Source organism: Bos javanicus, chromosome 5 (assembly GCF_032452875.1).
Source record: "Bos javanicus breed banteng chromosome 5, ARS-OSU_banteng_1.0, whole genome shotgun sequence".
Taxonomy (NCBI): domain Eukaryota; kingdom Metazoa; phylum Chordata; class Mammalia; order Artiodactyla; family Bovidae; genus Bos; species Bos javanicus.
This window is the reverse complement of record NC_083872.1, coordinates 81,150,151-81,222,239: the sequence shown is the minus strand read 5'-3', so window position 1 is coordinate 81,222,239 and position 72,089 is coordinate 81,150,151. Positions and strand designations below refer to the sequence as shown.

Below are 72,089 nucleotides of genomic sequence, written 5' to 3'. Positions count from 1 at the left end.
AGGACAGAAAGGACGATTTTCACCTAAGAGATGAGGAAACAGAGTCAGAAAAGCCACAAAATTGAATAATTTCTGGCTTTTCCATTTTACGATCTGTTTAAAAATTTAAAACTAACTCTGTAGGCCATTTAGCATGATTAGAATTTTGACAAATAAGGACATTAGAAAACATTTTCATCAATCACAGAAGATCAATGCCACAGCCCTTACCGTGAGCTGTGGAATCGTGGGCGGTAAAGTCCCTGTTCCCCTATTGGTGCGTCACTTTCCTCACCTTTAAGATAAAATAATAGCAGTTATCTCATGAGCTTGTTGTTAGCATTATGTAAGTTAACACTGGCAAATACTCAGAGCCATGTCTGGCTCAGGAAGCACTATAGGTATTAAATGAACAAATAATCTCATTTACTGCAGTACTGTGGCCACATGATGCAAAGAGCAGACTCTGGAAAAAAACCCCAAAGCTGGGAGAGATTGAAGGCAAAAGGAGAAGAGAGTGATACAGGATGAGATGGTTGTATGGCATGAATGACTCTATGGACATGAGTTTGAACAAATTCTGGGAGATACTGAAGGACAGAGAAGCCTGGCATGCTGCAGTCCATGAGGTCACAAAGAATTGGACATGTTTAGTGACTGAATGAAAAACAATCTCATTTAATCCTCACAACAGCCCAAAAAACGAGTAGCAAGGTTAACTAGGTTGCCAAAGGCCACACAGCTCACAGGTGGTAAAAAATAATGCTCTACCTGAAAACGTGAGTCCAGAAGTCACTCACTGAAGGGACCATGCAATACTGAGCATTAGCCTTTAGACTGTATTTTTTAAGGGGACATTTTAACCCAAAGTTAAGTAAAATTTAGTGTTAGAAGAAAGGACAATTCTCCGCAGAAAACATAAATTTTACAAAGTCATAAATGTATATTTATATATTTTGATTTATTTAATATATGTATTGTTGCTATTGTTTAGTCTTTAGGTCACATCCAACTCTTTGCAATCCCATGGACTATAGCCTGCCAGGCTCCTCTTCCATAGCATTTCCCATGCAAGAATACTGGAGTGGCTTGCCATTTCCTTCTCCAGGGGCTCTTCCTGATCCAAGGGTTGAACCCATGCTCCTGCATTGACAGGAGGATTCTTTAGCACTGAATCACCAGGGAAGCCCCAGTATATGTATACATATAATTGTATATGCTTGTATGTACTGTATTGTGCTGCTTCTAACATTTGTATTATTTAACAGTAAAAACTTGGCAGTGGGTGGCACTGACACTTGGGATGCATTGGAACGGTTGATTTGCCATTCTGTTCCAGGAGATTCTTGGCCAAATTCTCTTGTATATGTCTGAAACCCATCCCGTTGCCACCTGGCAAGCAAGGCCTCTGTGTGCTGTTTTCCCAGAAAGAAGATTCCAGATGTTGTAATAAATAAAAGCTAGAATGCTTCTTCCATTTTTTTAATGTTGTTGTCAGAGAAGAAAGAAGAAAGTCAGAGAAGAAAGGCATGGAACTTGCCTTGCATAATAATAGAATCATGGGTGGATGTTACCACAGCCGTCCGTTGCCTTCAAGGTAGGTATGAAGAATTCAGGACACGCTCAAACTCCTAGCACCACTTTGAAGAGGTCATCTGGACATCTCTGTCTGCCACCCACTGGCAAAAAAGGAGTGAAGTCTAGAACTATTCAGACTTTAGATGAAAGAATTCTTAACAGCAGAAGGATGAAACTGTGTGAATAATATCTGAATGGGGTTTAATGATGGATTGGGTAGACAATAAAAGGTCAAAGAAATACCTTTGATTATCTTTTATTAAGTTTATTATTGAATTTTTAAATCAAAATATCATTGATGTACAATATTATGTTAGTTTCAGGTGTACAATGTAATAATTTTACATATGCAGACATTACAAAATACTTACCACAGGTCTAATACAAACCGTCCATCCTCATGCAAAATGATTATAATATTATTTACCATACTCATTTTGCTGTATATTACATCCCCATGATTTAATTTATTGACTAGTGTCTTGGTACCCTGAAACTTCTGTCTCATAGCTTGTTAAAGTGACTCCCGATTTGGGTAAAGTCCTGAACGATTCCTTAAGATTTCATGGCTAATATACTCAAAAAAATTTCCTGAGCCTTGAATCCTAGTCTAGGGAGATTATCACCTCAAAATACTAGATCTTGGTGATGTTGACTATCAGGACTTTGACACCCAGTTTGGTGTTCTGTCAAGTTTATTGAAGGTCTTTGTTCAACCTGATCTGACCCAGTAAAAGTAATCATTACTATGTTCCCCATGGATATCAGAAAGGATCTAGTTTCAGAAGTTTTTCATCTAATCATATTGTAATTGTGTGTGTTGGGGGAGGTTAAAATAATCACAATGTAAAATTTACCATCTTACGCAGTTTAAACATCTTACGCAGTTCAGTGGTATTAAATACATTCATAAAGTTGTGTAACCACCACCACTATTCATCTCCATTAACTCTTTTCATCTTGTTTTAATAAAACTGAAATTCTATACCTATTAAACAATGACCTTCCCTGGCCACCTCCCAAGTCCCAGGCAGCCACCTTTCTACTTTCTGTCACTATGATTTTGCCTATTCTAAGTACCTCATATAAGTGGAATCATACAGTATCTATCTTTCTGTGACTGGCTTAATTTGCTTAACATAATATCCTCAACGGAGAAGGCAATGGTACCCCACTCCAGTACTCTTGCCTGGAAAATCCCATGGACGGAGGAGCCTGGTAGGCTGCAGTCCATGGGGTCGTGAAGAGTCGGACACGACTGAGCGACTTCACTTTCACTTTTCACTTTCCTGCATTGGAGAAGGAAATGGCAACCCACTCCAGTGTTCTTGCCTGGAGAATCCCAGGGACGGCGGAGCCTGCTGGGCTGCCGTCTATGGGGTCGCACAGAGTTGGACACGACTGAAGCGACTTAGCAGCAGCAATATCCTCAAGGTTAATCCATGTGGTAGCATATGTCAGAATTTACACACTGAAATCCTCTTAGGAATCCGCCTGCCAAAACAGGGAACACAGGTTTGATACTTGGTCTAGGAAGATCCCACCTGCTATGGAGCAACTAGGCCGTATGCCACAGGTACTGAGTCCGTGCTACAGAGCCCGAGTTCTGTAACTACTGAAACCCACACTTCGTACAGCCTGGGATCTGCAACTAGAGAGTAGGCCCTGCTCACCACAAGAGAAGGACCATGCACAGCAACAAGAGCTTGAGTGCAGCAGCAAAATACCCAGCACAGCCCCAAATTAGAATATAATAATAATAATAATAATAATAATAAAACATATTTAACTATTTTCTCACTCTTAGTTTTATGTTATTTAATGCACTTCGATAATTAAAATCATAATCTGTGTGTATCCTAACATATATTTATTTTAAAATTTTGACCTCTTACTTGGGTTCTTTTTCTTTGTGATTATTGTTAGCAGTGTGCATCCACTTAATCAATCATCACTGCAAATCAGCAGTCCCTAAAGGGACTCAGTATCCTAGTCCCTTCCTGTCTCTCCTTTACCCTCTTATCAGTGATAAAATTCTTCCAGAGACCAAGACTAAAGTATTAGGATGATTTTTAAAAATTTCTTTTGTCATTACTACTTTTTAAATGTACCCTTAATACATTCTTTCCTATTTATCCCAGTGGTGCCTTTAACCAGGCTTTAGGCTTCTGTTACCATGGCAGGTACTTTTCTTGGTAGTAAGTCATTCTTATCCACCTCTGTCCTACCTTACAGTCTGGTGTAATTTAGAAATCCCGAAAAAAGGATTTCCTTCTTTCCTGTCATCTACTAGTGTAAGAGAATACATGGTTCCTTCAATCATGTGAAAGAAAAGGAAAGTCCAGTTGCTCAGTCGTGTCTGACATTTTGTGGCCCCATGGACTGCAGTATTCCAGACCTCCCTGCCTATCACCAACTCCCAGAGACTGCTTAGACTCATGACCATCAAGTCGGTGATACCATCCAACCACCTCATCCTCTGTCATCCCCTCCTCCTCCTCCCTTCAATCCTTCCCAACATCAGGGTCTTTTCCAACAAATCAGTTCTTCACATCAGGTAGCCAAAGTATTGGAGTTTCAGCTTCAACATCAGTCATTCCAAGGAATATTCAGGACTGATTTCCTTTAGGATTGACTGGTTGGATCTCCTTGCAATCCAAGGGACTCTCAAGAGTCTTCTCTAACACCACAGTTCAAAAACATCAATTCTTTGGCACTCAGCCTTCTTGTGGGTCCAACTTTCACATCCATACATAACTACTGGGAAAACCATAGCTTTGACTAGATTGACCTTTGTCAGCAAACAGAGATGTCTCTGGTTTTTAATATGCCGTCTAGATTGGGCATAGCTTTTCTTCCAAGGAACAAGCATCTATTAATTTCATGGCTGTAGTCACCATATGCAATGATTTAGGAGCCCAAGAAAATAAAGTATCTCTCTATTTCCTTTGTTATCCATTTATTTGCCATGAAGTGATGGGACTACATGCCATTATCTTCAATTTTGAATGTTGAGTTTTAAGCCAGCTTTTTCACTCTCCTCTTTCACTTTCATCAAGAGGCTCTTTAGTTCTTCTTTGCTTTCTGCCATAAGGATGATGTCATCTGTGTATCTGAGGTTATTGATATTTCTCCCAACTATCTTGATTCCAGCTTGTGCTTCATCCAGCCCAGCATTTCACATGATGTACTCTACATGTAAGTTAAATAAGCAGGGTGACAGTATATACAGCCTTGATGTACTGCTTTCCCAATTTGGAATCAGCCTGTTGTTCCATGTCTGGTTCTAACTGTAGTTTCTTGACCTGCTTACAGATTTCTCAGAAGGCAGGTTAGGTGGACGGGTATTCCATCTCTTTAAGAATTTTCCACAATTTGTTGGGATTCACACAGTCAAAGGATTTGGTGTAGTCAATAAAGCAGAAGTAGATGTTTTTCTCGGAGAAGGCAATGGCAACCCACTCCAGTACTCTTGCCTGGAAAATCCCATGGACAGAGGAGCCTGGTAGGCTGCAGTCCATGGGGTCGCACAGAGTCAGACATGACTGAAGCGACTTAGCAGCAGCAGCAGATGTTTTTCTGGAATGCTCTTGTTTTTTCTATGATCCAACGGATGTTGGCAATTTGATTTCTGTTTCCTCTGCCTTTTCTAAATCCATCTTGAACATCTATAAGTTCTCAGTTCACATACTGTTGAAGCCTGAGAGTGAAAGTGTTAGTTGCTCAGTCGTGTCTGACTCTTTATGAGCCCACAGACTGTAGCCCACCAGGCTCCTCTGTCCATGGAGTTGTCTAGCTTGGAGAATTTTGAGCATTACTTTGCTAGCGTGTGAAATGAGTGCAATTGTGTGGTAGTTTGAGCATTCCTTGGCATTGTCTTTCTTTAGGATTGGAATGAAAATTGACCTTTTCCAGTCCTGTGGCCACTGCTGAGTTTTCCAAATTTGTTGACATATTGAGTTTCATACTTTCATAGCATCATCTTTTAGGATTTGAAATAGCTCAGCTGGAATTCCATCACCTCCACTAGCTTTGTTCATAGTGATGCTTCCTAAGGTCCACTTGACTTTGCACTCCAAGATGTCTGGCTCTAGGTGAGTGATCACACCATCATGGTTATCTGGGTCATGAAGATCTTGTTCGTATAGTTTTTCTGTGTATTCTTGCCACCTCTTCCAAATATCTTCAATCGTGTGAACCCATTTCTAATCTATGGCCTGCCATCATCTGCCTGCTCCGCTACACAAACTTACCCAGTCTGACTTTGACAGATAGTGTTATTTTTTCCCAATTTTTCCTCTTTGTCATGACTTCCTTCTGGGTTTATTTCCCAACTCTCCTGTTATTCAGTGTAGACATGTCACTTGGTTTTGCCAAAGGGAATGAATGAAAGGGACAAGATGTTAGTTCTGAGCCAAGAATTAAAAAGGCATGGCAAGTTATTGTAACTCTCCTCAGTTTCTGGTATCTTCCCTTAGAAATCATGCTCCAGATCACCCTAGATCCTGCAGCCTGAGTCCTAGGATGAGTAAATACCACTTAAGACTAGAAACAGCTGAACCCAGGTAATGTTAACCAGACACAGCAAAAGTATACTTACCGGGCAGACTCATGAAAAAGAAAGAAATGTTTGTTATTGGAAGCCAATAAGGTCTGGGGCTTGTATGATACACAGCAATACTGCAGCAAAACTGACCAATACACTAACTTCCAACTTTATTTTTTCACCTTAAAATATATCTCCCACTCTAATTAGGTTTTCTGCTCTCTTCACACACAATCTCATTTATTCTTCCAGTTCCCTTCTTCTGTCCCCTCCCAGACTCCCAGATCAAGCTCTCCTTCACAGGCAAAGCTTTCTTTGACTCTTTTTCTACATGGTTTGAACACCCTGCCTCAGGTTTAATATGGACCGTATATTTTAGCTCTGATTCACTTCATTTCTTAATAAAATAGTTGACTCATATTCACTTGATAGTTTATGACCCCTGTTGAAAAAGCTGATTATCAACATAGGAGGAAGAACCCTGGCATTGAATCTAAGGACAGGTGTTCAAATCTTATGTCTGCCATGTTTGCCTTATAAACTCAAGCACATCATATAACCTCTCATTATCAGTCTCTTCAAATTTAAAATGGAGTCTGTAATATCAGATTCAGAGAAAATTAAATAAAATGAAGTATAACATTTGCTCCATATCTCTTCCTCATTCACATTCATTCACTCCCACCCCTTTCCAGATACATTATTTTATTCTATATGTTTTGATGCAGCAGTCATTTCATACAGATTTTTGAAATAACTGGAAAATTTGCATGCATTTTTGCCAGGCAAAGCCAAATCAGTCACCATCCAGTATCTATGTGACATCAGTTTAAGTCCAGAATTGCTAAGATTTGTGTTAGATTGAGTAGAAATTTAAGATGTTTTCTTCTTTAGGGAATTTAATAATATAGCCTAGAAGTCAAGCCATCAAACACACTTGAAAACCATTAGAAAATCATTAATGGATAAATTATACAGAGTAAATTTTTTTATGTTTAATAAAAAATAAGTAATCCAAGTAGTCTAAAAAGCGAAGTTTTCAAGAAGGAATGTGGGCTGAATATGTTGTTTTTTTTTTAATCTGTGAGTCCAGGGTAGGCAGCAGTTTGAAAGAAGGATATTCCAGGTAGGATATGAACAACATCAATGAAACCCACTGGTAAAAGGATGATTCAGTTTATGCAAAAAGAGTGGAAGCATCAAGAATGAATGTATGTGCCAACCAGAAGGCAAAATGAGACTGGGCCTGATAAAGAAGAACCAAGAAGTATTAGTGGGATTTTATGTGGCTTGCTGGGCTCCCCAGGGGACTCAGTGGTAAAGAATCCACTTGCCAGTGCAGGAGACACAGGACTGAAGTTTGAATTTCCTTGAGGATCATGCACCATCTGTCTAAAATCCCTGGGTTGGGAAGATCCTCTAGAGGAGGAAATGGTGACTAACTCCAGTATTCTTGTCTAAAAAAAAAAAATCCCGTGAACAGAGGACCCTGGCAGGCTACAGTCCAAAGGATCACAAAGAGTCTGACATGACTGAGCACACACACACAAGGCTGCTAAAAGTAAACTATTACATGGACTTGGGCAGAACAATGGTCTAAAGAAGAGATAGATGTAGTTTATTATCTTGATAATTAAATAAAGAATTTTACATTTGTTCATTCTGCTTTCTTTTCCCCTTCTGAGCCTACAGTGCATTCCCCTCAAGTGTAAACCTAGCAGAAGTATAACTTTCTAATCAACCTTTCTAAGTTATTGCTGCTACTGCTAAGTCACTTCAGTCATGTCCGACTCTGTGCAACCCCATAGACGGCAGCCCACCAGGCTCTCCCGTCCCTGGGATTCTCCAGGCAAGAACACTGGAGTGGGTTGCCATTTCCTTCTCTAATGCATGAAAGTGAGAGGTGAAAGTGAAGTCGCTCAGTCATGTCCAACTCTTAGCGACCTCATGGACTGCAGCCTTCCAGGCTCCTCCGTCCATGGGATTTTCCAGGCAAGAGTACTGGAGTGGGGTGCCATTGCCTTCTCCATTGCCTTCTAAGTTATTATGGTACCTTATAATCTTCTGAATAGCTTTTGTAAAAAACATTTTTTTTTAATATTTAGAGTTTATCTGTCCGGATTTCTTTCCTCATCCCTTATGCAGAGAGCCGAGCAGGGAAGATAGAGGAAATTATATAAATCTATCTTGTGATAAAATGTTATGATATTTAATAACTTGAAAAACTTTCTAACATGATGATCCTTCTCATTTGGGACAAATCTTATTTATAAGTTTGAAAAAAAGTGAAAGTGTTAGCATCTCAGTAGTGTCTGACTCTTTTCGACTCCATGGACTATAGCCAGCCAGGCTCCTCTGTCCATGGTATTCTCCAGGCCATAATACTGGAGTGGATAGCTCTTCCCTTCTCCAGATATATAAACTTATTATATGCATATTTTCTATGCTCAAAATACAGATTTTCACCCTTTCATCTAAGTTAAATCTAGATTTTTGCATCCCCTGCTAAATTCTCTTAAATTAGAGGCTGTTTTTTAGTATAACAGTAGAGTCTGGATGATAAAAAGAGTTGAATCTACAAGAATTTATCATAATATTTATAGAAGGACTGACATTTGAACTTCCTTGGGGCTTATGCACTATCTGTCTAAAATGGTTTGGCATGTAAATCACAAAGCCCTGAACAGTGACTTACTCTTCTCTCTATCAACAGTTATAAGGAAAGAGACCAGTATTTCTTTCAAAACTTCTTGATTTTTGAAATATTCTTACTCTGAAAATAAAAGAAAAGTCTGCTTAGTGATTCTGCCAAAATGTGAGTCTGATATCAATGCATTGGCCAGAAGATAAACTCATGGTTTGTTTATTATACAGGAAATGTGAACTTGTGGATGAAAAAAGAGATGACAGATGCCATTTCATTGTCTTTTTCTTTTGCTTAAATCTCTTTTCTCTCTTCTTAGACCTGAGGCATAGTGACATTAAGACTTCCAGTTCTGCTGCCAAAGCGTGTAAATGACCCCATTCATGCCATCCAAATACTATGTGGTGGGGCAGGTTCAGCCTGGAGTTTCCCACTCTGAGGCTGGATTATACTGCTCCCTGTCTCCTGCTATACAGCACATGGGACAACGACCCAAAAACTTTTTAGAAATTTCTCTTCTTGTCAAATCTTTTGAGACTATTCACCCTTGAAGTCAATTAGGCCCAGAGCGAGAAAAAGAGAATGATTACAGAATAATAGGACGTATTTTCATAGCAGATATTTGCATGCTGAGTGAACTAGCTCAGGAGACCCTGTCTGAACAAAAATAGCCAAAAAACAAAGACTGGGAGAGCTCAAGAAATAAGACACTGTAAGCCTGCTCTGTGAAATTTGAATGTGTGTTGTATTAGGAATAACCATATGATGAATCTGAATTTGTGTGGTTTCTGCTCCTAAAATTCTGAAGAAAGAAGAATAAAGATTTCTGAATTTGCCTTAAACCACTCCCAAGAGGACCACAGGACACCACTATTACTGGTTTCAAATACTTCATTATAAAGGAAAGTTATAAAAAGTCTTATAAAAGAGTGGGAAACAATCTGTGTGGCAATGAACATCATACCTATAGGTAAAGATGTTAGATCTAATCTTCAAGAATTCACTCCTTCCCAGTTTAACTTTGTCCTTCTGGCTCATTCCAGCCCAACTTCTTTAGTTCACCTCAGTGTTTTCTTCAATCATCCCTCTGACCACTGCTATCTTTCTTGATGGTGCTGTGTGCTAATTCACTTCATTTGTGCCCAACTCTTTGCAACCCAATGGACTGTAGCCAATCAGGCTCCTCTGTCTATGGGATTCTCCAGGCAAGAATACTGGAGTGGGTTGCCATGCCCTCCTCCAGAGGATTTTCCTGACCCCAGGATCGAACCCACATCTCTTATGTCTCCTGAATTGACAAGTGGGTTCTTTACCACTAGTGACACCTGCTAAGTCCTATCTTTCTCTTTACTATGAGAAATACTTTTCCAAGTCCTGGAATTTTCCTTTTCTTTGGAAATTTTTAGATAGTAAGCCTGCCAGTACCAATTATCCTGTTGTAATCACTTACCTCTGTTTTCAAAGCATTTTCTAGATACATAATACGATGTTATGTGCATAAAAGATACTCATTATTTCCAAAAAGACCATTAGGCTGATTTGTAAAGTGCCTGAATAAATGGAGCTCTTATAAGAACACCAAAGTTCTACAGCAACAGATTCTGGGTAAACACATTGATAATAATTTAAACAGTAGGTACTCAAGGCTGGAGTAGTCCACACACTACTTATTTTGAGTAGCAGGAATCGAGACGTAGCCAGCGTCATAGTTTACTGAGGTGGGAGCAAGGCTGGGGAGGAGACTGTGGCTGGAGGAGATGGAATCCCAGGATGAGCCAAGTAAAACTTTAAGCTGAGTCCTTGATTTCTCAGTGGCAGGTATGGTTTAGCAAATAAGGATTACCCTTGGAAATGTTTAATAAAAACAGCCTGTTCTGTACAGCTCGGTGGTGCTAGGAAGCCCTTAGTGTTGAATATAGTCAAGCATTGCATTTTTGGTCCAAAAGCCTGGGCATTCCTTTTCTTTCTTCTTTTTTGATATTCAATGTGTGTTCATTTATTTTACATTTATAAAAGAAATCCCCCACCCTCTACCCCATTACCTCCAAAACAGTCTCTTTCTACAAAATTTAAAAATCGAAACCAAGTGAAGATAGACAAGTGACTTTCAGTACAATTACTTTTCAATGTAGCTGTCCTAATTAGAGTTTGCATTTCTTACAAGTGATTTATAGGGAAATCCTGATTACTGGCCAGAAGGAAAATTCCATATTACAAGTTAGCAAATTCTAGTATAAAAATAGTCTTTATGTATTGGAGTAGCCTTTCCGTTTACATAGGTCTCAGGTCAGTCTACTGACTGCATAGTACACTAATGTCTCAGGGTCCTCTCTTTGAGGACCTCTCTTTGAAAAATGACTCATTCATCACAGTTAAAGTAGCAGGGCAACTAAAATGACAAGGGCTAATGTTCACCTCGAGGTTATCTAGTGTCCGCTCGAACCCAGAGTTTAGCGAAGAGCTGGCAGTCAAAAGGCATTTGTGGAATAAATGATGAATGCTGACGGTTTAACCTGACCACTTTATGTGTGTACTGTGCAAATTATTCAGTACATCCTAACGAAGTCAGGAAAGCAGAAGGAGGTATTTTCCGAGACCTTTCCACATCTTACCTTCATTTTCATGTTTGAATGTTGCTGTTCCTATTCCTTGTGTTTACATATATATTGCAACATAAAAAGCAAAGGCAAATTTCAAATAATTAAATACTATCCCCTTGAGGAGCTAGGGAATCACACCCCATCTTTTTAGGGTGAACTGTGCATAGTGACACCTTTCTATAGGGTGTACCATAAAAAGAGGTAAAGATACTTGACAGTGGGAGAAAGCAGACAAACACTCCCTCAGACCAGAGATGAAGCTCACCACATCAGTAGTGATAAGTCTTGTCGATGGTATGTACCCTTGACAGATGGAGTGAGAATGGCACTTAATACTTTGTCATCTTCCTCTCCAAAACCTGTAACCCCAGTTCAATCATAAGAAAAACATCAGATGCTCTAAATGACAGGATATTCTACCAAACACTTGACCAGCCCACTTCAGAATTTTCCAGGTCATGAAAAATAAGGACAGTCTGAGAAAGTCACAGTATAGAGGAACCTAAGGAGTACATGTAATATATATGACCAGTAAATATAATGTGGTATCCTGAATCTGGGATAGAAAAAGAAAAATAGATAAATAAAACAGAAATCTGAATAAAGCATGGACTTTAGTTAAAATTCACTTAGTTAATAATGTATCAGTATTAACTAATATATCATTAGTTAATAATGTATCAATATTGTGACAAGTTTATCACACTAATGTAAGACCTTAACAAAAGGGTGCACCAGATGCTGGGTGTATGAGAACTGTGCACTGTATTTGCTACTTTTCTGCAAATTTAAACATATTTTAAAATAAAAAGCTCACTTAAAACAATGAAAGACATAATCTCAAGTCAATTTTAAGAGGAATTGAAGAGTCTGCCTTTTCTCTGCCTACTATTTGTAGAATCTGGTCACGTGGACCCTATTTTTAGATGCTGTCTTGAGTTCTGATTCCTGGATTTGTGTGTGTGTGTGTGTGTGGATGCACTCACTTTGTCTTGTGCAAAGTAGTCACTGTCTAATATTGTTTGGCAGATGCCCATTTAGATATATATACTCTCTTTCTATTTAGTAAATAACATGAATATATTTTGAACAACATTACGTAGAATTTTCCTAGAAAATATTATAACGTATAACTTGAGCATTCAGAATGCTGCCTGAAACATTTTGGACAACGAATAACAGTAAATGAAGTAAAGAACAAAATACCAGATTAGGAACTTGAAACACACCTTACTCTGTGTCTGTCACTATATATTTCTATGTAACTGGGGCAAATCTGACCACATCTCTGAGCTTTAGATATTTAGATATTTTATGTCAAAATGATACATGGGGATTCTGTCATTCAACTGGAGGTGGTGCTCATCAATGCTCATTCTAATTTACTGTCAGTTGATACAGGTCCTGAGTGTATATTTGTCATGATTCCTGGTTCTAAAAAAAAAAGGAGAGTTAGTTACTTAGAGGGAAACAGAAATTATATTCTCAAAGCTGAAGCTATAAGCACAGACAACTAACCCTTTATCAGCACCAGAAATGGAAACACCCATACACACACCATCCACCATCATCACCACTGGCACCACCACCCACGCTGCTTGAGAAAATTGACAGGATCATCAGATTCTTTTTCCATTCCTCCTAACTTGTTGAAAAGTTTGAGGTGCTAGATGCTACAACCTGCTATTTGTCTTTGCCTAAAGAAAACAGGGGTACAGAAATTCTATTCTGCTTTCCTGCAAAAGTCTGTGTATGGAGGCTGTATGCATGTGCTAAAACATATAGTCTAGTCCTTAGATTTACTCTTTGGTGGTGAAAAGTCAACTACCTTCTTTATTAATGAGGCATCAGGAGCTGATACAGTTGCTTTTGGGCTGAACTTTCATTGTCCTAGTTGCGAATTAAGAGTCTGATGCCTTCGTTGATTTCTGTTAGAAGCAGAGAGCATGTTATCTTCCTTAATGTAAATTGCCACTGAAGAAACTGCTGTGGGAACAGTTGTTTAACACAAGTGAAAGCAAAATTTCGTTTAAGAAAAATCAAAGAAGTAATTCACCAATGATTCCCACAACTCTTTGGAGAAGCTTTGGGCAGCCACAGTAAGTTTATCATGTTGTTGATACAGACAGCAATCTAAACCACCCAGGGGTCTGTGGGAAATCAAGCCCCAAGGGGCGGAGCAAATAGGCGCTTTCTGGGAGAAATTCCCAGGCAACTTGTGAGTGTGGTTCTAAATGAGACTGGTGGGAATTTCCACAGTAGACAGCACTTTTAGGGGGGCAGGGCAGAGGAATGGGAAATCTCTCTCTTCTAGAGTGGGGCTAAGAAAGTTTCTTATGAGCAAAAACTGAGCACCCACAAGTTGGACTGGCTTCTTACAGCCAAGTTATAAATGATTGATTTTATCAAGAAAAAGAAACAGTGTCTCTTTGCTAATCTTTGTAATGGGGGAGGGGGGGTTGTATAAATTTGCATAAAATATTATGTGGGATTAGTGTAGCCAGCCAGGAATTGAGCTCCAGGAGCCAAGAGGAGAATCGGAGCTCAGCCAACAGGAGAAGCGGGATATGAAGTGGCTGGAGCTAGCCAAGCCAAGGAGGCCAGCCAAACCTGAGCTACAGTAACATAGAAAGGAGAAGTGAGAGGCTGGCTCATATGAAGGGTGTTGCCATTGTTGTCTGTACACTACATTTTCACCTCCTCTTTTTCCCCAATAATATTCTCATCATTTTCAAGATTAGTAGAATATATGATTACTAATGGAACTCCCCTGGTTTCTCAGTGGTAAAGAATCTGCCTGCCAATGCAGGAGAAGCCAGAGATGAGGGTTCAATCCTTGGGTCAGGAAGATCCCCTGAAGGAAGAAATGGCAACCCAATCCGGTATTCTTGCCTGGAAAATTCCACGGGAAGAGGAGCTACAGTCTGCTGCTGCTGTTAAGTCACTTCAGTCGTGTTCGACTCTGAGCAACCCCATAGACGGCAGCCCACCAGGCTCCCCCATCCCTGGGATTTCCCAGGCAAGAACACTGGAGTGGGGTGCCATTGCCTTCTCCGAGCTACAGTCTATGGGGTCGCAAAGAAGCATACAAGACTGAGTGACTGAACACACAAACACACACACACACAGAGGGCATCAAAAAGTTAATCTGCTTTTCAGGTTCAGTTTGGCCAAGCTGGTCTGAGAAGAGAGGAGGATGGGAATACCAGTGGCCCTCCAGCCCCATAACTGCTGGAAGGCAGTAGGAAGGGCTGAGTGTAGAAGAGGGAGTCTGCATTATTTACTGCAGAATCCCATGTTAGAACCAAAATACTTGCTCCCAGAGAGTCCATAAGTTTTCACTTTGGCTTACCCTTTCCATGACATCATCCTTGGTCTACTTTCCCTAGAGTTGGAAATGGAAGCTCCCAACACTCACATCAGGACAGGCCTGATTCTGTCTTCTCAGCTCCACTCTTGATAATTGGGTTGCTCAGTCATATTCCTATTGGGATAAAAGCACAAGGAATTGATTGAAATGAACACATTGGGACCACACACAAGAGGTCACTTTGCCTAATCTGGTCAGATTCTGAACTCGCACCTATGGCGCCCCTCCAAGCCCCCAGGATGGTCCTGGACTCCTGGTGAAGACTCCAGGCAGGAGCCAGTACCCCACGCCTCAAGACAGAGTGCCCCTTCTCACAGTCAAATAGCTTTATTTTCTCCTCCCTGGGCTTCCCCACGCGTTCTCAACACGGAGGTCTAAACTGAAAGGACCCCAACCATCTGTCAACAGCAGCTCCTCCAGGACAGAAGAAGGGAGCCACCCCCTGACCGAGCCAGTAGGAACTGCCTTGCTCCATCTCAAGAGGGATAATTTCTGGCTTGACTTCCAACCCTTTCTGCACAACACACACAGTGTACTAGTGCGAGAGGCGAATCCCAGCTCAGAGGACCTTATTCTAACCCGTCCCTTTCCTGGTGTGCCCCCCTCGCACACACACAAACATGCAGGCACCCCAAGCAGAAGCAGCCCCCCACACATTTAGCAAATGCTGTGGGGGCTTTGCTCTGCTGAGAGGAGGGTGACATTCTTTTCACTTCCAGCTGGAGTGAGACTGACTATCTTCTCGTAAACACAAACTGAGAGATTCTTGTTTTTTGGAAAGAGGGTGACGTCTGGACTTTCTCCCTAAGCCATGGTGGTGGGAATTTCCCTCGTGGAAAAGGGAGTCTTGCCAGTCAGGGCTGGCATTACAAATGCCTAGAAATGGATATTTCCAACCAAGGTCCCTTTGTCTGAGACTTTTTTTTTCTTCTAGCGCTACTCTGGGGAAGCCTACCTATGATTTGCTAAAGTCCATTTTCCTGATTGGGGTGCTTTCTGGTGACCTAGGACACAAGAAACTCATGAGTTGCCTATGAAACTGCCATACACCCATCTTAATAGCCTGTGTGCTAGCCCAAGGGTGTGTTTGAAGGGAGGGTGGGCTACACAACCATGTATTGAGAACTAGGACATTTGTTGATTTGTTTTTCTTGTAATTCTTGTGACCATTTTATGAAGTACAATACTATTTTCATTTTACAGATGTAGTATAACTTCCCTAAAGCAAGTAGCCTAATGAATTCTAGTAAGTTCTAGCCAAGTGTTCCAAGCCAGGTCCCTCTGACTTTAAAGCACAGGTTTTTGCTACTGGGACATCAGTCTTACAAAGTCTTAGAATCCTGCATCCCAGAAGATGAGCTCTTAGCCTGGATGCACTGCCTGTGTCTCCCACAGAACCAGAGCCTAAATTGCAGACACAAAGTCTAATGCTGCCAGGGAAGCGGACTTATTTTCAGTCCTAGAAGATGACTAATATTTCGACTGCACGTGGCTTTTCCATCCTGTCCCATCACAGATAATAAGAGCTACGGGAAGTGAAAGAAAAGACTTTTTAACGATTTAGAAGGATAAATAATTATCTTCATTAAAACTTCAAATGTAGAAGGAAATTTTCTACATTAGCTTTTGTATTAAATTTCATGCCACCCAAATAATCACTCTAAGAATAATCTTCTATACCTGCTTTTTTATTAAACTTCATCATCTCTAAATAAGCATATAAACTCAAGTTTAGTATTAATTGCCAACATCCGCTGGATCATCGAAAAAGCAAGGGAGTTCCAGAAAAACATCTATTTCTGCTTTATTGACTATGCCAAAGCCTTTGACTGTGTGGATCACAATAAACTGTGGAAAATTCTTCAAGAGATGGGAATACCAGACCACCTGACCTGCCTCTTGAGAAAACTATATGCAGGTCAGGAAGCAGCAGTTAGAACTGTACATGGAACAACGGACTGGTTCCAAATAGGAAAAGGAGTACATCAAGGCTGCATATTGTCACCCTGCTTATTTAACTTCTATGCAGAGTACATCATGAGAAATGCTGGGCCGGAGGAAGCCAAGCTGGAATCAAGATTGCCGGGAGAAATATCAATAACCTCAGATATGCAGATGACACCACCCTTACAAGGAACTCAAAAGCCTCTTGATGAAAGTGAAAGAGGAGAGTGAAAAAGTTGGGTTAAAGCTCAACATTCAGAAAACTAGGATCATGGCATCCAGTCCTATCACTTCATGGCAAATAGATGGGGAAACAGTGGAAACAGTGGCAGACTTTATTTTGGGGGCTCCAAAATCACTGCAGATGGTGATTGCAGCCATGAAATTAAAAGATGCTTACTCCTTGGAAGGAGTTATGACCAACCTAGACAGCATATTCAAAAGCAGAGACATTACTTTGCCAAAAATGTCCATCTAGTCAAGGCTATGGTTTTTCCAGTGGTCATGTATGGATGTGAGAGTTGGGCTGTGAAGAAAGCTGAGCACTGAAGAATTGATGCTTTTGAAGTGTGGTGTTGGAGAAGACTCTTGAGAGTCCCTTGAACTGCAAGGAGATCCAACCAGTCCATTCTGAAGGAGATGAGCCCTGGGATTTCTTTGGAAGGAATGATGCTAAAGCTGAAACTCCAATACTTTGGCCACCTCATGCAAAGTGTTGACTCATTGGAAAAGACCCTGATGCTGGGAGGGATTGGGGGCAGGAGAAGAAGGGGACGACAGAGGATGAGATGGCTGGATGTCTTCACTGACTCAATGGATGTGAGTCTGAGTGAACTCCAGCAGTTGGTGATGGACAGGAAGGCCTGGAGTGCTGTGATTCATGGGGTCACAAGAGTCAGACACGACTGAGCAACTGAACTGAACTGAATTTATATATTCTCAGAGCTGTGCAAAAGTGATTTATCAAAAATATTTGAAAAATGAAAGATAAATACATAGGACTGGTTGACCCTTAGGTTATCTATTCCCTTCTTCAAGGAAGTTGGGATCTGTAATTGAAAAGCTGGTTGGGATGGTACGGAGAGGGAGTTGGGAGGGGGGTTCAGGATGGGGAGCACATGTATACCCGTGGCGGATTCATGTTGATGTATGGCAAAACCAATACAATATTGTAAAGTAATTAGCTTCCAATTAAAATAAATAAATATAAATGCTAAAAAAAGCTGGTTGGAGGCAAGACCAGATTCCTTCTTTAAATGTGAAGGAGCCGTAAAGTCATTAATCTTCCACCATTTATCCATCTTATTCACTTGTTGAGGCATCATCTACTCCCCTTCCCGGTACCAAGCACCCGGCTGGATGATCTTAGCATCAAGTTCCATCACAGGAGGCAGAGTAGCAAACATGGACAGGCTCAATGATAAAATAAAGAAGAGAAGCATCGAACCCAGTTCCCAGGACCCAGAACTGTTTTAATCTTAGAGACAGAAAATAACTCCGATGCTTCAAATTGAAAAGGCACAGATAACATTGGTAATCCTTTGTGTAACCACAAAGATAATTTTCCACCGATTACCCCTAAATCAAAGGTAATATAATTATGGCTCTGCCCTTGATTACATCACCTCAATGCCCCTTTTAAGATGTCTTGATTCCTTTCCTCCTACCTTAAATATATTTTTGGCCAGGCAAAGCTCTTATCAGTCTCTCTTGGGTTCTCTCTTCACAGTCACTTCTCCAGTTGACCTCTGTTTTCTCTATGCTTGCTCTTTGGCCTTGTTATATGAAAATCTACTGTTGGCAGGCTTCTGTAATAAATAATGGGCATATAAAAATATGAGTGTCACTCACACAAAAAATTGGGAGGTTACCAAAGTTTTACGTTTGGTTTCCCTGGAAAGCTGCAATTAATTAAATGAGTCTGTCATTAAGTGGTAGTACTAGTTGGAACTAGAGAAGGAAATGGCAACCCACTCCTGTATTCTTGCCTGGAGAATCTGATAGAAGAGCATGGTGGGCTATAGTCCATGGGGTTGCAAAAGAGTTGGATATGTCAGTGACCGAGCACACACCCACTATTTGGGACATACTGTGAATTTTACATGAATTTTTTTAAAATCAGTGGTTAGAATGAAATAATAATTAAATAAAAATGTAAAATGAGCTTTTCATGAATTGATTATACAGTAGGACATAGGGAACCACTGCTGTCTAGATCCATGAAATTTCAGACAATTTTAGAAAGACAAAAGGATTTTTCTAAGATTCATCCAACATTTAGCCCTTGTTCTTAATATCTTATAATTCCAAGAAAATGTATAAAGTATTTTGATACCATTTCAACATAAAAGATCTCTGAACAAAGTTTCACAGAAGTTTACAGAAGTCACAGAATAAATTGATCTGTGCATACTTGTCCTGTGGTACAATGCTAATATGCTAGAGAGTTCAATGGCAGTAGTGAGGAAGTGCGTATCAGACAGGGAGGGTAGAAGTGCTATTTTTCTGCTGATGAAAATAGGAGTAATAAGCAGTTATGTGTCTTTGAATACTGGTGCACATGCATGTAAAAGTACACACGTGGGTGTGGAGACTAAGTCCCTGTCTGTAGAATTACTCATTCTATAGAAGAGCAAAAGATTGCAAGAATGAGGATTAAAATAAACATGATTATATTTTTACACTTGATTTTTTGAAAAACATGCTTTATTCTGAAGAGTTTATGTAAGTTAATTTCATTATATTTCTGACACATGGGGATTTGGTTATTTGTGTTGTTCATTGTTTCTGGAGCAATTTTCCTGTCTTTATTAGGTTGGTGCAAAAGTAATTACAGTTTTGGACCCTGAATTTTAAATCATTGTAACTAGGCTCAAACATGTTTGCCAATGAGAAATAAGTTTATTTATCCCAGTAGCATAAAAATCTGTGCTTCAGGATTCAACAAACTCTTAGAAAGCATTTCCTTTGACCTGCTGGTTGTGGAGGCACTTTCCTTGCAAAAAGTTGTTGAGGTGCTTGAAGAAGTGGTATTCAGTAGGTGAGAGGTCAGGTGAGTATGACAGATGAGGCAAAACTTTGTAGCCCAATTCATTCGACTTTTGAAAGATTGGTTGTACAGCAGGTAGTTGGACATTGTCATGGAGAAGAATTGGGGCCTTTCTTTGACCAATGCTCACTGCAGGCATTGCAGTTTGCAGTGCACCCCATCAAATTGCTGAGCATATTTCTGAGATGTAATGGTTTTGCCAGAATTCAGAAATCTGTAGTAAATCAGATCAGCAGCAGACCACTAAACAGTGACCATGACCGTTTTACTTGGTGCAAGTTTGGCTCTGGGAAGAGCTTTGGAGCTTCTTCTCAGTCCAACCACTGAACTGGTAAATCTTGCACTTTTCATCACACATCACAGTCTGATTGAGAAATGGTTGGTCGCTGTTTCATAGAATTTACATAAAATAAGAGAACATGACACTTCAAAATGACAATTTTTGGATTTGCAGTTGACTCATGAAGCACCCACTTATCGAGTTTTTTCACCTTTCCAATTTTCCAAATTTTCCAATTTTTTCAAATTTCCAAATTTGAAGCATCTGCTTCAAATGCTGAAGAATTGTAGAATGGTGGGGGTTGAGCTCTTGGACAATTTCTCATGTAGTTGTAAGAGGATCAGCTTCGATGATCATCTCAGTTGGTCATCAACTTCCAATGGCTAGTCACTGCACTCTTCGTCTTTAAGGTTTTATGCATCAACTTCACTGGTGCCTTGATTAAACATTATTTCTGGGTGTTTCAGTATAAGATTAGCATTTGAATTGGCGGACTCAGTAAAGTATATTGCCCTCTTCAATGTAGGTATATGTACACACTCATTTATTTATATTTATATATATATATATATATATATATATATATATTTAAGTACATATCTCACTGGTTCTGTTTCTTTGGAGAACACTTACTAATACAGTGGGCTCAGAAAAGTCTTTGACCATCTTTCCAACTCCATCATTTTACCAATAAAGGAAATAGGTACTAGAAAAGAAAAAGTTAACTCTCTAAGTTTACTGGTGAACACAAGATTATCATTCCATCTATCTATTGCTTAATCATTTTATTTTACTGCTACATCCGTGTTCTGCCATTAATATAATTGCTGAAATGATAGCACACTGATTGGCTGATGCTTTCAAAGAAGACCCCAGAGAGATGAAGGAAAAGCAGAGAACACCTTATCTAGTAGGCAACGGACAGAAAAATTTTTTTCAACCAGTGAGCATCCATGGACAATAAACAGCTGGAGAAGAAGGATGAGGAGGAAAGCAAAACTATAGGGTAGAGATAATCACTGCATCCCCCAGGGAGCTGGTTAAGAGGTTGAAAAGGGCAGTGACAGGATTAACAAAGGTTGGGATGACTGAGTCTGGCTTTCTTTGGGGATTTCCAGTGCATCTATTCTGAACCTTCACAGTTGGAGGGAAGTAAACGCCCAAACCCAACAAATGTTCTAAAAGAAAGTATTCTTAGATAAAGAGTTGAAATGTCTGTTACCTTGACAGAAACTGGAATTGGTTCGATTTCTTTTTTCTCTTCAAGATTGAATGTTATACAAGAAATCTAAAATGATGTATAGTTTTTTTTTTTAGGTGAAAAACCTGGGGTCTTCAGGTTTTTATTTCAACAGTCAATAGAGATTGCCATGGGACTCCAAAATAGCATAACTGTGAGTAATGGTCTAGGACATTGAAATGTTTTGACTTGATGCTTTTTTGCTTTTCTACAATATGCAAGCAAAGTGTTTTGTTGGTAAATTGGATTTTAATTTATGTTTATTCTTTGCCACTAACATATTATAAGACCAGTAGTTTTCATAATTTGAGAGAGTCAGGACACCAGATATTTGCTATGTAATTTTTTTTACATACTCAAATGCCTTTAGACAAAACAAGAACCTAATTTAGCCACCCACTAGCCATGAAAGCATCTGGGGCACATATTTTTTCCATGGGGCCTGGATGACTGCTTTTTGGTACTTGTTTATTTGATCTGGGAAAACACAGCTCACAAACAGCATCTGGATTTCAGAGAAGGTTCCTATATTTGCCCCCAAATTCTCCCTTTCAGTCAATACTATCCAAGTGACTCATCTGCAAGGTCAGAAAGTTGAGTTGCTCAGCAGAGACTGAAATGCAAGATTCTCTGGCCAGTTCCTGTAACCACCAAACCCCACAATCTCCTCCGTGGGTGTGCGGCCTGGGAACCTGCTCGGGGTTTTGCCAAGACCACCAGGAGTTGGGAAGAAAAGCCAGATCTTAGAGCCAAAAGCGGGCAACACAGACCTGACAAGGGTAAGAGGGACCCTGGAGAGGTTCACGAACTTGTTTATTTTATTTAAAGAGTTCCCTGTTAACTAGGCCGAAACTAAGGTGGGATAGAATGGGGAACTTTTTTTTTTTTTTTTCATTGAAAGGTGTGACTGAGAACTTGCAATTTTTGATGACATGTTTCTCCCTGAGAGATCTTCACCATTTGAGACACTGATGAAAAGCTGTGGAGCACTGTTTTCTGAGGTCTCCAAGAGAAACCCAACAGTTTTAACTTATTTCAGCTCCAGTGGGGCAAGTAGCTCAGAGTAAATGAAGAAATAAACTGCAAGTGGTGTTTCTTGAACAGTTGAGCAAAGGTGAGACAAGGCGAGGCTCTGAGTGTGTTAGCTTGACCTGTAGCCTCTGAGAAGCTGGAGAATTATAGCGTCTCTGGTTTTTGCACAGTCTCTTCATTTCCTTTATTGAATAACTTCTGGAAACAGGCCATCTGCCTAACTTGAAGTACCTGCCACTGTGATTTTTAGCAACACCAGATTGAATTCCCTAGCTGATTTATTATATTGCTATTGCGTCATCAAGACATATCTCTGCAGAAAAGGAAGGCTCCAAGAACATGGAGACTTTGAACTGTCACTTTAATGAATGCATAGATAAGGCTACACAAAGTTAAAAAAAAAGTCAACTCGTTTTTCAAACAAGCACAGTATTTTGTGACCCCATTGAACACTTAGGCTTCTCTTACATTTTTAAATCTTTTTTATTTGTTTCTTTTTAATTTAATTCTTGATATAAGGAAGAAAAACTCTAGTTATTCTGCAATGTGTGAAGTCAAGGTCTAGTTATATCTACAAAATATTAGGTATAAACATTGTAAATCTGCTAAGAATTGAAAAGTATTATTAGGGATTGCACGCCCGCACATGTGTGGCCTTGGAGCCGTATGCATAGCTGGTGTGCCCTGGTGTGTGTCTGCTTCTGCAGCCAAGAGTGTCCTGAGCAGGAGCCCGCTTTTGTAGACATCTCTGTGGTTTCAGAGGGCTTCCCAGGTGGCACTACTGGTGAACAACCCGCCTGCCAATGCAGGCGATATAAGAGATGCAGGTTCGATCCCAGGGTCAGGAAGATCCCTTGGAGGAGGAAATGGCAACCCTCTCAAGTGTTCTTGCCTGGAGAATCTTGTGGACAGAAGAGCCTGGCAAGTGATAGTCCATAGGGTTGCCAAGAGTTGGACATGGCTGAAGCGACTTAACACACATTATGTTAAGAGAATACATAAAACAAAATCTAATACTTATACAGTGACAATTTCATAGGGACATATTTTCAAAACAGAAAAGTAAAAAGAAAACCTTTCCTTATATCTTATAAGTAATATCTAAATGCTGCTAACTTTCAACAAAAAGACTCAATATTTCAACCTCTGGACTCTTTCTTCCATACATTAGATGAATCCCATATGCTAGATTAGATCCCTTTGTTCTTTTCTTTTTTGCTTCTCTGACTTTTTCTCCATCTTTTCTTTCCTTTTTCCTTTTTTCTTTGTCTCAGTAATTTCTCCCCTGTTGACTCTAGGGCATTGTTTAATTTATTTATTTTACCCTAAATAATAGTGCTTCTTTTGTCTTTATATAACATTGTATTTTTGAGACTCACAGCTTTCTTTGTCATCTTAAAATAAATTCATAGTTATAGACAAGATCTATGCTTGATGTAAGTATCCTCCAGTTTTGAAGAAATGTGCATATCATTCAGAAACCTAGTTCAAATTTCTCTCAAATCTCCCCAGTGCTTTTATAATGAAATCCTATCTATCCCAAAGCTAGGTATCTTTTGTAACAGCCATGGTCCAGCTCTGAATGAAAATGCTGCTGGAGAAAAATTAGAGATGAATTTAGCCAATTTAGCCTATAAAGAAATTCCATACCACAACATTTCCTTCCTAGCATGTTCATATTAATAAATTCTCAGGATTAAGGAAGGCAGTGTTGCAGGTTGGAACAAACATCGCTTTTGGAATAAACACATCAAACATTGGCTCTGCTACTCACCAGCTCTGTAATCGTGGTTGAGTTCATCTCTGTCTGCCTCAGTTTCTTTATAATGCCTACAGTGGTGAAGATCAATGAGAAATTGTATATGCGGTATTAATATCACTTAGTATGTCACATAGTATGCTTAATGGAGTTTTAACATGATGGGGAAATATTTTTAATTGATGGTGAAAGCAATATGCCACCACCTTAAATAAGTCACATTAGCTTAAATAGCGTAACAAGAAGGCATACTTTTTACAGATTATATTCAACACAGGTAAAATTTTTCATTTCATTGAATTTTTCATGGAGACAGTGTCTTAATTTGAATTTCAGCTGAATTAACTCGATTTTTTAACTCTGGCTTTGAGAGGTCTGGTACTTTGTTCTGGATACTAGCTTTTTTGTGAATAAAGTCCACTTCCTATAGTGGTCACTAGCTGGTTGATGCTGACAACATTAGCCATTATATTGCACCATTATATTGCACTAAGCCCATTGGCATTGCAATAGTGAGTCTCTGGGGACTCTATTCCATTATTTCTCTAACTCCTCAGGAAAACCTACCTGAGCCCATTCACAAGCCTGATCTAGTAAATCCGAATGTTGTAAATAGAGCCCCCAAATCTGCCTTTCTCCTGTTTCCAGATGTTATGGATGCATTAGAGAACCATAATGAAAGTTATAATGTGACATTCATCAGTTTTATTATCAGCTCCAGATCCTTCATGAGTCTATATTTTTGAAGCCTATACAATGTATACAATCAGGTGCTGAGTACAACTTAACTAGTTGTCAACATCTTCATGGAAATGTTCCCATCCCCATAATATAGGCATGTATCTGCTAACCATGATCAGACGTGTCTGAATTCCAATGAGAAAGTTGACAAAACTTAATATTGGACACTGTGATGACCTTGCCTTGTTTTATTCTTGCTCAAGTGTTTAAGAAGCACCACTTGCTGTTTATTTCTTCATTTTCTCTGAGATGCTTAACCACCAATAATGGATTAAGTTAAAAGAGTGGGTTTTCCTGGAACCTGAGAAAACTGTGCTCCACAGCTTTTCATCAGTGTCTCAAATGGAATAACCAATAATGAAGAGTGTATATAACTTCTAAGGCAAGAGAAGAAAATATTCAACCCTTATAAAATCAAGAAGAGAGAAACAAGGAACTCAGAATAGACAGAACAAATACTTCTCTTTGAATGAGATGACAAATTTAAAACTGAATGTAAAAGCAATTTCCTTGAATTTAAGTGAATTAATGCAAATTAATTAAACTTTCAAGTGGGATTTTTTAAATTAAAAGAATGAACAGAAGCCATACAGCATATAATTCTTCACTATATTCCTTACTACAGTTATGCTAGGAACCAATAATAAAAAGATAACTGGAAAATCCTCTTATGATTGGAAATTAAGAAATGTACTACTAAATACCCTATGGGTCAAAAGAAATCCCGGTGACTATTAAAAAATGTTTTGATCCAACTGAAAATGAAAATACAATTCAAACTTTGAATTAAAAATTACAATAAAAATTTGGAAAAAAAAATTTTTTTTTGGAAATTTTTTGACCCAACTGAAAATAAAATTGCATTTCAAATTTGTGAAACGCCACCAAAATACTCTACTTAGAAGTGTACAAGATTGGGTACATTTATTAGAAAAGAAGAAAGGTTGATGTATGAGCTGGCATACGTCTGAAAAAATTAGAATATCCAACTGAACAAAAAGAAAGTAGAAGAAAGAAAATAATAAAGATAAGAGAAATTAATGAAACCACAAACAAAATGTAGAGAAGGCCACTAAAGAGATACATGTATACCTGTGGCAGATTCATGTTGATGTATGGCAAAACCAATACAATGTTGTAATTAACCTCCAATTAAAATAAATAAATTTATATTAAAAAATATTAAAAAAGAAAATGAAAAAAAAAGAGACATTTCTTTGAAAAGCCTAACAAAATCAATAAATGCTGGACGAGACTATCAAGAAAATAGGAGAGAACACACAAACAAGCAATATAAAAAATAGAAAACAGGCAGCAACTGTTAAATGTCCTGAAAATATCTGAAAAACAATCATCAGATGCAAAGAAAGGGTGTCTGAGGTTTGCTTTAAAGTAATGCAGGGGAAGTGAATAATGAGAGGACTGAAGAGGAAACAAATTGATCATGTGTTGAAAACTGTTGAAGCTGTGAGAAAGTACATTGGTGTTCATCATATTATTCCCTCTAATTTGCTATAAGGGTAGGATTTTTCAGAGAGAAAGCAAAGAGTTGGAGGGAAAAGGAGAGAAAGAAAGAGAGAAATGAGAAAGAGGAGAGAGAGGGTGGCAGAGAAGGAGGAAGGAAGGAAAGGGAATTGCCAGAGTATTATTTGTAGAATGTTCCAGTTTACATCATTTTCACTGGTATCCTAACTCTTTTTTTCACCTGAGCTTTCCTTTTGTAATAAATTATCAGTTTTAATACTTGCAGTAAAATAATTTCTGATGAATTCAGTAGAATTTCTTTTTTGTACTTTGACTCAATGCCATTGCTTTATCTAGTTGTATGTGTAATATATGTTCAGTGAACCAAGTTCTGACTATAAACCTGATGATGATAAATGGCAACCTGCCACTCCTTTTGCTATCCCTGACGAGCCTAGCTAACACCTTCCTCCACAGGAAACAAGGCAGTCACTCGCTGATAAAGTGAGGTGCACTTTTCAGGAAAGGCACCTATGGGCTGACTCTGGGCTCTGGTGAAAGTAGGGGACTATTCAACACCACTGCCCTATCAGCTTCTTGGTGTTCTAATGAGCTGTAATATGACTCAGGTGTGACCTATGAGATGCATGAAATGGACAGGCTACCAGTGGTAGAGTCTGTGAGGCAAGTGAGAAATTACAGGTTAAATGAGGAATTTATGTGGGAAAACATCTGTGTAGCCCTGCCATAAAGTATATAGACTAGAGAAACCTAAACTATCTTGCTACAATGGTTTTCATTTATTGAATGGAGTAAATCTGTAACTGTATGCTTCCTTTATTGTTAGGTAATGCTTTCTTATTTTCTAATCTTTTGAATTTTGAACTTTAAAATATTTAGTAAAGATTAAGTATGAAATTTCAGTTCCTCAAGAATATTGCTGATAAACGTGTTACTTACACAAAATGTTAATTTACATTTACCAGTCTTTATAGGAGTCATGGCATTATTCCTGATGACACACACACACACAAAGACAGAAGACACTTATACTTCTAAATTAATAGTTATTTTAAGAAGGCTATTCTTGCATACAAAAACTAGCCAAAGCAGTTGTAGATATATTTACATGCTTCGTGCTTCCCTGATAGCTCAGTTGGTAAAGAATCCACCTGCAATGCTGGAGACCCCAGTTTGATTTCTGGGTGGAGAAGATCCCTTGGAGAACAGATAGGCTACGCACTCCAGTATTCTTGGGCTTACCTTGTGGCTCAGCTGATAAAGACTCTGCCTGTAATGTGGGAAACCTGGGTTTGATCCCTGGGTTGGGAAGATCCCCTGGAGAAGGGAAAGGCTACCCACTACAGTATTCCAGCCTGGAGAATTCCATGGACTCTATAGTCCATTGATTGAGTCACAAAGAGTCAGACACGACTGAGTGACTTTCACTCACTCATTTTGTGAAGCAGCGCTTTTCATTTAGATCAAATGACTGCTATAATTACTTCCATTCATTTTGTTAAGATAAAGTTTCTTGTGCACATATGAAAATGAAATGACAGCCATGAATATATTGTCTCCCTTATTTCAATGAATACCCAGATATGTAAGCACTCTCTTTATATTAGTGCCATCAGATGCTTCAAATAGAACATCAGTTGATTTCATAATGCTTTTGTTGCTTACACAGAATCAAGTGCTTGGGAATTCATTTATACAGAAGCAAATGCTTGGATTTTCCTTCTGTTGAAAGTCAAAATGGGACATTTTTGTGAATGCTGTTGTAACTTTCATTTGAAAAGCCAATATTAAAGACAAAAGTATTTGCTTTTGTGATAAATATACAAATTTTGATGAAGCATGATGCCAACATAAGGCAATAGCCTTACTAAATTTCAAACGTGTTAATCCTTGATTTGGTCTACACATAATTCATAATTACATCCCAAGAAGCTGCTGTTCATGTGTGCTACGTTGCTTCAGTTGTGTCTGGCTCTGTGTGACACAATGGACTGTAACACTCCAGGCTCCTTTGTCCATCGGGATTCTCCAGACAAGAATACTGGAGTGGGTTGCCATGCCCTCCTCCAGGGGATCTTCCCAACCCAGGGATCGAACTCATGTCTCTTATGTCTTCTGCTTTGTCAGGTAGGTTCTTTACCACTAGTGCCACCTGGAAATTCATAATTACATCCAAAGAAGCTGCTATATTCTACCAATTGAAATGAAAACTCTAGTTGTCAGTACTCAGGATGTATGCAAATTTCAACAATAAACTTAAAATTTTGAGATAAAATTAACACTGAATATTTATATGCTTACACATATGTAAACTTAATAATAATTTAACCTCAATGGCCTACAATGCTTTTTAAGTTCTTGATAAATAAAACTCCAAAATTTGGTTTTATTTTTATCAGAATCAGTTGGAAACCTCTAATGAAAATATTCACCAAATGGAATAGCATAAAACTTCAACTCTCAGAGTTACTAATTGTAATTAAGTGACAAACATTCAGACAAATATAAATATATTCCTTTAAAAAGAAGGAAGACTTGGAGAAATAATTTATTAGGAACTCAAATAGTGTATAAGATTTAGCATTAAAATATTGCAATTGAAATTTGTAAATTTTAACTTGTCATAAGAATCTTTTGATGGAGTTTCTACTTCTAATTGGGTAAATTTATGTTCTGAATTGGAGTGGAATGAAATTGAAAAGGCCCGAAATTTTACAGCATGTGAATTTAGTGAATGCTCAAAAGAGTCAAAACCATAGACAACTTGTTTGATGAATTCTTCCTTGCAAAAATATTTTTCAAAGACGTGTACTCTGAATTGAAGAAAAAAGACAGAACTTGTGAAAATATTTAGACTGAAATATTTATGTATTTCATTATGAAAAAATAATAAAATTTATTCCAGGAAACTACTATGAGCTTTGAGGTACCTCAACACCTGTAGAAAGAGTATGTTCTTAATTTAAAATATTTTGTTTTACAAAAAATATCAACTGAAATTGTCAACAGTTTCAAATTTAGAAAGATAAAATCTATTTTGAAAACACTGCAGGCAATTATATGAAAAAATTAAGGATAATAAGAAAATATTGTAAAAATTATATTCTTCAGAAAAATATCAGTAATACAATAATGTCAGTGATAAATACAGCCAAGAAACTAATTAAATGATATGAATATTTACTAAGAACAAACATTTTGTTCATTTTATAATGCTTAGGAATTGAATATAAAGATTTTTTTTGCATTAATGAAAATAGATAATGCTATTTATATTTTGTAGAAAGACTTTTATTTTAAAATAGACTTTCAGTCATTTTATAATTACACCAAAATAATGAAATCATTTTATAAGTACACCACAATAATGAAATCAATATAGGTAAATAAATATAGAAATTCTATCAAAAATAAAGAATTTCAATAATTTGTAGTACTCTTCTCACTCTCAAGTGTTCCAGTGGGATTATGAATCATATGGTTGCTATAATCATAAACAACTTAAAGAAACAGAGGTTGGAAACTTAACATTACACACTTTTACAAGTTTCCAAATATAGCTGACTTACCTAAAAACATAGTTACCAAAGATGAAGGAAGGAATTGAAAATGTAAGCAATACTATCACTGTTCCCTGTAGTCAAAGCTATGATTTTTCCAGTAGTCACGTACAGATGTGAGATTTGGACCATAAAGAAGGCTGAGCATGGAAGAATTGATGTTTTGGAATTGTGCTGGAGGACTTTTGAGAGTTCCTTGGACTGCAAGGAAATCAAACCAGTCAATGCCAAAGAAAATCAACCCTGAATATTCATTGGAAGGACTGATGATGAAGCTGAAGCTCCAATACTTAGGCCACCTGATGGGAAGAGCCGACTCATTGGAAAAATTCCTGATGTTGGGAAACATTGAAGGCAAAGGGAGAAGGGGGAAGAGTATGACATGGTTAGATAGCAAACTCTGGGAGAGAGTGAAGAACTGGGAAGCCTGGCATGCTGCAGTTCATGGGGTCGCAGAGTCAGACACAACAGTGATTGAACAGCAACAATACTCTGTAACAGCAAAAACTACTCTGTAAATAAATACCTTCCTCCAAAGAAAATCCTGGAGCAAGAACAATTACCTGTGAATTTTAGCAAATATTCAGAAGGAATGATGTCATTTTTACACAAATGCAGAGAAAAGATGGAAAAGCTTCCAATTTTTATTTATAATGCCAGTATAATATTTATGACAAAACCTGATAAAGGCAATATGGGGAAAAGAATTACAGACAAATCTAACCGTGGTAGCTGAGCTGGTAAAGAATTTGCCTGCAATGTGGGAGACCTGGGTTCGATCCCTGGGTTAGGAAGATCTCCTGGAGAAGGGAAAGGCTACTCATTTCAGCATTCTGGCCTAGAGAATTCCATGGACTGTATAGTCCATGGGGTCACACAGATTCAGACAAGACTGAGTGACTTTCACTTTCACTAACTCCTGAATATACAAGCAAAATTCTTAAACACTATATTAGCAAAGCCATACCAGGATCACCAATTTGTATTGTATCAGGAGAGTAAAACTGGTTTAACAGTAGAAAATCAACTAGTATACTTTACCACATTAATAGAATTATGGAGAAAAAAATCTCGATATTAACAGAAACACATTTGAAAAGATTTAACATATGTATGATTTTTTTTAATTCCTAATGAACTTTGAATATTAAGAAGCTTTCTTAATCTGATAAAGAGTATCTTTAAAACCTTCAGCAGACATCTTACTTTATGATAATAAATTTTGAAAAATTTTCCTTTGAGATCAGAAATAAGAATAATATGGCCACCATCACCATTTCTACTCAAAATCATAATGTTCTATGAGAAAAATAAATAAGAAGTATAAAGACAAAAAAGGAAGAAATCAAATTCTTATTATTCACAGATGATGTGATTATATAAAAATTTTACAGTAATGCCTTTTTTGTTATTGTAAAAGCTATTTTACAATAATAGCTTTTAAAAATTTCTGGGTAAAAATTAATGTAAAAAAAACTGTTGAGTCGTGTTCAATTGCAATTGACAGAAAGGGAAGTTGAATTCTTTGAAAGATATACTTACTATAGTATCAAATTGTCAGATTTCTAGGGGTAAATCTAAAGAAAGTTTTATGAGACTTCTACATAGAAATGTACAAAGTATATAGCAGAAAAATCAAAGAAAATGGAATTCAATAAAAGGATATATTATACTTATAGAATGCTAAAATTAATATTCAGTATGTCAGTACTCCCCAAATTGATTTTGATGATTTAATGCAATCCCCTCTCCAAAAACTTCTAAAGTTTTGTGGGTTTTTTTTTTTTTTGGAAAATTTTGGTGAGTCTTAAAAAGCTGATTCTAAAATTTCTATTAAAAGATTAAGAAAATCAAGACTGTCCAAGAATCATCTGATGGAAAAGCATATAAGTATTTGCTCTCCCAAATATCAGATTATATCAGACTCAGTTATAAAGCATCAGTAACTAAGACAATGTAATATTGGCTCAAGGACCAACAGTTAGATCTATGAGAAAAAGTAAGGAATCTATATAACTAAGGAATCTGTATCAATCTCACCCAGATGTGGATTCTATATTGAAGACAAAGGTGGCACTGTACAACTAAGCAAAAAGTGATATCTCTTTAATAAGTAGTTCACATAGTAGGATATACATAAAGACGAAACATCCTCTACCTTAAATTGCCTCCAAATATCTACTTCAGGTAGATTGTAGACCTAAATGTGAAAGGCAAAACAGCAAAGTTCTAAAATATAAGAGACAAGGGAAAGAAGGATTTAATCAGCAAGTAAAAAGCACTATCCTTGAAGGAAAGAATTAATACAATGGAATATATTAAATTAAAAATGTATATTCCTCAAAAGATATCAAGAGAATAGAAAAAATAAGCCAGGGAGATGAAGAAGATATTTACAGTCCTAAAACTCACAAAGGGTTCATATCCAGAAAATAAAGAGAAATCAGTAAGAAGATGGTCCATTCGATACAAAAATACCAAAATAATACTTCATAAAAGAGGATATACAAATGGCCAATAAACAGAGTGAAAAGGCTCAGTGTCATTGTCATCAGGGAATTGCAAATGTAAACCACAAGCGCAGTATCATTACACACTTGCCAGAATGAATAAAATGAAAAAACAAATAACAAATGTTGATGGGCATGTAATAATTGGAATTCATTGCTGGTAGAAGTGTAAAGCATATAACTACTTCCCAAAACTGGTAGCACTTATTAAAACTGAAATCTCACATATCTTATAGTCCAACAATTCTACTCCGACAGAAATGCAAACACATTTGCACCAAAAGACAGGTACAAGAAAATTCACAGCAGCACTCTTCATCATAGCTTCTAACTGGAAACTCTCCACATGGCCAGTTATGGTATATTCCCCCCAGGGATATCTATTCACAGTTGAAAATAAACAAACTACAGTTACATGCACAACTTAAATGAACTTTCTAAATATATTGTTGAGTGAAAAATGTTAGATACAAAACAATATATGTTTTATTAATGTAATACAATGTTAACAATCAGGACTCTCACAAAGAAAATAACTAGATGTTTTCTAGATTACCAAGATATATCAAAGTTTTTAAAAATAACTCAGAAAAATACAATCTTCTTGATTATTGAGTAAAAATGACTCTTTCACTTTGATAAAATCAAAAGTAGAGCTAAAAGCAAGGGATAAATTGGAGTTTGATATTGACATGTACACAATGCTTTATTTAAAATAGGTAATCAACAAGGAACTACTACATAGGACAGGAACATTGCTCAATATTCTGTAATAACTTAAATTGGAAAAGAATAGATACATGTATATGTATAACTGAATCATTTTGCTATACACCAAAAACTAACACAACATTATTAATTAACTATGCTCCAACATAGGCTTCCCTGCTGGTTCAGTGGTAAAGAATTCACCTGCAATGCAGGAGATACAGATTCCACCCCTGGGGTCAGGAATATTCCCTGGAAGAGGAAATGGGAACCCACTCCAATACTTGTGCCTGGGAAATCTCATGGATGGAGTAGCTTGGCAGATTTCAGTTCATGGAGTCACAAAGAGTCGCTGCAAAATAAAAAGAAAATTTGTAAAACACCTAGTACTTAATAGTGAGCAATGACACTCAATAAGTGGGTGATATAATTGTTGTGCTATCCTTATATGTTTTAACAGTTAAGTTCATAAAAAGGAAGAGAACTAGTATTCTCCAAGTCTACTATGCTTCAGTTACTATGTCAGCCAACTTCTATATTTTAATTCAGTCCACAAAATAATACTGAGAAAAGATAATTTCTAGTTAATGGTATTAGGGAAGCATATTATGGGAGAGATTAAATACTTGTCAAAGATCAGACAACTTGTTTTGCAATAAAGATCTCTTTGGGATAAGTAACTGGAGTGTCACTTCAGCTCAGTTCAGTTCAGTCAGTCATGTCAGACTCTGCGACACCATGGACTGCAGCACGCCAGGCCTCCCTATCCATCACCAACTCCCGAAGCTTGCACAAACTCATGTGCATCAAGTCCATGATGCAATCCAACCATCTCATCCTCTGTCATCCCCTTTTCTTCCTGCCTTCACTCTTTCCCAGCATCAGGGTCTTTTCAATGAGTCAGTTCTGCACATCAGGTGGCCAAAGTATTGGAGTTTCAGCTTCAACATCAGTCCTTCCAGTCAATATTCCGGACTTATTTCCTTTAGGATTGACTGGTTGGATCTCCTTGCAGTCCAAGGGACTCTCAAGAGTCTTCTCCAACACCACAGTTCAAAACCATCAATTCTTTGGCACTCAGTTTTCTTTATGGTCCAACTCTCACATCCATACATGACCACTGGAAAAACCATAGCCTTGACTAGATGGACCTTTGTTGGCAAAATAATGTCTCTGCTCTTTAATATGCTGTCTAGGTTGGTCATAGCTTTTCTTCCAAGGAGCAAACATCTTTTAATTTCATGGCTGCAGTCACCATCTACAATGATTTTGGATCCCAAGAAAATAAAATCTGTCACTGTTTCCATTGTTTCCCCATCTGTTTGCCATGAAGTGATGGGACCAGATGACATGATCTTCAAAGGCTTTGGTATAGTCAATAAAACAGAAGTAGATGTTTTTCTGGAACTCTCTTGCTTTTTTGATGATCCAACAGATGTTGGCATTTTTATCTCTGGTTCCTCTGCCTTTTCTAAATGCAGCTTGAACATCTGGAAGTTCACAGTTTGCATACTGTTGAAGCCTGGCTTGGAGAATTTGGGGCATTATTTTGCTAGTGTGTGAGATAAGTGCAATTGTGCAGTAGTCTGAACATTCTTTGACATTGCCCTTCTTTGGGATTGGAATGAAAACTGATCTTTTCCAGCCCTGTGGCCACTGCTGAGTTTTCCAAATTTGCTGGCATATTGAGTGCAGCATTTTCATAGCATCATCTTTTATGATTTGAAATAGCTCAGCTGGAATTCCATCACCTCCTTTAGCTTTGCTAGTAGTGATGCTTCTTAAGGCCCACTTGACTTCACATTCCAGGATGTCTGGCTCTAGGTGAGTGATCACACCATCGTAGTTATCTGGGTCATGATGATCTTTTTTGTATAGTTATGTGTATTCTTGCCAGCTCTTCTTAATATCTTCTGCTTCTGCTAGGTCCATACCATTTCTGTGTTTTATTGTGCCCATCTTTACATGAAATGTTCCCTTGATATCACTAATTTTCTTGAAAAGACCTCTAGTCTTGAAGAGAAGCTCTACAGGGTCAGCAAAAACAAGACCAGGAGCTGACTGTGGCGCAGATCATGAACTCCTTATTGCCAAATTCACACTTAAATTGAAGAAAGTGGGGAAAACCACTAGACCATTCAGATATGACCTAAACCAAATTCCTTACAATTATACTGTGGAAGTGACAGAGAGATTCAAGGAATTAGAGAACCTGAAGAGGTACCTGGTACAGTGCCTGAAGAACTATGGACAGAGGTTCATGACATTGCACAGGAGGCAGTGATCAAGACCATCCCCAAGAAAAAGGAATGCAAAAAGGCAAAATGGTTGTCCGAGGAGGCTTACAAATAGCTGAGAAAAGAAGAGAAGTGAAAGGCAAAGGAGAAAAGGAAATATATACCCATTTGAACGTGGATTTCCAAAGAATAGCAAGGAGAGATAGGAAAGCCATCCTCTGTGATCAATGCAAAGAAATAGAGGAAAACAATAAAATGGAATGTCACTTATCTGGCAATAAAATTTGATATCTTCTCCATGTGTTTCTGACCTTTTGTTTTATAAAACAGTCCCCGTTTTTCAGGGTCAGCAAAATTCTCAGGTTCCACTTCTTCACTTTGGTTTACAGTTCTTGCCTTATCTGTATCTGAGCAACCAATCCCTTCCCAAATCCCAATCATGTCCTTTTGAATCCAAACCCACAATTAAACTAGTCACTTTTGGGGACTGGTATGGGTTGGTTCCAGAATCTTCTACTGATACCAAAATCCGTGGATGCTAAAGTCTCTAGAAGTCAAAGAGTCAACTGTAATAAGTAGAAGTGAAATGAATAGAAGTAGACATTCTATTAGGAGCTTTTTATGTGTCCTGCTCTAGGAGGTCAGGGTAATTGGCTTCACACCTTTGGAAGAGAAGTTGCACCTAGCCATTCCTAATTCAACATCACCACCCACTCCTAACACATACCCTTTGCTATTGTGTGGAGACTGATTTTAATTTAGCCTCTAAGTATATCTCAAATCTTAAAGAATGATGAGGTCTCCATATTCCCAGGATCCCACCAAGTAGTCAAATTAAAAAAAAAAAAACCCAGAAACTATGAACAATAAACTATGGCTTGGAAGGTCCTTCTTATAGTTGCTCAGAAAAAAAAAAAAAAAAAAAGCTATATTTGCTTCCATGTGAACAAGGGACACAAGCTTGAGGTATCAAGATTATAAATTATTAAGAACCTTCCCAGTGGTCAAGTAAAAGAAAGTCAGAAGTGGTATCTATTCCTTGGCTAAGGCTGCTCTCCAATAAGGCTGCCCAGTCTTTCTGTGGTCTAATAGGAGGAGCTAGCACAGATACTGTAGGAGCAACACCTACAGACTGTTTTGCACAGAGTGCAAAACTGAAGGGGCCAATAAATGGGCAACATTCTTGTTTGAAGTTCCTAAATTTTCTAAGTATGGAAAGTCTAAGGATGTCAATTTTCCAGACTTCTCTCTCTGTAAAGGAGACTAAGCATGCCATTTATCACCCTAATTGCATAATTAATTTTAATATAAAATAATCAGCAAAGTTGTCTTGTTGATTCAATTATAGGCATGGGACTCAAAGTGGTGTTGTTATATCTACTTTGACCACATCAATATAATCAAAACTTCTAGATAACTAGATAGTTCAAGCAAATCAGACCCCCATATCAACATTTGCAAAACAAATAGATCCGTGTCTTTTTTTTTCCTAAGCATTCACCATAGAATTTCTTTTTGAAATAGAAAGGCTCTCTGCTGCTGCTACTGCTGGTAAGTCACTTCAGTCGTGTCCGACTCTGTGCGACCCTACAGACAGCAGCCCACTAGGCTCCCCCATCCCTGGGATTCTCCAGGCAAGAACACTGGAGTGGGTTGCCATTTCCTTCTCCAATGCAGGAAAGTGAAAAGTGAAAGTGAAGTCGATCAGTCGTGTCCGACTCTTAGCGACCCCATGGACTGCAGCCTCCCAGGCTCCTCCGTCCATGGGATTTTCCAGGCAAGAGTACTGGGGTGGGGTGCCATTGCCTTCTCCAGAAAGGCTCTCTAGAGCATTTAAAGCTTTTTTTCTTTTTTCTTTTTTAATACCAGGGATTCAAACCAAGGGAAATATCAGGTTGGGTCAGGTTGGGTTTGGAGAGCATTTTGATGTTCTGGTTTTGTTCCATTTCAATCGCTTTAGAAAAATTTATATGTCAGTCACAGCACGAACTGACTCACAGAGGCTTTTTGAAGGAAGTGGGGTATGAAGTGGGGGACCTGTGGTCTGTTCGCAGTGCCATAGAAAAGAATAACTCAGGGTTTTCACTTCTTTCAGACTTGAATCTATTAATGAAATTCCTCGGCTCTTTTCTCTCATAGTTTTATTTTGGTGAAAACTCTTGATTTACATATAATTTTTCAGAAAAGAAAATTTCTTTGCGTAAAATGACATAAATCTGAAACACAATCTGATCCTTCCCCTCCATGTAAAAGTAGAAGCCAATGAAAAAATTCAGCTTTTACAACAATTTTAGGTGTACAGTGAGTGTTAACTTTGATTTCTCTCTAAACTGAACAACTCAAATGCTATTAACATTTACCTATAATTCTCAGCTTCAATGTCTTCCATCTTTTGGTAGTTTTTCCCTAAATAATCTTTGATTTCTTTACTTTTCTTTAAGGGTAAATCGAATTTAAGTCAATATGTTAGTAAAGGCATTATCTTTCTGAATATATGAGAAAAGTGCATTTTCCTAGTCTCTCTTTTTTCAGTTCTAAGTCATAGGCTACCTTAACTTTTTTTTTTAAAAAGTTAATACAATACATGTTTTGGTACCCAAATAATTTTTAGATTAGCTTGTGTCAACTAGGTATTCCTATTCTGTATTTTATTACTTTGATTAAATCTTTGCACTTGTCTATCAACCAACATTCCATTCTTAATATTATATATTTCTCTTTTTGAAAAACAATCTTCCAAGATAATATGATCTGTGTCTTCATAGCTTCATCCAGAAGAATTTTGACTAATTTCTAAGTTTATCATTCAGGTATTGGTTCAGCTGGTAAAGAAGCCACCTGCAATGTGTGAAACCTGGGTTTGATCCCTGGGTTGAGAAGATCCCCTGGAGAGGGAAATGCTACCTACTCCAGTATTCTGGCCTGGAGAATTCCAAGGACTGTATAGTCCATGGGGTAGCAAAGAGTTGGACATGACTGAGTGACTTTCACTTCACTTCACTATTGCAAAAAAAAAAAAAAAGATGAAATAACAGCAAACCCAAGGTCCACAGTAAGAACCCCAAATCCTGTCCTCCCCTGTCACAGATTAGCCTTGTTTGTGTTTGAATGGTGAAGACTGAGAGTTCCCACTGAAAAGCACAGGTTTTAGTGCCATCAGACCTGGATTTCAGCCCTAGCCCCGCTACATTCTCACCATGTGACCTTGGAATGTTTACTTATTCTGTCTAAAGTCTTAGTTTCTGCATCTTTAATATGGAGATCATTGAGTTACAGGGAAGAGTAAGCGTCATCTCTATGGAAATTGTTTAGTACAGACCCAAATACACAGTATGTTTTCAACACTATTTTTATCATCTTTTTGTCCTGTGTTTGTGAAAATGTAAAAAAAGTCTTGTTAAAAGGACAAAGAGAAATTTTCTGGGGGTACATGAGCAGAGAAATCTATCTCTGAAATTTCTAAGAAGTTTTCAAACCCTCTGCTGCTCTAAAGAATGCATTTTTAGACCCTGACTTACCAAAATTGATGATGTGGTGCGTAAGACAGCAACATGATTACATCACATAAAAACATTAACTCACAGTCAACTCCCAAATAGTTCCCTGGTCCCTACCCTCTCAGAGCTTATCATTTAATCCAGAGCACAACTGATATTATATATACCTACTAGTGAGAGGAAAAAAACCAACCAGAAAAGCATTGCTGGAGCAGCTGGAGGAAAGTATAACTCAACATATCTGTTGCTACTGAGTGGTTTAGGGAGGTGGGGAGGATGGTAGTATAAACCAAACAACTCATAGGAAGCTGTGGTTCAAAGAGGAAACAATCTTTTTTATACAAAACGATAGCCTTCAAGTTGTCCTAGTATAGTGGTTGATGATGCCAGGAAATCACATTGATTTACATAGAGTAAAGACTATGTGGATACAGAACCATGGGTCTCAACGCAACTTTTTATGCCTTAGAATAAAACCTGAGTGCCTTCTGCATGTTTAATCGGAAACTTCCATCGAAACTACTCAGTTTCTGAAAACAAGTGGTTGTATTTAGGATCCAATTTAACTGATGTACTAATTACTACATTAGACACTCATGAGTCAAGGTAAAGAGACCTTTTTAAATTAAGTTATTTATTTTAATTGAAAGATAATTACTTTGCAATATTGTGATTGTTTTTGCCATACATCAACATGAACCACCCACAGGGGCACATGTGTCCCCCCCATCCTGAACCCACCTCCCACTTCTATCCCCACACCACCCCTCTGAGTTGTTCCAGAGCACCAGCTTTGAGTGCCCTGCTTCATGCATCAAACTTGCACCAGTCATCTATTTTATATATGGTGATATACATGTTTCAATGCTGTTCTCTCAAAACATCCCACCTCACCTTCTCTCACAGAGTCCAAAAGTCTGTGTCTCTTTTGCTGCCTTGCATATAGCATCATCGTTACCATCTTTCTAAATTTTATACATATGTGTTAATATACAGTATTCGTGTTTCTCTTTCTGACTTACTTCACTCTGTATAATAAGCTCCAGTTTCATCCACCTCATTAGAACTGACTCACGTGTCCTCCTTTTTATAGCTGAGCAGTATTTTGACCACCTGATGCGAAGAGTTGACTCATTGGAAAAGACTCTGCTGCTGGGAGGGATTGGGGGCAGGAGGAGAAGGGGACGACAGAGGATAAGATGGCTGGATGGCATCACCGACTCGATAGACGTGAGTCTGAGTGAACTCCGGGAGATGGTGATGGACAGGGAGGCTGCGATTCATGGGGTCGCAAAGAGTTGGATACGACCGAGTGACTGAACTGAACTGAACTGAATATTCCATTGTGTATATGTACCACAACTTCCTTATCCATTCGTCTGCTGATGGACATCTAGGTTGCTTCCATGTCCTAGCTAATGTAAACAGTGCTATAATGAACGCTGGGGTACATGTGTCTCAGTAAAAAGACTTTAAAGTCTCAGACACTCAGCTTAGTTTATATTTGCTACCACCAAATGGACAACTTGCTGGTTATAGTTATGGTTTCTAAGCCCTTAGTGGTTAGGTCTCCAGGCATTTCAGTAATATGCTTCATTACTCTTTGAACTCACCACAGCTCTTCTCCACCTCAGAACTTCACTTAGAGGAATTTTAATTCAAATTGTTTTATTGTTTAATGAGAAAAGAAATGCTATTAACTCTACTTCTTATGCTACCATAGGAAGGTAGAATGGTGGCGGAGTAAAACTAGACATTCCATCTTTTATAGACATGGTTGGCCTTTGTTCTAATGTGCTTTTGTTACCTAAGTACTTTATTATACTGCCTTTGAGAAAAGGCTTTACTTTTTTTTTCTTAACTAGATGGTATAAACTCTTACATGTCTCTGCTTTTGTCCATGAAAGTGAAAGTGAAAGTCACTCAGTCGTGTCCAACTCTTTGTGACCCCATGGACTATATAGTTCATGGAATTCTCCAGGCCAGAATACTGGCATGCATAGTCTTTCCCTTCTCCAGGGGGTCTTCCCAACCAGTCTCCCACATTGCAGGTAGATTCTTTACCAGCTGACCCACAAGGGAAGCCCAAGAATACTGGAGTGGGTAGCCTATCTCTTCTCCAACGGAGCTTCCCGACCCATGAATTGAACTGGGGTCTCCTGTATTGCAGGTGGATTCTTTACCAAGTGAGCTATGAAGGAAGCCCATATACTTCCATAATCCTTGGATGTCTTTTCTCTCCTCTCTGTCAACACATTTAGTTTTGTATTTTAAAAATAAATGTGTTCTTTCAGGAACAGCATTCGATGAACCCACCACATTCCCCTAGCTAAGTAGAATCAATAGATTCCTACTAGGCATTTCTACTGCAGTTTGTTTATACACCTGTCTGATCTATTTATTTAATGTTCCTTGTGCTGTACTAATGCCAGAAGAGGCACTTATGGGCCACAGAGGCAACTCAAACAGGGACCAGTAGAGAGGCATCCCTGAGGGTCAACAGTAATAGGGGCTTCACTGAAATTTAACAAAGCCAAGAGGGATTACTACATGAACAGGAATAGGAAAGGACAAAAATAGTGTTTACAAAATGATGGCCAATGATTTAGTGGGTGGATCACTCATAAGACAACTCCTAGATACCAATGAGTAATTTGAGAAGAAGTAGAACCAAATAAAACCCTTTTGTAAGAATCATTTTGATCCTATCTTAATCCCTAGAACCAGATATCCTGGAATGTGAAGTCAAGTGGCCTTAGAAAGCATCACTACGAACAAAGCTAGTAGAAGTGATAGAATTCCCAAATCCTGAAAGATGATGCTGTGAAAGTGCTGCACTCAATATGCCAGCAAATTTGGAAAACTCAGCAGTGGCCACAGGACTGGAAAAGATCAGTTTTCATTCCAATCCCAAAGAAAGGCAATGCCAAAGAATGCTCAAACTACTGCACAATTGCACTCATCTCACACGGTAGTAAAGTAATGCTCAAAATCATCCAAGCCAGGCTTCAGCAATATGTGAAAAGTGAACTTCCAGATGTTCAAGCTGGTTTTAGAAAAGGCAGAGGAACCAGAGATCAAATTGCCAACATCCGCTGGATCATGGAAAAAGCAAGAGAGTTCCAGAAAAACATCTATTTCTGCTTTATTGCCTATGCCAAAGCCTTTGACTGTGTGGATCACAATAAACTGTGGAAAATTCTGAAAGAGATGGGAATACCAGTCCACCTGATCTGCCTCTTGAGAAGTCTGTATGCAGGACAGGAAGCAACAGTTAGAACTGGACATGGAACAACAGACTGGTTCCAAATAGGAAAAGGAGTGCGTCAAGGCTGTATATTGTCACCCTGTTTATTTAACTTCTATGCAGAGTACATCATGAGAAACGCTGGACTGAGAGAAACACAAGCTGGAATCAAGATTGCCGGGAGAAATATCAATAACCTCAGATATGCAGATGACACCTCCCTTATGGCAGAAAGTGAAGAGGAACTCAAAAGCCTCTTGATAAAAGTAAAAGTGGAGAGTGAAAAAGTTGGCTTAAAGCTCAACATTCAGAAAATGAAGATCATGGCATCCGGTCCCATCACTTCATGGGAAATAGATAGGGAAACAGTGGAAACAGTGTCAGACTTTATTTTTCTGGGCTCCAAAATCAGTGCAGATGGTGACTGCAGCCATGAAATTAAAAGACGCTTACTCCTTGGAAGGAAAGTTTTGACCAACCAGATAGCATATTCAAAAGCAGAGACATTACTTTGCCAACAAAGGTTCGTCTAGTCAAGGCTATGGTTTTTCCAGTGGTCATGTATGGATGTGAGAGTTGGACTGTGAAGAAGGCTGAGTGCTGAAGAATTGATGCTGTGTTGTTGGAGAAGACTCTTGAGAATCCCTTGGACTGCAAGGAGATCCAACCAGTCCATTCTGAAGGAGATCAGCCCTGGGATTTCTTTGGAAGGACTGATGCTAAAGCTGAAACTCCAGGACTTTGGCCACCTCATGCGAAGAGTTGACTCATTGGAAAAACTGATGCTGGGAGGGATTGGGGGCAAGAGGAGAAGGGGTGACAGAGGATGAGATGGCTGGATGGCATCACTGACTCGATGGACGTGAGTTTGAGTGAACTCCGGGAGTTGGTGATGGACAGGGAGGCCTGGCGTGCTGCGATTCATGGGGTCTCAAAGAGTCGGACAGGACTGAGCGACTGATCTGATCTGATCTGATCTAACCCCTAAAAAACATTGAATGTATTCGTTAATTCACTAATTCATTTTCCCCCTTTAAACTGTGCTTCTTAAAGGCAGGGAATATTTTTTTCCTTCTAAATTTGGGTCATAGTCTTGCTGAGAAAAATATATATTGAATTACATTCTTTCAGTCAGCTTCTTTGAATATTAAACCATTTAGATTGTTACTTTTAAAATGCCTAGGAGTCGTTCATCATAAGAAAAAGATCAATAGTGATTTTCAATTTCTCTGACTTTGAAAAGTGCTTTGGTTAACATGCTAAGCAAACCATAAGATGGGAACATTTGAGGTTTCATTTCTCCTTCTTCCTGTGCACTGATTAAACTTAATTTCCCCATTGTTAATTTCTTGTACTTTCTCCCAAAATTACTTTCAGAAAATAAAGCTGTTTTTGGCATAGATTTTTGTACACAGAAGTACTCTATTCAGCTCTGAGCATAAGAATCATTTCATTAAATATTGATAATATCACTAATTTATATATCTCTTTACTCTTGTAATACACAGACACATAGTCTCTCAGATGATTCTTAAACCAACCCTCTTGAAATAAGCAGGTAACTATTATTGAATCCATAATCTATGTGGAAGCTGAAGTCATTAGAAGCCAGTAAGTCAGAGTTCAAACTAGGTCTTCTGTCTCCGTATTTATATTCTTTCCACTGTAGCAGAAGACGTTACATCTTGGTGCTTTTCCTCAAACTTTGTTCCAGGAACATGCATAAAGCACTTGTGAGCTCAGATTTCCTATGTACCATCTCTCTCTTTCTTGACCACATCCCTTCAAACTCTGCCCTTTGTAGATTTTGACCTCTGAGTGCCTCTGGACTTACATAAAGTATTTATTCTTCCCAGGGTAACCAAGTAAAATATAACAAATAAAAGGAACATCAGGATGGGCAAACACAAATGTGTATTAGCCTATTAAATCATCTATTCCCAAGAACAATGGTTCACAGAAATTGGAGATGAAAAAGACCTATGAGGTCATCTTATCCACCCCCATGCCAAAGCAGGTTCAAGCCCAGAATACTGACAGCCAAGTTGTCGTTTAGTTTCCAGCCCTGCCTTTTGAGGCTCTAGATTGTATCTCCTGCTGGAATCTGCTGGAGGGAGAATAGCAAAGTGATCTCAAAGTTGGAGCACCAACTGGGGTCCCAAGGGTCTTATTGCTCCTTGCAGAGGACAGTGTGCTTGTAATTGATCAGTTCTCCCCTAATGGATGTGGTCATAATCAGGAGTGATTCCCACAGAAACTTGCATAGGCTGAGAATGAAAGTCCAAACTAATAAAAAACACACAAGCTCAAATTCTTTCTGAAGTGAGAAATGCGTGATGGGGATGGCATAATACACACACACAAGCAGTTTGTGTGACTGGGAAACACGCCAAAGCCAATGCTTTGATTCTTTCCCTATCATTTCCTAATTAATCTCTGAGACAAATCAGTCAGCCTCAAAGCTGGAGTGCTGAAAGTTTCTAGAGGTCCCTAAGTAGCCCCTTTAAAAAACAATATTTGAAGAGCAACAGTCACATATATAATCATTCTTTATATAGGCCTTCTTTTTTTAACTCTACCCTTATATGAGAGAATACTTCATTCTATATTTTAAAAAAAAAATATTGCTGAAAGAAAGTAAATACATGTTCTTAAGTCTAAGGAAAAGAATACCATGCTGAGAGTTTTAAAAAATGGAATAATAACCAGGTTCTTATTTAATCACTCACCAACCATGTGACCAGGAGAAAGGTACTTCCTTTTCTTTCCTATGAAATAAGAGCACAAAACAACATATTACCTCTAAACTATTTCCTATTTCTAAAGCCAAAGAGCCCCTAAAATCTATTTATTTCCAGAAAAAGCAATGGAAAAGTGACTCCCCTATTTTTCTGGTTTGCCAGGATGCCCTCAACCAGACAGATCTAGGAGAACTTGAAATGTTAAGAGAATGAACTTCCATTTTATGCTTCCGTTTTCAGAGATGTTACATTAGTATCTTCTAGGAGAGAGATATTGGAAAACAAACTGTAAGTTTAGACACAAATGTTTCCCTGTGTAAGTCTGAATTCCTACTACAGAAGTTTTGGGCAGGAATGAGCTTCAAAGGCAGTACCCTGCCTCAGTCACTGTTTCCTCCCCTGTCTCTACCACTTAGCTCCCTGCCACTTCCTTCCCTGCCCACGCTATCTCACTTCCAGCCTCCCTCCATCTCTTCCCTCCCTCCCTCGATCCCCCTTCCTCCCTTTCTTTCCAGGCCCCAGCCAGTCTCTGTACCATTTCCAGGAAGCACATTTCTCTTTAATATCCCAGACGTTCTTAAAGAACTCCTAATCTAAGCTCCTTTCCCACTGTTGTTCCTCAGTCACTAAAGTGTCTGACTCTTTGGGACCCCATGGACCGCAGCACACTAGGCTTCCCTGTCCTTCACTATCTCTAGGAGTTTGTTCAAACTCATGTCAATTGAGTCAGTGATGCCATCCAATCATCTCATCCTCTGTCACCCCCTTTTCCTGACCTCAATCTTTTCCAGCATGAGGGTCTTTTCCAATGAGTCTCTTTGCTGTTTGCATCAAGTGGCCAAAGTATTGGAGCTTCAGCTTCAGTTGATTGATTTTTGCCTCAGTAGCAATTTTTATCTTATCTTTATCCCAATCTCTATCTTACCTCTTTAAATAACTATCTTTGGCCAACACTGTGGGTTTAAATTTGGCTTCCTTCCAGTTCGGTTCAGTTCAGTCACATAGTCGTGTCTGCCTCTTTGCGACACCATGGACGGCAGCATGCCAGGCCTCCCTGTCCTTCACCAAGTCCCAGAGTTTACTCAAACTCATGTCCATTGTGTCAGTGATGCCATTCAACCATCTCATCCTCTGTTGTCCCCTTCTCCTCCCACCTTCAATTTTTCCCAGCATCAGGGTCTTTTCAAATGAGTCAGTTCTTTGCATCAGGTGGCCAAAGTATTGCAGCATCAGCTTCAGTATCAGTCCTTTCAATGAACACTCAGGACTGATTTCCTTTAGGACTGACTAGTTCAATTTCCTTGCAGTCCAAGGGACTCTCAAGAGTCTTCTCCAATACCAAAGTTCAAAACATCAATTCGTTGATGCTTAGATTTCTTTATAGTCCAACTCTCACATCCATACATGACAACTGGAAAAACCATAACTTTGACTAGAGGGACCTTTGTTGGCAAAGTGATGTCCCTGCTTTTTAATAATCTGTCTAAGTTGGCGATAACTTTCCTTCCAAGGAGCAAGTGTGTTTTAATTTTATGGCTATAATCACCATCTGCAGTGATTTTGGAGCCCCCAAAAATAAAGTCTGTCATTGTTTCAACTGTTTCACCATCTATTTGTCATGAAGTGATGGGACCAAGCCAGGTTTTTCACTCTCCTCTTTCACTTTCATCAAGAGGCTCTTTAGTTCTTCTTTGCTTTCTGCCATAAGGGTGGTGTCATCTGCATATCTGAGTTTATTGATATTTCTCCTGGCAATCTTGATTCCAGCTTGTGTTTCATCCAGTCCAGCATTTCTCATGATGTACTCTGCTTGTAAGTTAAACAAGCAGGGTGACAATACACAGCCTTGATGTACTCCTTTCCCGATTTGGAACCAGTCTGCTGTTCCATGTCCATTTCTAACTGTTGCTTCTTCACCTGCATGCAGATTCCTCAGGAGGTAGGTAAGGTGGTCTGGTATTCCCATCTCTTGAAGAATTCTCTACACTTTGTCATTATCCACGCAGTCAAAGGCTTTTGCATAGTCAATAAAGCAGAAGTAAATGTTTTTCTAGAACTCTCTTGCTTTTTCGATGATCCAATAGACATTGGCAATTTGATCTCTGGTTCCTCTTCCTTTTCCAAATCCAGCTTGAACATCTGGAAGTTCATGGTTCACATACTGTTGTAGCCGGGCTTGGAGAATTTTGAGCATTATTTTGCTAGTATGTGAGATGAGTGCAATTGTACGGTAGATTGAACATTCTACATCATTGCCTTTCTTTAGGATTGGAATGAAAACTGACCTTTTCCAGTCCTGTGGCCACTGCTGAGTTTTCCAAATTTGCTGGCATATTGAGTGTAGCACTTTCACAGCATCACCTTTTACAATTTGAAATAGCTCAGCTGGAATTCCATCACCCCTACTAACTTTGTTCATAGTGATGCTTTCTAAGGCCCACTTGACTTCTCATTCCAGGACGTCTGGCTACAGGTGAGTGATCACTCACCTGTAGCTCAATCACCATCATGATTATCTGAGTCATGATGATCTTTTTTGTATAGTTCTTCCTTTGAGAGCTAAGGTGTAAATTTTCCTTCTTACTTGTTTCTCTTTCCTTTCCTTGTCACTTTCAAGGTAATTTTCTAAATCATACAAACCATCTTTATTTCTCTCTCTGAGAATTGTATAGTTCTCCCAGGTGGCTCAGTGGTAAAGAATTGCAGGAGATACAGATTCCATCCCTGGGTCAAGAAGATCTCCTGGAGAAGGCAATGGCAACCCACTTACCAGTATTCTTGACTGGACAGAGGAGCCTGGTGAGCTACAATCCATGGGGTTGCAAAGAGTCAGACACGACTGAGCAACTAAGCACAGCACAACAAGGTGTTAAATAAACTCTCATTGTACCTCATAGCCCTAAGAATTTTAGGGAAAATTCACATCTGACCTTTCAGGCCCCAGTTACAGAATACAGTCTGCCTGTCTTTTCCGTGATCAACAGTTGCTAAAATAATATATTCAATTATATAAATTATCTGTTATGTATGGTTATTTTTATTAACAGAAAAAATAAGTGGATATAGAAAATAAGAGAAAGAAGATGAGAATAGAAAAGATGAGTACATATTTTTTCAATTCATCTTTGAACAAATTAAGAGAAGATGAGTCAAAGTATAATTTGCCCTTTACTTGAACCATTGAGTTTAGCTAGGGATAAAAAGGACTGACATAATTGTATCAGAGTGAACTCATAAATGTTCATCAGGCAGAACTAAGTTATTTTAACTCTAATGTGAGGACAGAGTTGGGGTGTGATAGCTCTGAGTACAAAGAGGATTATCTATCCCAAGCACCTATTTTACTGAGATACATGTTTGGAAGGCTTCAGGATATGAAAGCTGACACCATTAATTATGATGTAGAAGGAGAAATATCAGGACAGCATCTGGTTTCTGTGCTGCAAACTCCCTCAGTAATTTTGAGGGCTCTATTACCTTCTAACACCATTTATTAAACAAGCATAAAAGCCCGATAATGCATTGGTCAGCAGTGAGAATGAACTTTGGTTCTCTTAGGATCCTCTTCCTTGACTTAAGTTCAGATTGACTGTTTTAATCCAGTGGCTATATGTAGATTAGAACCGAGGTAAATAGATTTTGATTTCAACTTTTAGATTTGAATATTTTAAAAGAAGAGGAAAAATAAAGGAAGCATTATAATCACTAATCACTCACACACAGACACACACACACACACACATCACTTTTTTATTTCACCAAATTATGCTCACAGACAAGGGTTATCTTTGCCAGGAATATATTTAACTCCTGTTCACTGTGGAATTATACTTAATAACAGTATTTCACAAACCAATAGTATACAGGATAATGCCTTTGAATAAACCAATAAAGAAATAGGATACTCCAAACTAATGACAGATCAATTACACTATTGTTCCAAGTGAAGGAGAGAGAAAAGAAATAAAGTCAAGTTTAGTACAGATGTACCTTTCTCTGAGTTGCTTCTCAAAAGAGTCAGCTGACACAAGCAACAGCTGACATCTAGCTGCTAGCGCAAATCAAAAGTTCCTTTTCTCTAGAGCACAATGCTAACAGAACAGAGGCCCCAGTGTTGATGAAAAAGATCCCTTCATGGATCCAATATATAGTTTTCACCAGTGTTGACCAAGAGTAGCCTTCCCATGACAAGAACTGATGCCCTAAGGTCTTCAGAGAGCTATTTAAATCAGCAAAGAGTAGCCTTGCACATATTTAATGCTTTCAGAAAATCTTCATATATTCTTGGTATTTAAAGTTTAAATGCCCATGACATCATAGTTGCTCCTCTATGACTTCATGTCAATAAGCACACAGTAGCACAATCCCAGGGACGGGGGAGCCTGATGGGCTGCTGTCTATGGGGTCACACAGAGTTGGACACGACTGAAGCGACTTAGCAGCAGCAGCAGCACAATTTGATGACACCATCCTGACTTGGCCTCCCCTATATGAGCAAATTCATCCTTAGACCAAAACAACTTCACTTAAACTAGGAACAAGTGGATTTGAAATCATAAACAAATCAATACATAACAATGCATCCTGTGACCCACCACTTATAGACTAATTAATCCTAAGGGCCCAAAATCCCAAACAAATCTAAGTTCACAAAAATATCAGTCCACCCTGTGAGTCTATATCACTTAAAATCTAATTTCCCCTTAATTTCTGTTTTTGCTACTGCAAAACTTTTAAAATAAATATTTTATATTATCAGCAAAAATATAACAAATAATTCTTTAATATGGTGTCACATCCAATCACCAAAAAATCAAAATTTAAGTTTATTAACCCACTTAGTTAAGCTTCCTTGACTATTGTATTTCCCTGTAAATGGCATTTTTATAAAACTCTAGGAGTTACCACATTGCATAGCACTAGCTGCAACAGCAACATTCAAGGCTGTCATTATTTTAGGAAATGCATGTTTTTGTTTTCTTTGAAATTCTTGCAGTTATCTATAGGGTTTCTGTAGTAGTTCAGACAGTAAAGAATCTGCCCTCCATGGGGGAGACCCAAGTTCGACCCCTAGATTGGTTAAGTCCCCTGGAGAAGGGAGTGGCAACCCACTCCAGTATTCTTGCCTTGGAGAATCCCCATGGACAGAGGAGCCTGGTGGGTTGCAGTCCATATGGTCACAAAGAGTCGGACACAACTGAAGCGACTTAGCACCCATGCAGCTTCTATTGTTATATTCATTACCTATTCTAGTTTACACACCCTATCATGTTGTGTTCCTTATTTTCCCCTTGGCTCCATTAGATTAGGGCAAAATTCGTCTTCAAGCATGTCATCATGATCCAGTTTCCCATATTATATGTACCTGGTTGAGGAGGCATCATGGTCATGGGTACTTGTATCACAGGTATATTGAAAAGTCTAGCAGTAGTAACGGTATTTTGGTTCCAGTCCATCAATACATCTATAGGAACATGGTTTCCTTCTATCATAAGGTGACTTTCTGTGGTCTATTATAATTGATCATCAATCTTGAAAAAAAAAAATCTTTATCTTTTTGAGATCTAATTCCTTTCAGAATTATCCCCAATTGCTTTCTTCAGAATATCCAGTGCCCAGTCTGTTTCCCTCTGAAAATCATTTATATTTTGTAAAATGCTGCTATTTGTATCCATCTGTGGTCTAATAATGATAATGTCCCCATTGTAAATATTAAATTAGGCTTGTCTGTTTTCAAAATTTTTGCAGTCCAAATTAATTAAATCAAAGTGAAATTTTTAAAATGCTGCTGCCATCATGACTCTAATTAGTTTTCCAACAAGTCCAATAGGAATGGTAGGGGTTTTCTTACCTTTAATGAATCAATCTTTACTATTGGTTACAAATTAGGCATACAACTGGGTGGATCAAATTGACCACAAATAGGGAGCCTATATCTGGCTTTAAGATCCTGTGTGTTGAATTTTAGAGTGTATGCTACTATAGAGGGCTCTTCTTTACAATAAAAAGTTTAATAAGCATAGTTTCCCATATTTGGGGAGTCAAGACAGGAAGTCCCAGAGTGGACCACCATGGATAATGATAAGCATTATATATTAAATTTCCAATGTATCATCTACATATATTACATGGTATTCTCATTTACTTGAAGTCAAGGCACAGTTTCCATGGGCTATAGTTCACTTTCTAATGGGTCAATATGGGTTGTATAATGTAAGTAGTGGGTATTGTAAGTGATCTAATGTGGGCTTATGAATGTTTAGTGTTAAGAGTATCCCATGAATTATCATGAGGATATGCTGTAACTATATCTATTCTTAAGATTAAGTCATCATTGCTCATGACTGCAGTATGATACTTAGAATTTCATTGGTAAATTCTTGTTGGTGTGATCTTTAAGTTGCTAACAGGTCCCACATGTTTGATCTCAACTTTTTCACTTTTAGCTCTAAGTTCCCACCAGTCATCTATAGATTCCTTGTGCTTTCTATTTTTTTTTTTTAAGGTTGGTATTATTATTTTTTAATTAATTTATTTTAATTGGAGGCTAATTATTTTACAATAATAGTAAATTTGTAGTGGTTTTTGCCATACATTAACATGAATCAGCCATAGGTGTACATGTGTCCTCCATACTGAATCCCCCCTCCCACCTCCATCCCCATCCCATCCCTCATCCCAGTGCACCAGCCCTGAGTGCTCTGTTTCATTCATTGAACCTGGACTGGCGATCTATTTCACATATGGTAATATACATGTTCCAATGCTATTCTCTCAAATCTTCCCACCCTCACCTTCTCCCACAGAGTCCAAAAGTCTGTTCTTTACATCTGTGTTTCTTCTGCTGTCTTGCATATAGGGTCTTCATTACCATCTTTCTAAATTCCATATATATGAGTTAATATACTGCATTGGTGTTTTTCTTTCTAACTTACTTCACTTTGTATAATAGGCTCCAGTTTCATCCACCTGATTAGAACTGATTCAAATGCATTATTTTTAATAGCTGAGTAAGGAGATCCAACCAGTCCATTCTGAAGGAGATCAGCCCTGGGATTTCTTTGGAAGGAATGATGCTAAAGCTGAAACTCCAGTGCTTTGGCCACCTCATGAGAAGAGTTGACTCACTGGAAAAGACTCTGATGCTGGGAGGGATTGGGGGCAGGAAGGGAAGGGGACGACAGAGGATGAGATGGCTGGATGGCATCACTGACTCGATGGATGTGAGTCTGAGTGAACTCTGGGAGTTGGTGATGGACAGGGAGGCCTGGTGTGCTGCAATTCATGGGGTCGCAAAGAGTCAGACATGACTGAGCGACTGAACTGAACTGAATATTCCATTGTGTATATGTACCACAGTTTTCTTATCCATTCATCTGCCTATGGACACCTAGTTTGCTTCCATGTCCTAGCTATTGTAAACAATGCTGCAATGAATATTGGGGTACACATGTCTCTTTCAACTCTGGTTTCCTCGGTGTGTGTGCCCAGCAATGGGATTGCTGGGTCATATGGCAGTTCTGTTTCCTGTTTTTTAAGATTCCTTGTGCTTTCTGTTCCACAAATCATTATTTTAGACCAGTTTGAAATCTTTAAGGTGTCATTAGTATAATATAGATTTTCTGCACTGAAAACTCAAGGCTCCTGCTTTCCAAGTGGTTGTATTTACATCTGAGTTGGATTTTGTGCATCCTAGTACCTGTACTGGTTCTGCAAAACTTGTTTCACCACTACTAGAATCATCAGCCTGTAGCCTATATTCACAATATGTGTACACCAAAGTAGAGTAAGAAATGTGGGGCACTGTTGTTGCTGTTCAGTCGCTCAGTCATGTTCAACTCTTTGCTATCCCTTGGACTGCATCATGCCAGGCTTCTCTGTCCTTCACTGTCTCCCAAAGTTTGTTCAAACTCATGTCCATTGAGTCGGTGATGCTATCCAACTATCTCACCCTCTGTCACCCCCTTCTCCTCCTGCCCTCAACCTTACCCAGCATCAGGGTCTTTTCTGTTCACATCAAGTGGCCAATGTATTGGAGTTTCAGTTTCAGCATCAGTCTTTCCAATGAATATTCATGGTTGATTTCCTTTAGAATTGATTGGTTTGATCTTCCTGCTGTCCAAGGGACTTGGGCCATGGGCCACCATAATTTGGGGCATAGGTCATCATAATGTTCGGTTCATGGTTTTGTTACTTAGTGCTTCATTACATGGAGATTTAGTATAATTTAATAAACCAAAGCTTAGATTATAATTTGTTGATGGCACTGTTATATTGATCTGTTTTGTTATAGTGCCAAACTGAGAGTTTGTATCTCTTTACTGTGGGTGTGAATGGTCTTATACACTCAGGCCCAGAGTAAACAATAAATATAGATTCTGTTCACATTGACTTTTGGCAGCACATTGATGATAGACATACTTACTAAATTTTACCTGACTATGCCTCATTCCTTATTATTGTACCACTGTTGTTTTGTTTAAGAAACAAATCTTGGTCTTCTTCCAAGATTATCTATATTCTTTGATGTAGTCATACTGCCAGGTTTGGAGGCATCTCTGTAATGTTTATTGCTTAAAAAGTTCCTTTCAGATACACATTGTGACATAACCTTACCATTTGGGTAACCTATAGAATACTTATATATATAAGACAGGCCAAGTTCATTTGTTTCATAATTCAGATTTGGAAGTACCAAATAAAAAACTTCTGTGTTGCCAGTTGAGTTCAGAGTATAAAAGAGAATTAGTGTAGGGCTTCAAAAATGCATCTCATTATAAAATTCTGTAGTGAATGTGGCAATTGTTGTCTCAGGTATAGCTCAACTACCCTAATGGAACAGGTGAATCCATTCTGTGGCATGAATTCTAACCTCTGTGCTGCCAGTGCTATCATGTCCCTGTGGAATTCCTAAGTATAGAGGTTATTTTATATGGAAGTAGAGATAGTTTGTACAATGGCAACCCACTCCAGTACTCTTGCCTGGAAAATCCCATGGACGGAGGAGCCTGGTAGGCTGCAGTCCATGGGGTCCCTAAGAGTCGGACATGACTGAGAGATTTCACTTTGGTGAGATCAGTAAGTATTTCATTAAATACATCATTGGTAAGTTGAGTGTACTTTGTATGGTCTGTGTAGTGTTTTCTATTTCCTCTACTGTGTGCTTTATTTCTTTTTCCCCACAGTCATAACATTGTTATTGTCAGTCACTAAGTCCTGTCTGACTGTTTTAGAGCCCATGGCTTCCCTGTCTTTCACTGTCTCTCAAAGAGTCCTGGGAGAGATTTCTCAGATGAGATAGTCCTTTAGATGAGTACTTTAAGTGCCAACTACATGACCCATTGTCTCAAGTAGTGGTTCTACATGTGTCATGAGATTTGTCATCTTTTGCCCTGACAGTTGGTAAAATGAATTCAAAGAGCATCCTACAAGGGTGACGCACTGTTGCATTTCTACAAATGCATTTGTGGCGCTTGTGTTTAGAAAGCATATGTAACCTGTCATTTTTTGGGTATTTAAAGTATCTGGAATAGTCCCACCAGTATGGTAAATAGAATTTTCCTTCCACTGTATGTTCAATTCTTTCACAGGGTGTGTGTGCTCAGTTGCTCAGTTGTGTCCAACTCTTTGGGATCCCATGGACTGTAGCCTGTCAGGCTCCTCTGTCCATTGGATTTTCTGAGCAACAATACTGGAATGGGTTGCGTTTCCTCTTCCAAGAGATCTCCTTGACCCAGGGATCGAGCTCACATCTCTTGCCTCTCCTGCAATGGCAAGTTTACCACGGCAACACCTTTCATAGCATGAGATATTAAACTGAATGTTTCACATTTCCATGCAAAAGGGGTTTAAATATTTTCTAACAAAGCTTTATTAATGTGAGTATATGTGGAAACTTGCGTGATAGTTTGTAGTCCTGCTTGACTTTGCTAAAGCCAAATACTTGTCTTTATATCGTGTAGGATTTTGATCTACTAGGTAAGGATCAGTGTTAGTACTAATTGGGCTAACAAGGTGTTTCACTAACAAACAAAGTATGCATAGGAGAGATAGCTACACTAGAACTTGGTGCTGAGGTTGCAGAGGATGCTACTGACAGAAGATAATAAACAATTTAAGCAGCACACGATACCTGGGGCTACCAAATGGTGGATAACTAGTCTCCAGATTTTGAATGAGAAGAACAGCAAGTTGGCCTAGTACAGAGCTTCTTCAACTTATGATAGGGTTACATTGTCCAGCAAAAAATCTCCAGCCGCTTTTAACATGTTCAATCAGTCACAGTACCTTCTCCGTACACTGCACGATTTTTTTTTTTTTTTGCATTTCAGTTGCATTTTTACCTTTCTTGAAATAATAAAGCATAATATGCTGAAATGTGGCTTTTTTCTTCCATTTTCAATATTAAAATGGCCACACAAATATTCACCAATTTTGATGTTTTTTAAATGCATGCTGATGTGACAGCTGTCATAATACAATCAAACAAAATTGTTTTGAATAAAGCTAACGACAACTAACCACTACTAGAACCATCTTATGGATAAAGTCAACTCCTGTGGAGGTGCAAGTGGAGGTTTCCTCTGCTTGTCAGCTTCCCTCAGTTCTTGGCCTCTCCATTGATGGAAGGTGAGTAAATGAAGTCAATGACAAGGAGTAGAAAGGAGAGTTCAGGCTTCATGATGCTGGCGATGTTGGTAGTCCTCAGTTGCAATAATGTGACCAGGATGGTGATATGTAGAGAGAACAGAGAGTGTCACAAATAGTACAGCAGTATCTTGACCAGAGGGTGGCATTCTAGTTGGGAATAGTTTCACAACTACTATTGTTGGTAATACCTATGGAATACCCATAGCTACAATGAATATAGTATCCAATAGTGAGTAATAAGCAAAACAGTGAGGCCGGTAGGCAGCATGCAGCACTGACCCACTTAGAAATGTTTATAAACTTTATAGGTTATCTTTATTTCACAGATGCTAACAAAAGAAAAATAATCTGTAATTTTCCAATTCATTCTTGCTATTGTTCTTATCACTCAAGGAAATCTATAACCATTGTGGCTATTTCTGTCAATAATGCCCCCAACTATAGAATAGGAAAGGCTAGAGATCTCTTCAGGAAAATTAAAGATACCAAAGGAACATTTCATGCAAAGATGGGCACAATAAAGGACAGAAATGGTATGGACCTAACAGAAATGGAAGATGTTAAGAAATAGCAAGAATACACAGAAGAACTATACAAAAAAGATCTTAAGGATCCAGATAACCAAACAGTATGATCACTCGCCTAGGGCCAGACATCCTGGAATGGAAAGTCAAGAGGGCCTTGCAACATGCATGCATCCATGTCAAGTCACTTCAGTCATGTGCGACTCTTTGTGACCCTAGGGACTGTAGCCAACTAGGCTCCACTCTTTATGGGAATAGCCAGGCAAGAATACTGGAGTGGGTTGTCATGCCCTCCTCCAGGGGATCTTCCCTACGCAAGTATCGAAACCAGTCTCCTGAAGCTCCTGCATTGCAGGCAGATTCTTTATTGCTGAACCACCAGGGAAGCCCCAGCCCTGCAACATGCTGGGCTAAATATCAGGTATCCAGTAGATGCCGATTGACTGATTGATTACATTCTTTGCAGCCCACCATGGCGAAGTTCTATACAGTCAGCAAAAACAAGACTGGGAGCTGAATGTGGCTCAGATCATGAACTCCTATTGCAAAATTCAGACTTAAAAAATTAGGGAAAGTCACTAGACCATTCAGGTATGACCTAATTCAAATCCCTTACAATTATACAGTGGAAGTGACAAATAGATTCAAGGGATTAGATCTGATAGTCAGAGTACCTGAAGAACTATAGACAGGGACTCACGACATTGTAAAGGAGGCAGTGATCAAAACCATCCCTAAGAAAAAGAAATGCAAAAAGGCAAAATGGTTGTTTGAGGAGGACTTACAAATAGCTGAGAAAAGAAGAGAAGCTAAAGGCAAAGGAGAAAATGAAAGATATATCCATCTGAAAGCAGGGTTCCGAAGAATAAACAGAAGAGATAAGAAAGCTTTCCTCAGTGATCAATGCAAATAAACAGAGGAAAATAATAAAATGGGAAAGACTAGAGATCTCTTCAAGAAAATTAGAGATACCAAGGGAACATTTCATGCAAAGATGGACAGAAATGGTATGCACCTAACAGAAGCAGAAGATAATAAAAAGAGGTGGCAAGAATACACAGAAGAACTATACAAATAACTATTTTCATGACCCAGATAATCATGATGGTGTGATCACTCACCTAAACCAGACACCCTGGAATGCAAATTCAAGTTGGCCTTAAGAAGCATCACTATCAACAAAGCTAGTGGAGGTGATGGAATTCCATCTGAGCTATTTCAAATCCTAAAAATGATGCTATGGAAGTGCTGCAAGTGGCCACAGGACTGGAAAAGGTCAGTTTTCATTCCAATTCCAAAAAAAGGCGTGCTGAGATTCATAGGGTCACAAAGTGTCGGACAGGACTGAGTGACTGATATGATCTGATCTGATCTGATATATATGCATGTGTCATTGTAATTTTTGTTTTATACATTAACTTTTATTGGAGCATAGTAAAGCATATAGCTTTACAATGCTGTGTTAATTTCTACTGTACAGCAAAGCGAGTTAGTTATCAGATCAGTCACTCAGTTGTGTCCAACTGGCAGCACGCCAGGCCTCCCTGTCCATCACCAACTCCCTGATTTCACTCAGACTCATGTCCATTGAGTCAATGATGCCATCCAGCCATCTCATCCTCTGTCGTCCCCTTCTCCTCCTGCCCTCAATCCCTCCCAGCATCAGAGTCTTTTCCAATGAGTCAACTCTTCACATGAGGTGGCCAAAGTACTGGAGTTTCAGCTTTAGCATCATTCCTTCCAAAGAAATCCTGGGGCTGATCTCCTTCAGAATGGACTGGTTGGATCTCCTCACAGTCCAAGAGACTCTCAACAGTTTTCTCCAACACCACAGTTCAAAAGCATCAATTCTTGGTGCTCAGCCTTCTTCACAGACCAACTCTCACATCCATACATGACCACAGGAAAAACCATAGCCTTGACTAGACGAACCTTTGTCGGCAAAGTACTGTCTCTGCTTTTGAATATGCTATCTAGGTTGGTTATAACTTTCCTTCCAAGGAGTAAGCGTCTTTTAATTTCATGGCTGCAGTCACCATCTGCAGTGATTTTGGAGCCCAGAAAAATAAAGTCTGACACTGTTTCCACTGTTTCCCTATCTATTTCCCATAAAGTGGTGGGACCGGATGCCATGATCTTCATTTTCTGAATGTTGAGCTTTAAGCCAACTTTTTATTCTCCACTTTCACTTTCATCAAGAGGCTTTTTAGTTCCTCTTCACTTTCTGCCATAAGGGTGGTGTCATCTGCATATCTGAGGTTATTGATATTTCTCCCGGCAATCTTGATTCCAGCTTGTGTTTCTTCCAGTCCAGCGTTTCTCATGATGTACTCTGCATAGAAGTTAAATAAATAGGGTGACAATATACAGCCTTGATGAACTCCTTTTCCTATTTGGAACCAGTCTGTTGTTCCATGTCCAGTTCTAACTGTTGCTTCCTGACCTGCATACAAATTTCTCAAGAGGCATATCAGGTGGTCTGGTATTCCCATCTCTTTCAGAATTTTCCACAGTTTATTGTGATCCACACAGTCAAAGGCTTTGGCATAGTCAATAAAGCAGAAATAGATGTTTTTCTGGAACTCTCTTGCTTTTTCCATGATCCAGCGGATGTTGGCAATTTGATCTCTGGTTCCTCTGCCTTTTCTAAAACCAGCGTGAACATCTGAAGTTCACTTTTCACATATTGCTGAAGCCTGGCTTGGAGGATTTTGAGCATTACTTTACTACCGTGTGAGATGAGTGCAATTGTGCAGTAGTTTGAGCATTCTTTGGCATTGCCTTTCTTTGGGATTGGAATGAAAACTGATCTTTTCCAGTCCTGTGGCCACTGCTGAGTTTTCCAAATTTGCCGGCATATTGAGTGCAGCACTTTCACAGCATCATCTTTCAGGATTTGGAATAGTTCAACTGGAATTCCATCACCTCCACTAGCTTTGTTCATTGATGCTTTTTAAAGCCCACTGGGGAGGCCTTACAAATAGCTGTGAAAAGAAGAGAAGCGAAAAGCAAAGGAGAAAAGGAAAGATATAAACATCTGAATGCAAAGTTCCAAAGAATAGCAAGAAGAGATAAGAAAGCCTTCTTCAGTGATCAATGCAAAGAAATAGAGGGAAGCAACAGAATGGGAAAGACTAGGGATCTCTTCAAGAAAATTAGAGATACCAGGGAAACATTTCATGCAAAGATGGGCTTGATAAAGGACAGAAATGGGATGGACCTAACAGAAGCATAAGATATTAAGAAGAGATGGCAAGAATACACAGAAGAACTGTACAAAAAAGATCTTGATGACCCAGATAATCACAACGGTGTGATCACTGACCTAAAGCCAGACATCCTGGAATGTGAAGCCAAGTGGGCCTTATCTATATCCCATTTTTTTGTACTTCCTTTCCATTTAGATCACCATAGAGCCTTAGTAGGGTCCCTAAGCTATATAATAGGTTCTTATTAGTTATCTATTTTTTATACCGTCTCAATAGTGTATATTTGTCAATCTCAATCTCCCAATTCATCCCACCCACCCACTTTTACCTCCTTGGTATCCACATATTTGTTCTCTATTTCTGTGTCTCTATTACTGTTTTGCAAGTAAGATCATACACAACATTTTTCTAGATTCCACAAATATGATGTTTGTTTGGAAAAGGAAATGGCAACCCTATCCAGTATTCTTGCCTGGGCAATCCCATGGACAAAGGAGTCTGGCAGGCTACAGTCCGTGGAATCACAAAAGAGTCAGACACAAATTAGCAACTAAACAACATGCCTATACTATATCTATAAAAATTTACATTGATAGGAATTAAGTAAAATGTGAATAAATATTAAATTAAAAATTTATTAGTAATATTATCTTGTGATTATATTAGGCCAAGGTCAACTTGTAAAATGTCTATGAAGAAATGAACAATAACATTTCTATATTATAAAATTCAGTTCAGTTCAGTTCAGTCACTCAGTCGTGTCTGAGTCTTTGTGACTCCATGAACCACAGCACAGCAGGCCTCCCTGTCCATCACCAACTGCTGGAGCTCACCTGAACTCATGTCCATTGAGTCAGTGATGCCATCCAACCATCTCATCCTCTGTCATCCCCTTCTCCTCCTGCCCTCAATCTTTCCCAGCATCGGGGTTTTTTCAAATGAGTCACCTCTTCAGATCAGGTGGCCAAAGTATTGGAGTTTCAGCTTCAACGTCAGTTCCTCCAGTGAACACTCAGGACTGATCTCCTTTAGGATGGACTGGTTGGATCTCCTTGCAGTCCAAGGGACTCTCAAGAGTCTTCTCCAACACCACAGTTCAAAACCATCAATTCTTAAGCCCTCAGCTTTCTTTATAGTCCAACTCTCACATCCATACCTGTCTACTGGAAATACCATAACCTTGACTACAAGGATCTTTATTGACAAAGTAATGTCTCTGCTTTTTAATATGCTATCTAGGTTGGTCATAACTTTCCTTACAAGGAGTAAGCATCTTTTAATTCATGGCTGCAATCACCATCTTAAGTGATTTTGGAGCCCAGAAAAATAAAGTCAGCCACAGTTTCCATTGTTTCCCCATCTATCTGCCATGAAGTGATGGGACTGGATGCCATGATGCTAGTTTTCTGCATGTTGAGCTTTAAGCCAACTTTTTAACTCTCCTCTTTCACTTTCATCAAGAGGCTGTTTAGTTCTTCTTCACTTTCTGCCGTAAGGATGGTGTCATCTGCATATCTGAAGTTATTGATATTTCTCCTGGCAATCTTGATTCTAGCTTGTGCTTCTTCCAGCCCAGCATTTCTCATGATATACTCTGCATATAAGTTAAATAAAAGCAGGGTGACAATATACAGCCTCGACATACTCCTTTTCCTATTTGGAACCAGTCTGTTTCATGTCCAGTTCTAACTGTTGCTTCTTGACCTGCATACAGGTTTCTCAAGAGGCAGGGCAGGTGGTCTGGTATTCCCATCTCTTTCAGAATTTTCCACAGTTTATTGTGATCCACACAGTCAAAGGCTTTGGCATAGTCAATAAAGCAGAAATAGATGTTTTTCTGGAACTCTCCTGCTTTTTTGATGATCCAGCGGATGTTGGCAATTTGATCTCTGGATGCTCTAGCTTTTCTAAAGCCAGCTTGAACATCTGGAAGTTCATGGTTCATATATTGCTGAAGCCTTGATTGGAGAATTTTGAGCATTACTTTACTAACATGTGAGATGACAGCAATTGTGCATTAGTTTGAGCATTCTTTGGCATCTTTTCTTTGGGGTTGGAATGAAAATGGACCTTTTCAGGTCCTGTGGCCACTGCTGAGTTTTCCAAATTTGCTGGCATATTGAGTGCAGCACTTTCACAGCATCATCTTTTAGGATTTGAAATAGCTCAACTGGAATTCCATCACCTCCACTAGATTTGTTCACAGTGATGATTCCTAAGGCCCACTTGACTTCACATTCCAGGATGTCTGGCTCTAGGTGAGTGATCACACCATCTTGGTTCCTAAAGATTTTTTTTGTACAGTTCTCTGTATTCTTGCCAGCTCTTCCTACTATCTTCTGCTTCTGTTAGGTCCATACTATTTCTGTCCTTTATTGAGCCCATTTTTGCACGAAATGTTCCCTTGGTATCTCTAATTTTCCTGAAGAGATCTCTAGTCTTTCGCATTCTATTGTTTTCCTCTATTTCTCTGCACTGATCACTGAGGAAGGCTTTCTTATCTCTCCTTGCTATTCTTTGGAACTCTGCATTCAAATGGATATATCTTTCCTTTTCTCTTTTGCTTCTCACTTCTATTCTTTTCACAGCTATTTGTAAGACCTCCTCAGATAACCATTTTGCTTTTTTTCTTTTCTTTTTCTTGGGGATGGTCTCAATCCCTGTCTCCTGTACATGTCACAGGCATCCTTAGAAGAAATGGAGTATCCATCATAGTCAACAAGAGTCTGAAATGCAATACTTGAATGCAGTCCCAAAAACAACAGAATGATCTCTGTTCATTTCCAAGGCTAGCCATTCAATACCATGGTAATCCAAGTCTATGCCCTGACCAGCAATGCTGAAGAAGCTGAAGTTGAACAGTTCTATGAAGACCTACAAGACCTTTAGAACTAACACCCAAAAAAGATGTCCTTTTCATTATAGGGGACTGAAATGCAAAAGTAGTTAGTCAAGAAACACCTGTTGTAACAGGCAAATCTGGCCTTGGAGTCCAAAGGAAGCAAAGCAAAGGCTAGTAGAGTTTTGCCAAGAGAACGCACTGGTCATAGCAAACACCCTCTTCCAACAACATAGGAGAGGACTCTACACATGGACATCACCAGATGGCCAACACCGAAATCATATTGATTATATTCTTTGCTGCCAAAGATGGAGAAGTTCTATACAGCTAGCAAAAACAAGACCGGGAGCTGACTCTGGCTCAGATCATGCACTCCTTATTGCCAAATTGAGACTTAAATTGAAGAAAGTGGGGAAAACCACTAGACCATTCAGGTATGACCTAAGTCAAACCCTTTATGATTATACAGTGGAAGTGAGAAATAGACTTAAGGGACTAGATCATAAGATTAACATTCACCATTATGCATGATGAGTTATAGAAATCATCATGAATCTTGTATGGAAACATACTTACCAATGAAGTCATAAAGCAAAAATAATTAACGAGTGAGTAAAAGAGATGATAATAAACTGGAAAATTCTGAAAGAAATGGGAATACCAGACCACCCGACCTGCCTCTTGAGAAATCTGTATGCAGGTCAGGAAGCAACAGTTAGAACTGGACATGGAACAACAGACTGGTTCCAAATAGGAAAAGGAGTACATCAAGGCTGTATATTGTCACCCTGTTTATTTAACTTATATGCAGAATACATCATGAGAAACACTGGACTGGAAAAAACACAAGCTGGAATCAAGATCGGTGGGAGAAATATCAATAACCTCAGATATGCAGATGACACCACCCTTATGGCAGAAAGTGAAGAGGAACTAAAAAGCCTCTTGATGAACGTGAAAGTGGAGAGTGAAAAAGTTGGCTTAAAGCTCAACATTCAGAAAATGAAGATCATGGCATCCAGTCACATCACTTCATGGGAAATAGATGGAGAAACAGTGGAAACAGTGTCAGACTTTATTTTTCTGGGCTCCAAAATCACTTCAGATGGTGACTGTAGCCATGAAATTAAAAGATGCTTACTCTTTGGAAGGAAAGTTATGACCAACCTAGATAGCATATTCAAAAGCAGAGACATTACTTTGCCAACAAAGGTCCATCTAGTGAAGGTTATGGTTTTTCCTGTGGTCATGTATGGATGTGAGAGTTGGACTGTGAAGAAGGCTGAGCACCGAAGAATTGATGCTTTTGAACTGTGGTGTTGGAGAAGACTCTTGAGAGTCCCTTGGACTGCAAGGCGATCCAACCAGTCCATTCTGAAGGAGATCAACCCTGGGATTTCTTTGGAAGGAATGATGCTAAAGCTGAAACTCCAGTACTTTGGCTACCTCATGTGAAGAGTTGACTCATTGAAAAAGACTCTGATGCTGGGAGGGATTGGGGGCAGAAGAAGCGGACGACAGAGGGTGAGATGGCTGGATGGCATCACTGACTCGATGGACATGAGCCTGAGTGAAATCAGGGAGTTGGTGATGGACAGGGAGGCCTGGCATGCTGCGATTCATGGGGTCGCAAAGAGTCGGGCACGACTGAGCGACTGAACTGAACTGAAAAGGGATGAATTCAAACAAAACCAGAAGTAATCCATACTGACAATACTTCGGAGAATGTGACTATTTGGATAGATAGGGACTTTACCAAACATAAACTTCTCACACCACAATACAGATATGGTTGGAAGCACCATTCAAAGTCAGATCGTTGGGAAAATCTCAGTGTCTGGAATGGTCATGGTTGCTTGGAGCCTAGATTAAAGGAAGGAAACTGAAGCAGATCCTCTGCAGAATTAAGCAAACTTCAACATCCCAATGTTCATTTTTATTATGAAACAAGTTATGGAATAAAAAACAGTTATACTCTTTGCTTACATATTTAAGTTAGAAAATAGTGACACCATGTATCATCTAACTTTTAGCAATCATCTAACTTTTAGGTAAATGTTGCTGGTTTTAAAGATGTTTTAGTTTAAATATACTGCTGGAGTCAAAGACTTTGATATTTTCAAAATAGTAGTGACATTCTTGTATTTGTTTATCTCAGTGTTAATTCTTATCTCTGTGTGTGCCTGAAATTTTAATTCAATAGGAGTTTTTCCATCCTTTCTATATCTGTGGTTTAGAGACCTTGCTGCTTCCCAGATTGCTTAATCTAAGCTTTCACATCTAGATTATTAGTAAGCCATCTAAACTTTGGCTTGAGCAAGCCATTATACCTTTTCATTGATCCAAAGGTGATTGGATTGTCGTGTTCAGTTCAGTTCAGTCACTCAGTCATGTCCAACTCTTTGCAACCCCATGGACTGCAGCCCACCAGGCTTCCCTCTCCATCACCAGCTCCTGGAGCCTGCTCAAACTTATGTCCATCACGTCACTGATGCCATCCAACCATCCCATCCTCTGTTGTCCCCTTCACCTTCTGCCTTCAATCTTTTCCAGCATCAGGGTGTTTTCCAATAAGTCAGTTCTTTGCATCAGGTGGCCAAAGTATTGGAGTTTCAGCTTCAACATCAGTCCTTCCAATGAATATTCAGGACTGATTTCCTTTAGGATGGTCTGGTTGGATCTCCTTGCTGTCCAAGGGACTCTCAAGAGACTTCTCCAACACCACAGTTCAAAAGCATCAATTCTTCAGTGCTCAGCTTTCCTTATAGTCCAACTCTCACATCCATACCTGTCTACTGGAAAAACCATAGCTTTGACTAGATGGACATTTGTTGGCATAGTAATGTCTCTGCTTTTTAATAAGCTGTCTAGGTTGGTCATATCTTTCCTTCCAAAGAGTAAGCATCTTTTAATTTCATGGCTGCAGTCACCATCTGTAGTGATTTTGGAGCCCAGAAAAATAAAGTCTGTCACTGTTTCCATTGTTTCCCCATCTATTTTCCTTGAAGAGATGGGACCAGATGCCATTATCTTAGCTTTCTGAATGTTGAGTTTTAAGCCAGCTTTTTCACTCTCCTCTTTCACTTTCATCAAAAGGCTCTTTAGTTCTTCTTCACTTTCTGCCATAAGGGTGGTGTCATCTGAGTATCTGCAGTTATTGATATATGCATTTTCCTTGCAGCAATCTCCCAGATTGCAGGGTAAGTGGAAGTTGCACTTAATGCCATGTTCTTTGGCCCAATCCTGTATTATTTTTCCTATAAAGTGGGACCCCTGATCTGATCCTATGTGGTTAGGATACCACAGCAATTCAGAATCAACCAATTCAGATTTCCAACGCCCTGGTGGTGAATTTCTGATCACTGTTTTTGCAGGTTTAGGGTAATTTTATTCCTGATCCTGTGTCTACTATGGGTACATGCATATGCTTTATTCTCTGATATAGGCAAAGGTCTTATGTAATCAATTTATATAATTTGGAAGGTTCTATAAGCTTTGACCTTTTCTGGAGTATTCATGTAATGACCCCAAGCTTTAAACTTTTGGCAATTATCTCTTAATTTGAAACTGGAGGCACTGGGTAGGTATACGTATTTCTTATCTCTAATCATGTGCTAGTGCCTTATGTGCTATCATGACTTGCTTGATGATGTGCCCATGCCATGAATCTGTTGATTGACATACCTGAATGCCCAGGTTTTGTGTTCTGTTGTCCTTCTTGTTTATAAATAGGGCTTAAGTTTTGAATTCGTTTGCTCCTTACACATGAATCATTGTGTTTCCAAAGATAAATCCCAGAAATCCTCCCCTCATTAGTTTTCCTAGTGAATTTTCCTACCTGATTATTAAGTTTGGCTATGAGGTTACTAAGTTGTCCTTCTGATGTGCAGACACATGTGTGATGAATATGGAAATGTCAGCCAGTGATATTTTCTGCCCTATATCCTCATCCCCTAAGTCTTAGTTTTCATTATTCAGTCATTTTCCTACCATGTTTTTGCCCTAATAACTATTCCATTAGCTACTGCCCATGAGTCAGAAAAAAGAGATACCTCATTCTAATTTTCCTTAAGAGGTTGTTCAATCACCAGTTTTGTGACTATTCAGTTCAGTTCAGTTCAGTCGCTCAGTCGTATCTGACTCTTTGCAACCCCATGAATCACAGCATGCCAAGCCTCCCTGTCCATCACCAACTCCCGAAGTTCACACAGACTCACGTCCATCGAGTCGGTGATGCCATCCAGCCATCTCATCCTCTGTTGTCCCCTTCTCCTCCTGCCCCCAATCCCTCCCAGCATCAGAGTCTTTTCCAGTGAGTCAACTCTTCGCATGAGGTGGCCAAAGTACTGGAGTTTCAGCTTTAGCATCATTCCTTCCAAAGAACACCCAGGGCTGATCTCGTTCAGCATATTGTGCTGATTCTCCAGAGCCTGATGCTGTCAGGGTTAGACTGTCATTAATACTCAAGGCCACAGGCTGCTAGTGCACTCCAGATGGTGCTGTGGAGGTTGATCCATCTGTAAACCATCCATTGCCATGGACAAAGGTGGTCCTTATTGCTCAACTGCTAGAGCTTCGATAGGCACACTCCTTGGAAACTCCAAGTCCACTTTTGATGTTGCTGAAATTTCCTGAGTTAATGCAGAGGGTCAACCCTCCATCCATATATACCATTCAGAAATATACCATTTCTGTGGCCGTACTTCATGATCGGGGCATGTTTCCCTCTGTTTTCCAGGAGTCTATTTTACCCAATCCAGAATAGTCTCTTGCAGTCTAAGTATAACTGGTTTATTTTTTGTTAGTGGCTCTGGATTTTATAGGGCTTCATAGAGTACCTAGATGAGGTTGTCAATTGGTGGGTACCTATTCTTGGACCACAGGAACTTCTTAATCTAAAACCCAACCAGGCAAAATTTGGGGTTTGTGATTTTTTAGTACACACTGACTGTATTGCAAACCCTTGTGAATATAGGAACTCAATCAGTCCTCTCGTATTTCTGGTGCCTGAAAATACTGTAAATAACACTTGTTCTATCTAATGAGGATGCAACTTTTAAGACAACCATTGTATTGGGTGGCCAAAAAATTTATTTAGGTTTTTGTAACCTCTTATGGAAATACCCAAACAAAGTTTTTGGTCAATCCAATAATTTGATCTGTTGCTTCTATATCTAGTAGTTAGGGTGACTGTTCCCTATCGTAAATCATAGTCAACAGCCCTAATTTCATTATTATATAAATAACTTCCCTTGCTGTTTTTCACTGAGATATTTTCCAAAGAGCTGTTTTAAGGGATGACATATTAACTATAGGTTATCCAGGCTACTGCTACCCAGTAAAGCAATGATCTTTGTATATTAGTATAATTTTCTCCAAATACACTGAGGTGTTGATTAAATTTCACATCAGTAGTAATGGGTCTGAGTTGCATAACTTTTGCTCTTATGGAGGTCAGGGTTTAGTCTTCTTTGGACTACAAATCTGTCACTGGGTTTCTGTGTCCAGATTAACTTATTGGGATTCCATTCTAATTTCTGTCATTTCTTGTCTAGCAAAGGCTGTCTGCTCAGTGACTTTGATTGGTTTCATATTATCATTTGTTGTGGTTTTGTCTATTTTCACAAGCCTAGTTTCTATTAGGTTAAAGTTACCAGAATCAAAAGGATTATAATAATCAGCATTCTTGGTGGGGGCGAGGGTCGTAGGTTGGTACCCTTAGGAGCAGAAGTGTCTTGATTCCTACTCTGGAAATTACTTTTTGGACAATAGCCTTTACTTTCTGTCTGTCTGCATCTAAGAGTTAATTGTTCCTATTGGAACAATTGGAATTGTTGGGGCAATTGGAGCATTGGAATTGCTTTCTTGCTGCTGCTGCTGCTGCTGCTAAGTCACTTTAGTCATGTCCAACTCTGTGCGGCCCCATAGATGGCAGCCCACCAGGCTCCTCTGTCCCTGGGATTCTCCAGGCAAGAATACTGGAGTAGGTTGCCATTTACTTCTCCAAGGCATGCATGCATGCTAAGTCGCTTCAGTCATGTCCGACTCTGTGCGACCCTGTGGACAGCAGCCCACCAGGCTCCCTTGTCCACGGGATTCTCCAGGCAAGAACATTGGAGTGGGTTGTCGTTTCCTTCTCCAATTGCTTCCTTACTTGCTCTTTTTAATATGGGATACAACTCACAAGGGCTCCCCAGGTGGCCCTAGTGGTAAAGAACCTACCTGCCAGTGCAGAAGGCATAAGAGATCCCTGGGTCAGGAAGATTCTCTAGAGGAGGGCATAGCAACGCATTCTACTATTCTTGCTTGGAAAATCCCAGGGACAGAGGAGCCTGGAGGGCTATAGTCCATAGGGTCACAAAGAACTGGACTGAAGCAACTTAGCATGCACACACACACAACTCATTAACTGGATGATCAGGCCAACATTTGCAGTATTCTTAATTTTTTGTCCAGACTAGGTAGGTCTTCAATAGATTAGAAATTAATATATAACCCAACTTACACCTAAACCACTTCTTGAGTAATTTTGGTAGGGTTAATGATTAAGTCTGCCAAGATCTTCTTGCCTTTCACAGCAGTAAAAGTGTTCAAAGTATATTTTATTATAGAGATGCTTAATAGAACATTTCAACTCATTTATAATATGGTAAAGCAATATTAAGATAAGTATTGTAGCCAGCATTCGGAGAAGGCAATGGCACCCCACTCTGGTACTCTTGCCTGGAAAATCCCGTGGACGGAGGAGCCTTGTAGGCTGCAGTCCATGGGGTCGCTAAGAGTCGGATACGACTGAGCGACTTCACTTTCACTTTTCACTTTCATGCATTGGAGAAGGAAATGGCAACCCACTCCGGTGTTCTTGCCTGGAGAATCCCAGGGACGGGGGAGCCTGGTGGGCTGCCGTCTATGGGGTCGCACAGAGTCGGACACGACTGAAGTGACTTAGCAGCAGCAGCAGCAGTAGCCAGCATTAGCATCTGACTATCACAGCTCTATCAAGTTTGTCTATTTATGGGCTGTTCACAATTTCAGAGGAATGCCATAGATATTTAACAGTATAAGTTTGAAGTTCATTGATTCAGTAATGGTTCTTATCAAACTTTGGTCAATTACAAGTTTAGCATAATTTATCAACTTGTATTTCAAATTTGACATTGAGTATGGTTTAACCTCGGCTTCCCAGGTGGCACTAGTGGTAAGGAACCCACCAACCAGTACAGGAGATATAAGAAATGTGGGTTCAATACCTGGGTCAGGAAGATCCCCTAGAGGAGGGCATGGCAACCCACTCCAGTATTCTTGCCTGGAGAATCCCATGGACAGAGGAACCTGGCTGTCTACAGTCCATGGGGTCAAAAAAAGTCAGACACAACTGAAGTGACTTAGCAAGCGCACACATATGGTTTAACCTACAGCATCAACCAATATTCATTATTACTTTGGGTCAGTTTGTTGACTATGCCAATTTGTTTCATTTTAGGCAAATTATGCTCAGAGACTGAGATTGTCTTTGCCAATAATTAATTAAACACAGGTTCAGTATAGAACTAAAATTTATAATAATTCACAAGTCAATAGCATGCAGGGTAATATCTTTTAATAATCCAATAATGAAATAACATTCCAAACCAATGATCAATTAACTACACTATTGTTCCAGGCAAAAGGCTAGTCCAAATTTAGTAGAGATGTACCTTTCTTCAAGTCAGTTCTCAGTAGAGTCTGCTGAGCCAACTAAAAGTTGACATCATGCTGCCAGCACAAGTTAAAAGTCCCTGTCACTACAGCACAATGCTCTAGCAGAACAATGGCCCCAGTGTTGGTGGAAAATATATTTCCTTCACGGAGCCGCTACACAGTTTTCACTTCTGTTGGAAAAAATTACCTTGCCAGGGCAGGGGCTAATGCCCCAAGATGTTCAAAGAGCTACTTAAATCAGCAAAGAGTAGCCTAGTCCATATTTAATACTCTCAGTAAATCTTCACTAATTCTTGGTATTTAAAGTTTAAATGTCCCTTATGTCATAGTTACTCCTCCATGAGTTCATATCAATAAGCACTCAGTTACATATCACTTTGATGCCATCATCCTGACATGACCTCCCCAATGTAAGCAAATTCACCCTTAGATAAAACAACTTCACTTACCATGAACAAGTGGGTTTGAAATCATAACAAACCATACATAAATCATAATAAATAGAGACAGGATGTGCACATGCTCCTGCATGCCCATGCACACATACATGTGTGCGCACACACACACAAACACATGTTGGGCATTATCTGCTTGCTTTCTAAAGAGTGATTCCTGGACCAGAAGCATGGGCCTCACCTGGCAACTTTTAAAAATGCAGAATGTCAAGCTCCACCCTAGACATATGGGCTCAGAATCTGCATTTTCATATAAAGCCGAGATACATTTTCGAGAAAGACTTTCCTAGAACCATCCTAAAAAGGGGAAGCAGGAACGTAATGTAATGAGATAGAAAAGAGGCATATTACTGTGAAGAGAATAGTGACTGCTGGAGAGTATCTTCCTAACCCTATTTTCAGCCTCAGTCAAGAGGACCGCTCATACTCTAAAAAACTATGAAATAAGACAATAGTCAACACACTCCACTTTGCTATTTTTAAGGCAAGTCTGAATATGTTATCATCCCAAAACCTTGATCTGAAATTCAAATAGGTGCCTCCAGCAGAACAATGGTGTTTCATGAACAATTGCAAAAATCACCTGGGAAGGCTTTCCTCCGGCAATGTAACTGGGTCTCACATTATAGCACTCGGTCAAATAAATGGTGTTTTTCAAAAAATGAAATGAACTTTTAATTCAAAATAAGCATAAGCCTAAAGTGCTCATTGTTGTCTGCATGTTAATTGAAACAATGATACACAATTTAGTATATAATGAGAAGGAATACCATTTAGTATCTCTATCACTAAATAGTTTTCAATTGCTGTTTAACTATTGCTTAATTTCCATAGAAACAAAACTCACAAGCCTTTTCTTAAAGTCCAAATAGCTTTCCAAGGCTGCATGGATGAGCTGCACTTTGAAACTTAAGCACTGTTCAGTAGGTCTCTTATTCTACTCGCAAGCAATACCAACAGACAAACCATTCAGTCTACACTCTCTGGGCTCCAGATATTCTTCCTAAGTGCTCCCTCTTGCTTCCACTGGGGTTTTGATAGAGGGAGAAAAAACTTTCAGAAATCAACCCCTATCATTAAAGGAAACTTCCTTTCCACATTCACCTCAGAAGCAGGCAACAAGTTTCTCCCGATGCATCTAGACCTTTCTTGCTGTTTTACTTTCCTCCAAGGCTCCAAGCTCATCTTGGGACTCTCCTCAAACTTGATTTCTACACCAACTTCAGTAGATTTTTAAGATACTTTCCTTGCATTTCCAGAGACTCTAGAGATTTGCTTTTAATTAAAGGACATCATTTTCCCTTTATGAACATCTTTTCTAAAATAGGTTTTATCAACCCTCACAGTAGTTTTTCCACAAGAAGACAAAGCTTGCTTGTTTAAGGAAGTGTCTGTTGGCAGGACTTACAGAGATGGCAAATTACAGGGAAATGTTTTATATGTGCGTTGCTTTACTTCAACATAATTATTTGCTTGTAAAACACATGAGAGGAAAGAAATTCATGAGGATATTTTCAAGATCAGAGAAGTCAGAAGTAGAATTGGGTTCATCTGGCCTGAAGATAAAAGTTCTTAATCCTATGGAGGTTAAGAATATGGGCTCCAAAGTGTACTGCCGTGGTTCAAAGCTTGGTTTTGCCAAAGCTATGTTGGCAAATTCCTTATCTGTGCCTTGGTTTCTGCATCAGGATAATAAAAGAACCTACTTATTAGTGTTGTAAAGACTGAATGATTTAACATACACAAAATGCCTAAAATACCTGGCAGATAGCAAGGGCTCCATAAAATAATAACTATTATTGGTTGTAGTCTAGCAGGATGTATGAATGAAATGATTTTCCTAACACGTTCAAAGTTATGTTTGATTTTGCCATAATTCTAGGCTTTGTATAATGCAGTTTATTACTATTTTTTTTTAATCTGATAGCCTTGTCCTCAAGGAGTTGGAAGCATTTCATATC

General features: G+C 38.9%; 1 long non-coding RNA gene across 3 annotated transcripts; it reads right to left on the bottom strand.

Annotated features, from left to right (window-relative positions):
- Window positions 1-12,641: 12,641 nt before the first annotated feature.
- On the bottom strand, window positions 12,642-49,072 carry LOC133247972 (uncharacterized). 3 transcript variants are annotated; one of them, XR_009736580.1, is made up of 8 exons: window positions 48,738-49,072; window positions 44,736-44,774; window positions 33,230-33,377; window positions 24,037-24,092; window positions 18,329-18,469; window positions 14,700-14,831; window positions 13,176-13,275; window positions 12,642-12,781 (listed from the first exon to the last, which is right to left on the bottom strand). It is a non-coding gene; the product is annotated as an uncharacterized LOC133247972 (long non-coding RNA). The 3 variants fall into 3 exon arrangements; XR_009736579.1 differs by lacking the exon at window positions 13,176-13,275 and having other exon boundaries at window positions 48,738-49,062; XR_009736582.1 differs by lacking the exons at window positions 13,176-13,275; window positions 33,230-33,377 and having other exon boundaries at window positions 48,738-49,053.
- Between the last annotated feature and the right edge of the window lie 23,017 nt (window positions 49,073-72,089).